This window comes from Nicotiana tabacum, chromosome 5 (assembly GCF_000715075.1).
Source record: "Nicotiana tabacum cultivar K326 chromosome 5, ASM71507v2, whole genome shotgun sequence".
Taxonomy (NCBI): domain Eukaryota; kingdom Viridiplantae; phylum Streptophyta; class Magnoliopsida; order Solanales; family Solanaceae; genus Nicotiana; species Nicotiana tabacum.
In genome coordinates this window covers 44203040-44275128 of record NC_134084.1, presented here as the reverse complement: position 1 = coordinate 44275128, position 72089 = coordinate 44203040, and the positions used below count along the sequence as shown (strand labels likewise).

Below are 72089 nucleotides of genomic sequence, written 5' to 3'. Positions count from 1 at the left end.
GAACATTTTTTTTTTTTTGAATCAATTGAGAAACAATTTTGTTTACTTATAGCTGTTGATTTAGATCAGTAATGTAAAAGGGATGTTTGGTTAAAATGCTGAATTGGATGGCATGTGCACTCCTGCACAACATTTGCATTGGTGCACCTCATGTGCATTGGTGCTCCTCATGTGCTTTGTGCACAACCTGTGGCCTGCATAAAGGTCCTTGTTTGATTTTAAAATGTTTTGACAGCATATGCTATCCTACTGCCCATACTTGGCTTTAGTTTAAAGAAGTGTTTAAACCTTTTAAAAGTAAAATCTGCCAGGGAATGTTGATGGGGTTTAATATTTAATTAGCTAAAGTTTGGAATTGAAAATAGAAGGCACATGGGAAGGGTACTGGATTTCTGAAAACAGGCTGTTTAAAAAAGAGTAGGATAGGGACTTATAAAAGGGGAGATAAAAACATTGGGAAAGGAGGATCTGAGATTAGGACACAGGGATTAGAGAAGAAACACACACACACTGTGAAGATAGAAAGAAAAGAGAGAGTTGACAGAAATAGAAAGGGAGCAAGAAAGAGGAAAAACAGATTAAGAAATCAGAAATTTGGTCTTGTTTGTCTGAACTTCATCTATTGTCAATACATTAAGCAGTGTTGCTTCTTCTAAAATCCCATCGAGATTATTGTTAGTGTTTTGTGGCATTTGGTATATTCCGGAATTGGATTGTCTGAAGCATTGTTGCTATCACACTGTGTGCTATTTCGTTTGGCTGTCATTTTCCTTCAACTCTAGTTCCACCTCGCATCAGAATCCTTTTCTTTTATGCTGTTCTGTTTGTTGTTGCTATTCTGCTCACTGTTGTTGCTGCCCTGTCCTGCTGCTACTACTAGTCCTGCTTCTTTCTGCTGCTGATTTCCACATCTTCTTCTTCTTCTCCTTTGCATTTTCAGCATTTCCAGGTACACATTTCAAGTCCCATATTGATGTAATTAAAATAGTTGGAAAGCATGAAATGAAAAGAGGTTGAAGAAGTTCAAGTATTTGTCGTAGTATTCATAATACATTAACAGGCCTGTGAAAGTTGATTTAGCTTATGATTCAACAGTTCGAAAGTATGTATTGATATTTGACTGAGTTTACCCTGTTGTATTTTAATTCTGTAGTTGTTTGTCAGTAGGGGCATGTATATTTCGACTCTGTACAATACTGTTCTTGTTTCATTTAGTTTTTGTTTAGTTAAGACTAGTCCACATAAGTTTAGTTAAGTTAAACTCGAGAAGTGCTCGGATTAAGTGTTGTATTTCGTTTAGCTCGTACATGATTCCTTGCCAAACTAAAGTACTTTACTTTGCTAGTTATCCTTTAATCTAGTCCAAATAAGTTCAGTTTAGTTCAACTCAAGAAATGTTCGGATTAGGTATTGCATTTCATCAATCTCGTATGTAGTCTTTTGTTCGACTGAAACGTCCTCGCAAGGCATGGCGTTTTTACTTTATAAGTAGTTAATCAGAAACTGACAAAATCCGGATTAGGCAAAAGCCTATAATTGAATTAGCATGTACTTTTTCTTCTAGTTTTAAAGACAAATGCATTAGAAATGTAGCCATTTTAGGATATCCTTTTCTAAAATAGAGATGAGCCTCGCCAAATAAAGATGCAAAATTGCGGGGCCCTCAATAAATAACCATGATAATTATTCAGAATTCAAGATAGGCCATTTAATAAATTTCGTGGCCTTATACAAAGATAATAACGCGTTAGACTCTGTTGGCGCGGTTTAATTAAATCGCATTCTTAAATTCGGGTGCACATTGATGTGACCCAAATCCGAATCTCAACAAAGTCAAAATGTGTTAACAACTACGGGCGCATTGATTGTGACGTGGTTCGAGACGCATTTTCACGATGTTGCAATTCTATAAAATAAATGATAATAATAAAAGCGGTTTAAACTTAATAAAAGCACGTAAGTCATAACATGTATTTAAATCAGATATTTAGCCATTATAACAATTTAAGCGACCGTGCTAGAACCACGGGATTCGAGGGTGCCTAACACCTTCCCTCGGGTCAACAGAATTCCTTACTTAGAATTTCTGGTTCGCAGACTTCACTTGGAAAAGTCGAAAATTTCCTCGATTTGGGATTCAAGATAAACCGGTGACTTGGGACACCAAAAACCAAACCTTTCCCAAGTGGCGACTCTGAATTAAATAAATAATCCCATTTCGAATATTGTCACTTAAATTGGAAAAACTCCACCCGCGCATCTAACCCTTCGGGGCAGGGCGCGCAAAAAGGAGGTGTGACAATAAGGACTTAATTTCATTATGATGCTATCACATATTCTTTATTAACTGCCGCCACCACCTACCATCATCAACTACCACCATGCCGCCACCACCACCACCACCATGCCACTATCATCCTCAATCCCACCACGCCACCATTATCGACCATCACCAACCACTATCCCCCCACCACTCCGACCACCATATATCATTCTCACCCACAATCAACACTCATCCACCTCAACTACCACAACTAACCACCCCATTAGCATCAACAACCACAGCCGGCACTGCCCATCATTATAACCTACCCCACCCATCCACCACCTTCCTCAGTCATAACTACTACCACCACCCGCCATTATTAACTATCACCACCCACTACCACCATTCTCAATCATTCATCAACCACTACCAATCACTACTAGCTACTAGCATTAACCACAATCATCAACCAAAACTACCACCAACCACCACCTCTAGTCGGCATTCACCCGTTAGCCATCACTATCAACAACTATCGTATTTTAAAAAACTATATATTTTATTGATAGAATTTTAGATTAGTTAGTATTTCATTGTCACGACCCGGATTTTTCACCTTTGGGAGTCGTGATGGTGCCTACTAATGAAAGCTAGGCAAGCCAATTAGTCGAATTATTAAACCATTTTCATTTATAATCTCTTAGAAATTCTAAAACAACATAACAAAAGCAGCAGAAATGTATTCAGATTCAGACGTCTTAATCTTAAAAAAACAAATGAGGTATTATTTGGCACCTTCCTCCAAGTTGATCTTATGCATGCAAAATATGGGGCTTATTCCCCGAATATCTGCCAATGTTCACCCAATAGCCTTCTTCCTCTTTTGTAGCACCGCCAATGTAGAGTCTACCTCAAGTTAGTCAAACAAGAGGAAAGAATAACTGGTAAAGTAGATGAAGGGCCAAGATATTTATACCGACGATGTAGAGGCAATGACTTCAACTCCAAGATAAGAGGCTCTTCAATTGAAGGCTTTGTAGGAGGAGTTTTCCTATTTTCAAGATCCAAGGACAATTTTCGGGGTTCATAGGTGTATGATCTCATTCCTTGCAAAGAGTTCACACATTCTACGAAGCTATCCATCTCATCATCATTAAAGTTGAGCAAGACGACCTCCAACATATCACCAACATTGATCACTGCACTTGTTTCATCCACAATAACATTGGTCACCAAGTCCACAAAAGAGCACACCTCATTGCTATTGGGTTACCTCATGGACTTACACACATGGAAAACTACTTTTTCATTACCAACCCGGAAAGTAAGTTCTCCGACTTCAACATCACAAAGTGCCTTCCGCGTAGCAAAGAAAGGCCTTCCAAGAATAATCGGCACCTCACAATCTCGAATGACAAAGTCCGCCGGAAGAATGAATTTATCAACATGAACCAAAACATCCTCAATCCCTCCCAAAGGTCTCTTCATAGTACGATCGGCCATTTGCAATCTCATATACGTGAGCCTTGGTTGCCCAATTCCCAATGTCTTGGAAACCGAATAGGGCATCAAATTGATACTTGCCCTAAGATCACAAAGAGCTTTAGCAAACGCAAAACATCCGATTGTACAAGAAATCATGAAAGCACCGGGATCTTCCAACTTGGGAGCCATTGAATGCACAATTGACTCACTTGATGAGGGACTTTGATAGTTTCAAAATTCATCGACCACTTCTTTGTCACAAGATCCTTCATGAAATTTGCATAACCGGGCATTTGCTCCAAGGTTTCAACTAATGGCACATTGATTGAGAGACTTTTCATCATTTGGATAAACGTCTTGAATTGGTTTTTGCCATTTTGCTTTGCAAGTCTTTGTGGGTATGGAGGTGGAGACTGAGGTAATGGTGTCTTAGCCTTTTGAACTACTGTTTCCGGTATGTTAATAATGTGATCCCTAAACGGGTTTACCTTCTCTTGATTCTATTCCACACTATCATCAATATCAATCTGAACCTCATCATTAGCTTGCTCTTTATTGTTCGGGATGTCCTCTTCTTGTACCATTTTCTCTTCATCCACAAGTTGTCTTTGGCTTGAGGTAGGTGTATTCCATCCTTTTTCACTTCTTGTAGTAATGGCAATGGCATGCCCCGTGTTGTTCCCACTCTTTGGGTTCACCACCATGTCACTTGGTAGTGCCCCCTTAGGATGAGTATTTAGATCTTGAGAGATTTTTCCCATTTGAACTTCTAAATTGTGGATTGATGTGTTGTGTGAGACAAGTTGGGCACCCCAATCGACATTATTTTCCGTCATTTGCTTGAACATATTCTCAATATGCCCTTTTCATTGTTGGAAGAACTTTGACCATGGGAAGGATAAGGAGGCGGGTTGCTCAGTTGTTGATACATCGGGGGACTTTGAAAACCCGACCCCCGGTTGCCTTGATTATTGTTCCATCCACCTTAGTTGTTACCTCCCTAATTTCCTTGATTGTTGCCACTCCAATTACCTTGATTATTGACACCACTCCAATTTTTTTGATTGTTGTTATGCCAATTCCCTTGATTGTTGCCACCACTCCAATTACCTTGATTGTTAGAGTTCCAATTACCTTGATTGCTTTAAGGTCTCCGTTGTTGGTTATTTGGGTCTTGGAAGTTGTTTCTTTACCCTTGAAAGTTGTTCACATATTTCACCTCCTCCTGTTGTTCATTATAAGAGTCGTCTTGATCAAACCCACTATCCTCTTATACATAATTCTCCACTCAATTTTGCACTTGCGGACCCTTTTGTTCTCCTCTTTTTCACCATCATGTTCACTCCCTCCAAGGCATTGGCTTGCTTAGGATTTTTCACTTGTTGAAGTTGAGCCTTTGCTAACCGATTCATGGTGGTAGTCAACTCGGGCAATGGTTTGCCCATGGTCATGCAACTCTTTATGGAGGTGAATCACATTCAGATCAGCTTGTGGAACATTAGCCCGAGATTTCCATGTTGATGATATGTCCGCCATGTCATCCAAAATCTCACAAGCCTCCACATAAGGCGTTGCCATAAAATTTCCACTAACAAGTTGATTCACCACACATTGGTTGGTCGAGTTAATCCCACGATAGAAAGTTTGTTGAATCATATTCTCCGTCATATCGTTGTTAGGACATTCTTTGACCATTGTTCTATACTGCTCCCATATATCGTGTAGCGATTCAATGGGATCTTGATTGAATGCTAGAATCTCATCTCTAAGGGTAGCCATATGCCCCGGAGAGAAGAACTTAGCAATAAATTTCTCCGCCAACTTATCTCAAGTAGGAATGGAATGGTTCGACAATTGTTCCAACAAATCTAAGGCTTTCCCCTGTAGAGAGGATGGAAAAAGCCTTAGCCTCAAAGCATCCTCGGAGACATTTGTTTGTTTTCTCCCCCAATAAGTGTCCATAAACCCGTTTCAAGTGTTCGCACGCATTTTGACTTGGAGCCCCGATGAAGAAACCTCGTTGCTCTAGCAAACTGAGCATCATATTGGTGATTTAAAAGTTGCCCACCCTAATACAGTGAGGTATTATTGCACTTGCATACCCTTCATCGGGCAACACCTAGTGTGGAGCCGCTCATGGTGGAGGTGGGGGTGGAACTATGACATTGTCATGAGGCGTCCGGCCTCTTCTATTGGCTTGAGGTTCAAGAGGAACCTCTTCAACTTGGTCATCCTCAACGTCCCTATCCCTCAAAGACATGTTTCCGAGTTCATTGTTATTCGCCACCATACTTGTACCTATAATTGATTCACACAAATTAGTAACACGGAAGAGAAAGAAGATAATCCATACACAAACCCAAATATATAGCTAAGACTATTTTTAACTCCCCGGCAACGGCGCCAAAAATTGATCATGTCCAAATGCATGCCTCTAAAGATGTATGACACGATCGTTTGTAATAATAAAACCCAACTAAGAGTCGGGGTCAAATCCGCAGGGAGCTAAGATGGGAGCTAGGAGTATATATTCGGAATGAGCAAGTGAAGTATCTAGGTTGCACTTCCACAATGAGATTTTTGTTTCTTTATCTAATATTATTCTAAGGAATGCAAATTAAAGATATAAGACTAGAGATAATTATTTTTGAAGGTTTTCCAAATATTAAAAGGCCTAGGATTGTGACTATGACCTAGGTGTTTGTCTAATGGGATAAAGACTTTTATGCTCGTTTTGTTGATTGGAGTGTATTATAGCTCACAACTCTACGTTATCCACTCAATACCTCTCGGTCAGAAAGTGATTTTGCCCAATTTCGCTTTCTCAAGGCCAAATGGGTATCAACCAAAACAGTTGATAAGAGCTCAAGTCGGGTTGTTACTACCTCGCAGTTGAACCCCATAACTAGGTTAATCAATCTCTCAATTGACCAAATTCCTTGTTAGCTAAGTTAACCCATCTTTCTCAAGAAGAGACTAAGTCAAATAGGCATGAATCAATGTTTGCAACCATCAATTCTGCAATTGAAGTATAAACTAAGCTAAATAATAAACTCTCAATCATAAACAAGCATAAAATTAATCACCCATAAAATTTACACACTAGGGTTGGGTGACAATCCCAGTGAAAATCTAGCTACTCATAGTAGGTGTGGAAGAAAATAAAGAAGAAAAGATAATAAAACTCATATTGAAAGATTAAAATAGAGAATCTAATGTTAAAACACCAAAATAAGCTAAAGTTTTCTAAAACAGCAGAGAGAAATGGCTACAGTACTTCAGAGATTCAAAACTTGACCTAATTTCATGAAACACGTCTATTTACACAAAACTGGAAATCTCGAACAAAAATACCCTTCGGGAGGTTCTGCGGCCGCACAATTTCATGTGTGGTCCGTAGATTTCTTCATCTGACAGGAACTGGAGCTCTGTGACCATGCAATTCTAAACTGCGACCACGAGGAAGCTCTTCTACGGGCCGCAGCTATAGGACTGCAACCGCAAGGCTTTCTTCTGCGGCCGCACAATCCTTGTGCAGTCTGCAATTCACAAGGGCTTTGGACTTGGTCTTTTTGCACACTCTCTGATCTTCAACTCTTGGCTCATCTTTGCGGCCGCACAATTCATGTGCAGCCTGCAATTTGCACAAATCTCTGCTAAAGTTTCCTTCTTTGTTTGCGGCCGCAGATGGAAATCTGCGGTCCGCAATTTCTTCTGCGCATCGCACAATTGTGCTCCTGCACGCTTTATTGCCTTGTGCCTCAAACTACTTATTTTTGAGTTAGATTTCATCTCGGTAGATCAACTTCCATCATTTCGATAATTTTGCATAATTTTATTAGTTTCGGGAACAAAATTCAATGCTTTTAGACTAAAACAAAAATTAAAAGGTGCTAATAAGAAGTCAAAATTCCCACTTATCAAACACAGAAATGATAATGGATGGGACGTCTGGACACTCGCGACACATCGGAGCCAAATGAGCCAGTTATTCCATTAGTTTAGCAAACCAGTGAAGAAAGGAGAAGTCGAGCCAATCGCATCTGGTGCTTGGAGGACACTTAAAAGTGGACGTCTTCCAGTGCTCGCATCACGAGCATTGCAGACGAGATCTTCAACTATCCTATCCGAGTTAGGATTATATTGAGCGACCCCATATAAACACTATGTCACAAAAATACCCCATAGAACGACCTTTTGATGGGGAAATACTACTTTCGAGGCAAGGAGCATACGATGAGCAAAGGCTAAAGGAATTCAGTGATGAGTTTCTTTTTCTTCCATTCCCTTTGTTAGTCATGGAGTTCTACCATTGTTTTGAGATAAACGTTATGGGTGTCTAATTTCTCTATTTATGGATTGTGGTCAGCCATGAATATTGACGTTTAATAATTATTTCTCCTTCAATACGAATTACCATCTTATGGTTGTCTGTTTAATTCTGCACATAATTGCTTGATTGTCTAGCAAAAAGTAAGGTTTTATTTACTATCTAAGTTATATTTGGAAAAGTCATTCTTATATTAGAGAAGAATTAAGGAGAGCTTGATCTAAACTCTAGATTAGGGTATGAGTAGTTAGGATCAGAATATACTTTGTCACCTTTCTTAATTACATAGTATAATCATTTTCCATAGGAATATAGGTATTAATCTATTCTGAGTAGGAAAGTAATAATTCGGAAGAATACTATGAGTCATTATAATCCAGGTCATAAGTAATCATTAATAATTTGGTTTAATGAGGAATAATGTGAACTCAATAGGATTGGTAAACCGACCACAATCCTGGAACATTTATCTTTACTAAATTAGAACTCATAAGCAACAATTTGTCCTTAGCGTATTTTTATTTATTTACTTAATTACTGCAACTTAGAGTAATAACAAAAACTCAATTTGGTGAACTCGAATAGATAAAGAATTTAGTTGAATTGGAAAGTAGTCAATGTCGAGTCTCGATGGGTTCGACACTCCACTAAAAGTCACTGTACTACTTGTTAACCATGTATACTTGCGTGTATATTTTGGAGCAATAGTTACAAGGCGAGTCAAAGAGAAGGACTGGATGGCTTCTAGGCTGATAAGCTTTAGATCTTATATATATGACAACATAGGTGAATCAAACATCGGAAAGGGAGAGATGAAGTGTCATATAAGATACAACATATGTTCACATGGTACATGTGCTATTGAGAATGATGAATGCATATCACCCCATCATTATACATTCATTCTGATCTAATTGTTGGTCTAGCGAGCCTTCCTAGCTGCCTAGAGTGCAACCTGCCTGCTGAAGATATATCTATGAAATCTGTCGGGTAAAGCAAGTAATACGTACCATGAACTTGGGTTGTGACCAATGTAGTATTAGAGTCGGATTCCCACATGGTATAATGGTGGGGAAAACCTCACAAGGATGCCAAGTCCCTAATGGAGGTGCGTGTGACGCCCTTGACGGAGGGTGGATAAAAAAGAAGATTGGCTAGTAGGTTGGAAAGATTCTAAAGAAGTTCATTGTAATATGACTAAATGTTCAGGCAAATCCCACATCGTAAAGTGGGAGAAAAGTGAAGTGCTATATAAGACAGCATAAATTTACATGGAACATGCACTAGCTTTCGAACTCGGTGATGACGTAGCCAAAGGATATACATGAAACTTTACAGGATAAGGAACTTGATAATAATGGTTAGCTTTATGATATATGAAGGCATCCGTAATGCAAAGTGAAGGATGCATATTGAAGTAGCCTAGTTGTAGTTGTGGTCCTAAACTCCATCACTAAAGGAACCGCCATAGTGGTCCGTAGAACGTTTGTCCAAATTTACTAATGAAATTGCCCATGTCTTCTTCCAAGGAGGAGCTGAGGTCTCTTTAAATTGATAACATGATACAGTGAATACATCCTCCCTTGGAGTTCTTTTCATTCATTTATTGTGATTTGTGATAGGTTGTGACATTGCCAGAAGAAGAGTACAAGAGACTTAAAGCAAGTCTTACCCCTGAAAATGCAACTGTAATTAGGTTCCCTCAAAAAACATATGCTTCAAAGGTACCAAAAGACAAAAAGCAACCCAAAAGATTTCATGGTTGTTAATTTTTCGTTTATCACCAAAGTTATCTTGTAACAAAAAAGCCACTAAGCTTTACTTTAAGTATCATAAAAGTTACTAAACTATTTGTGTAACCAGAAAGTCACTCATTTTTTTTAAAGGTATAAAATAAAGACAAAAATATTACAAGTAAAATCTCTATAATAAAAATTAATTATAACATAATAAAAAGTGTCCAACCTAGATATTATAAGTTCGAAGTTATTCATGGTATAAAATATCTTTACACTATTAATTTATGTACTATTATATTAACTAAAATCCTTTTAATTAATTAAATATGAATAAATGAGTGGACCATAAGTGTTTGTTTGAATATCTTTCAATTCCTTGCTCGCCAAGTGTTAGTATATCATTGCACCCCATACGGCTATTACTATATATATATATATCTCTTTCTGGAATTATTTCCATCTTCTCCTTTTGATCCAATTAATCATCTGATTAACTTTACTACCTTGTATTTTAATGCCCAGCCACATGTTCAGTTTGTCTCTTAGTTCTGAACTCCACGCGCATTATTAGCAAAGAGATATTACAAATCTCACAAAGTTGTAACTTGGTCTCCTTTAAATTAACATGACATTTAACTGTACAAAAACGTGAAGCTTCTAAATTGTAAGTTGCATTATATAAGATCAACTGTTCTGATGTATATTTTTTAATCGATGAAGACTGAGCAAAGTACCAATTTAAAATCAGCATGTGCCTCAGTGAGTCATCGCAACTTAATTTTCTGAGAGATTGATATAGCATTAAAGTTTCTGGATTTGAGAGATTGGCTATGAAAGTCGTAATTCAGTGCAATTAGCTCTTTTGTTATCCGACAGAAAAAACTTTGAAGGCGAAATACATATGCGGTCCTTTAAAATTTCCATAATTTTTTTATTTGGCCACCTCAACTAAAGTTTGTTCCTATTATACACTTCAACTTCAACAGAAATATACAAACACAAAATACTCAATCCCAAAGAAAACTCAGGTGCGTATTCTTGATCACGCCCAACTATGCCTTATAAAAGACAAAGCGGTCGTTGCAAATATAATCCGGTTTTCAAGTCCGGAGTTGAATCCTCAGGGAACTAACCTATCTACTACAACTCTTGGTGATGCTATTACAAGCTCAAATAATTTCCGGATGCAAGATTTTTGTAAATAAGTATTGGGCTTTGTGTAACTAAATCAAAATGATATTAAAACTACAATATTCTAAATCAAAGATAATTCAATGGTAAAAAGATCTAGGGTATTGATTTCCCCAATTGCTAGTTTACTTCTTAACTCTTTTGCTATAATCTCGCCGTAATACTCTATGAGGATTATGAGCTATGGGTTACCGCAATTATCTCTCGATCAACTACGATAATTTACTAGAGCATTCTCTCGAACTACTCTAGCTGATAATTTATGCAGCTCTGAATATACCACCAAAGTTTTGTTATCTCTAACCCCACTTTTAAGTTCAAGTAATGAATCTCTTCAATTACCCAAAATTGGTGTTGTTCAACAACAATCTAACCTAGTATTCTTTCTCAAGCAACACAAGGCAATTAGACACGATTAATCAAGGGCTCATTCAATTAATCACCATACAAAACATAGTTGAACAATCATATAATAAACCTGGCTCGATTATAACAAAATGGACTTAAAACTTCATCTAACAATTGGTTCCATCAACCCTAGATTAAATGTTTAGCTACTCGTAGTAAAGCAAGATAAAACCATAAAATCATTCATAATTCGCAAATAATGATAACAAGAAGAAGATTGAAAAACTTTAATGGTGTCTTGATCTTCTCACACTTGTTCTTACCTCCAATTCAGTCTAAAAACAAGCTTAACCTTAACTTGGGCGAGTTTGTTGAGTTTATATAGGGTTAGGATAAGTTTCCCATGATTTATACTTTGGCCCTTAAACTTCTTGGCTTCCTCCAGATCTACCACGGTCGCGGCATGACCGCGGCACGACCGCGGTGGTTTCCAAACATTCTGTTTTCTGCCTTCTTTCACCGCGTTCTAGCCGTGGTCGCGGTGGGCTGTTGCCCAGTTTTTCTTCACCTTTTCTTGCTCATTTTCATCCGGGCTCTTCTCGATTGGCCTTGTATCTACATATTTGACCCCAAAACACTCTATATTCTCTTTCTAACTCGGAGTAGTTCCTGCAAAGCATAAAAACCTCAATTAGAGCATTTGGTTATCATTTAGCACTTAAAACATCAATAAAGTATGGTTAACTTAGAGTATAAATAACATTTATATCGTATAATATAGGCTACTAACAACACTCCACACTTAAACGGTTGCTAGTCCTCTAGAAACAAAACCACACTCTATAGGCCTCATCATCACTGGGTCACTTCCCTACTCCTTATACCAAGAACAATTCACATAGATAGACAATCTTAGCGTAACCTCCTAACCTAAAGAATGGAATCTCTCTCTAGCCATGTAATGTCCCTAATCGGCTTTCATACACTCAGTCAAAGGTCAAACAAACTTACCTTTCCTTCCTGAATCATGTCCCTACTCACCACAAAAGAGACATGTGTCATGTCATATATACTTCACACACTGAGGAATTCAAATAAGTAAGATTTCACTCACCCTCAGAAGTAAATTCGTATGCCACAAACAACGCACCATAGGCTTGCCCATAGTGTAAGACTCGACTAATCAAGCCCATTTGGTCTAGAATCAAGTAGTACTTTATTTGGTTGTAATGTTGGCTGCGCGACAGGTAGGATACATATGGGTATAGTGACTACACCTGCCTAAGCACTTCAATACAGTTTTTACTTTTAAGCCCATACCTTTGTCAAACTTTCATTCCACCTTTACATTATTGAGTTAAACCCCTACTTCTTTAAGCACATTTACATCAAGAGTCACCACTTAACAAGGATTTTTTTTCTTTTCAATTCAAGTGGCTCTTTTGTTATTTTTTTTTAACACAGTGTACCTTTCTCCTTATTTTATTAACTGCACTCAAAAGCCCAACCGACCACCCCACACTTTAAATTTTCCATATTTATTACAATTCAAGTGCTTCTAAGAGGTGATAGGGTTCAAAAAGATCGACAATTCACAACTTGGGTAAGGCTTGTAATATGGTTGTCAAAGAAACATGATTCACTACCAGAAAATGGGCCTATTGGAACGGTTGGTTTTGTGACGGTTCACAAACCGTTCCTGCAGATCGGTTATTGGAACGGTTCTAACCGTTGTAATATTACATGGGTGATACTAGCACACTTTAGCTATAAATCCATTGCCATTAATTAGCAACCGTTCAACGCTTATGCTAACCGTGCCAATAAATAAATTTGTTGCCACAGATCTTGAAAAAAATGCAATGGGAACGGTTGTTATTTCCCTCCTAAAATTTTGGCCCCTTTGAATTTTCGTAAAACTCACGCTAGAACCCCAATTTTTACATAAATTTCTTTTTGTCTTAATCGATTTCTATACCTAATAAAATTAAAAACAACTAAAGGCTATCGAAATTCCATCCCTCTCAAAAGGGACTTCACCCAGAACAACGACTCTGTAAGAACTATCGAAAGGCAGCCATCAACCGCCGACTCTGCCGCCATCCTGCCGCCAACGTCTGCAGTAGAACCTCCGACTATGTAAAAGCTATGAACGCCAATAACCACCTCCTTCTACGCCCGTCAATAACAACCACCATCCCGCCCGTCAACAAAATCATTCCAGCTCTTTGACTAGTTCCAAGATTTGATTTTTTTTTTCTTCACCCATAAACTTTATCTCCTCCACCTGAAACAACCACCTCCTTCTATTAATCCAAGCTCCACATTTTCAAATAGCCCCAAAATATTAGGGTTTTTTCTCGACTAAGCTCGACCACCTCCTTTTGCAATTTCTCAATAGTTGAGCCATAATTTGCAGATTCCATTAGTGAGGAAGAAATTGCAACTAATAACGGTGGGATAAATCATGGTAAGTATTTTAAATCTCTTTTTAATTTAAATTTTAGATAACCGCATTCGATAGTTGTGTTTTTGAATTAATATTTTAGTATTAATGTTCGTTATTATCCGATTCAATTGATTTTTATTTTTGGGAGTATTTGAGCGGCATAATCTAATTGAATGGAGATTAAACACACTGGTGCATGTCTTCTTATTGTGCTTGAAATTGTGAATTTCATTGAAATTATGCTTTACGTAGGTACAATTGATAGGTTTTGATTCTATATTTTGTTAGATATATCACTGTTTGATTTAGTTGTCTTTGTTAAATTTTTTTTCTTGGTCAACATAACAGCTTTAAAGCTTTGAGTTTTTTCTATTGAAGCTTTTAATCTAAGTTAGAGTTCTATTAGGATTTTGTTGTACTATAATTTCTCCCTTTTTGTTCTTGATATCTATGAGTTCTTAGCATATATGTGACCTTACTTAGCACAGTTTAATATCTTTTCATTATATACTGAAGTTAAAAGGTGAGCAAAAACCCGAATATGCTTGCTTGTTACAAGTAGATATCCATATCCCTTATTTTGCCACGCTAATGATTTTTCTCATTGTTAGCAACCATAAGCCAGAAACTAAAGGATATAGTTTCTCATTGTTAGCAACCATAAGCCAGAAACTCCATTTTATGTGTTTGTCGTTGTAACTTACCTTCAATTGATATGTTACAATGTTGTCCGAATAAGTCGTGTTAACTGAAAAATGGTAAGGGATTTCAATCGCGAAATCTTTTTTTGATATAATGTTGACTTGGAATTTGCTAAGGATCAGATATATGTTGATGCAACTTTCTTTTCTTTCAGAACACTCTAAACTCATAGCTGATATGATTTCTTATTGTCAAAGTCACCATCAAAATTGTATGCACAAAGTGATACATATCTCTACGTAGGTTAAACTGATCATATGTTTTCTTCTCAATGTGGAAAGTACTAACTCTATTTGGAAATCATGAGCTTCTTAATCAGTTTTAGATTCCATCCGGAGCTATTTTTAGGCTAAAATTTTGTAGGCAAATTATTGTTATTTATATTACATGAACTCATTTATAGGTGAGTATCTGATATAAGCACATCTAATTGTTATCTAGTACATCAAAGTAAATAAAGAGTCCATGTAATCATGTGGCTATTTAGGTTTTCACATTATACTTAATTTGAGCCTAATATAGATAAAAGTTAACTTTGCTTACCTTGAATATTAATTTTGGTGATTTGAATATGTTATATATGATAATTATGGATTACGGTGAAAAAGGTTGGATGAATCTCCTAAGATGGACAGATGAGTATATCTGTTGAGTGAATAGAATTAACTAACAATAGTGATTGATGATTATCTTTGCTTTGTACAATTATGGAGTGAAAGAGCGCAAGCAAATTGTACTAAATCAGAACAATCAACCCATAGGTCCTACTGATGAAGAGGCAAATGAGTTGGGTAGTTTCCTCGGTACATTGGCAAGGAATGCAACCTTTTGTTCTCTTAATGTGTTTAATTGGAGGAAACTTGAGACAAAAGAAGATATGTAGAAATATATCAAAGTTTGAAGTTCACAATATTTAATAGTTATGTGTGTGGATATTTTATATTGTTTATACTAACCTAAATGCATTAAATTTGTAGGGAAAATATGACATTCATGAAGATGCAAAAAAGTGGGGTTTTTAATCAATTCAAAATGCTTGGAGAAAGTATAAAAATCAGTTAAAGAAAGACCATTTTGAACCGTATGAGAATGACGAGATTCGAATGGAGAATGAATCCAGGATTACAGGTTGATCCTGACATGCTAGCTTTCAATGCTCGTTCACCTGGAGAATCTTTCTTTGCACAACAAGCTGCTATTCAACTAATCAATCGTCTATATCTACTGGGACTAACAATCAAAGTTAGTACATACTTCAAATGTTACACCCCTTCTGTTACTTTTCTACCACTTCTCTCTCTCTCTGTTCTACTTTTTTAGAGGGAAGTTAGTAAGATGGCTAAGTTTGGTTAATTTCATCATTTTTTAACTTCGCCTCCGGCCCTTTATCGTTGCGTAGTTCTGTGGTTGCCTTGACGGATCCTTGTTGTTGTTGTATACTTGCAAAGAAAGATACCACCTTTCTCATTCTATTTTAGCTCTCAAACCCTACTTAGCCAAACGAAATAGAGGATATTAGCTTGAAGAAATATCACAATGATCAGTCCTAGTGTTTTGAAATTTTTTAAAGAATATGATCTTTCAAAGTAAAACAAAATCTAATGCAAATGTCATGATGCCTTAACACTTGTTTCCTTCAAATTGTAGAACGTGCGGGTTCATAATGCAGTTTCTTCCCAATCTATTACGGAGAATTCTACTTCTAGAACTAAAGAAATGAAATATGAAATTAATATTAGGAACTCAAAAGTAAATGTCTATGAGAACAATTTTTGTCTCCATAAAGTTATCAGATTAGAATACTGGAAAATACATTTTATATTTATCAAAATTTCTCCTCCCGTATATTTAAATTTTGGTAGTTTTCCATGAAAGTTGAAATGTTCTACATTAAATAAGTATTTACAATTTCAATCTACTAAAATTCTCTAAAAGACTAGTTGTATCCGGTAGTAATTATAATGTATCAAGATTTAGGCTTCAACCACTCTCCTTCGAAGAGATTTTACTCTGTATACATGTTCTTCTCCTATGCATTTATCTACCTTAACAATCCAATGTCCTCTATTTTCCATCCTTTGAGTCGTAACCTTTTTCGCCTTTGCACCAATTCTGGTCAGCAACAGCCTTTCTCCTACAACGCGTCCTCCTGTTTGTTGAGCTGTTGCTACCAGTGCAAGGGTGGTGGAGTCTGCAATATTTGCACAAGCAACTACCATAACTTGTACATTATTTCCTGTTGCGAGCGTGGAGATGAACTCTGCTCCGTTTGGTTCTGTAGCTCTCTTTCCCTAAATCAGATCAACATAACATTAGTAACAACTTGAGGAGAAAAAATCATTTGAATTGTATATCAGATTGCAGATATGATAAGTTCATAATTGTACTTACTATGTTCATGGTTTTGAGAAAAGCTTAGTGGCATTTTCAGCAGACCAACAACCCATTTTCCGTTTCTTTGTAATTTTCTCTTGATATTTTTTTCCAATTTTTGAAAGAAGCAGAGAGTTAGAGATGTATTAAAGCCTGCTTGGATTAGTTTAGTAAGACATCTACATTTATATATAAGGCAAGTAGAACCTATGTCCATGTGGAATTAAATTAGTAAAAAATTTCAAGTTGGTGTTACAAAATAAAATATATTGGATATTAATAAGAAAGGACGACTTTTTCTTTAATATTCATGGAATTAAGATTGCCATAGGAGAATTGCATAATGTCAAAATGTCCTGTTTCTTGCTGATACTGTCTTGTTTCTTGCTGAGCTGCAACTTAACAACAGAATTGCAGCCATTAAAAATTGAAATCTAGGTTGTTTCTGATTGGTTTTATGTAGTAATTTTGGCAGCAAATCTGCACAAGTGAGCTCTCAAGTCAGCTGTTTTTTGGTTTAAGTCAAATCTGCACTGGTGGATATGGTAATATCCCTTTTTCTTCCTATTGATGTGCCTATTTTAGTATTATTGGTATCCAACTTCTCTGTGACCGACTGAGAGTTAATGGTTGAGGTTGTAGTTGTGGTTGAGACTTGGTACTTATGTGTCAAACCTGATTGTCTTTTTGGGTTCCTACATTTTCGGGCATTGTACATTGCTAAGAAGTAGCTCTAAGGTTCATTCTTGTAGCAATTTTGGATTAGTGCTGCATTATATGTTTAGAATTGGACAGTGATATAGATATGTGTCTAAGTTTGCTGAGGACTTCACTGACTTGGTTAGAATGCATATCAAAATCACACCTTCTAATTGGTCTGTATCTTAATAACCCTATCTAATATCCTTATCTCCACCACATATATTTGAATAACAAAACGTTTGAATATTTAATTTAACATTAATTGACTGAAACACTAAGTTCTTAACAAATTAAAAACTACAATATGTAGCAAACTTTCTATATAAAATTAAAAGTCAGAGTATAAATGTATTTTTATACTTAAATAGTCTCCAGCACATAGGAATTACTTCACTTGGAGAAAAAATATACCTTTGACCTTTCCCAAGCTCCTTTTCTTATCCCCTTTGTGAGGTTGGTTACCACAACAGATCCCACAACCGTAGCTTCACCACCAGAGTAGCCTACAATTCATAACAACAAGAATGGTAATAATGCAAGGATAGATAAAGAACAACCTCCAAAGAAAGCCATTACCCAAAATTTAAAGCTTACTCTTAACATTGTCTGCAGGCTTTTCAGCCTCAATTTTTAATAAGTACTACTGTAAAGTTGTTAGTTGCTACTTCATTTTTCAAAATATTGTAAGTCCAAAAGTTGTTGCCTTTACATATTTAAGTGGGTAAGTGTAATAATCTTGATTTCTTGCTTCATGTTTTAACTTGTTTTAGAGGTTTCTGACTTTGTCAAATGTAATCTTGGAATAATATTGGAAGAAATTGAATTTGTAAGTTGCCTCTTCTATTGTCTAATATATATAGTCCAATGACGTGATGTCTTTACATATTTACCTGGGTAAGTTCAAAGATATTGATTTCTTGCTTCATATGTTCCCTTTCTAGATGTTTATTACTTAGTCAATATACTCTGTATCAGATTGGAAGACTTGATTTCTGAAGTTGTTTTTTTATTATTTTTTTTAATATATAGTTCATAAAAATTAGCTGCTTTTACAACTTAGTTGGATGTAAGTGTAGTGATCTTGATTTCTTGCTTCAAATGGAAGAAATATACAATCTGATCATGTTGTTTTATTCATAAAAGTTAGTTAAAGTTGTTCCATTACTTTTATTCCTTTGAAAAAGTAATGGAAGTATAATCAAATCATGTTGTTTCATTCAGAAGTTTAAAATTGTTAATAAATTTATTTATCCTCTTTTGTAGGTAGAGTAGATCAAGAAATGGATGATGAAGAAGAACTAGACCTTACTTGAAATAGAATTTTGAATTGTTATAGATGAATGTTCTAGGAATCTTTTGTTATCAACATTTTTGAAACTTACTTACTCTCTTGAAATGTACTAAACTTATGCACTTGGGGTACAACATTTGCTTTATGGATATTATTTTACTGAAGGATAATTTTATATTATTACTAGTTTCATTTTATGATGTATTTAAAAACTAGTGTTATTATAATTTATTATATGTATAAATATTTATTTATAACAGGTGCTATATTTTGGTTTTAATTGAACTGATACAATAGCCTACCAGAACCGTTGCAATAGGATACAAATGGCATTCCAGTAGACAATATAAACCGTTGCAATAGGTCCCATAAAATATTCCAAATTAATCTATAAACCATTCCAAATACAAATATAACCGTTGCGATAGCTTACAGAAACCGTTGCTATATCCATACATAACCGTAAAAATAGCTTACATAAGTGTTGCTTTAAATAATATGGTAGCGGTTAAGAACCGTTGTGCAAACAATATAGTAACGGTTTTAAACCGTTCCAATTGAAAAAAATAAACGTTCCAACAGAGAAAGTGAAAACCGTTGCGATAGACGTATCTATAGTCACGGTGATGCAAACCGTTACACGAACCGTTCCAATAGGCCTATTGGCACACGAGGGGATGTAACGGGTTATAAACTATTCCAATATACCTATGGCAATGGTTTGACAATCTAGGGGAACGGTTGTCCAACCGTTACTATAGACCAATTTTTCAGTAGTGATTACAGGCTCAAAGGAGTTAACTAGGATATACACAATCAGGTTGGTGAAAACAATAGATAAGTTCAACAAGGAAACACCTATATCACTTTCCAACCCAATTAAGACTACCATTTCGCTTCGTAAACACACAGGGCAAGTTCTAGGCATTAAGTGTTAGCATAGAATACGCAATGCTTCACTCACACATGGCACATGACTCAATTCAGTTAGGATCATCAGACACTCTGCTAAAGATGCTTAAGCCAACTCAAGAACATACAAGTTAAGGCTTTATTGCTAGAGTCAACTAATGAGCCTAAGTGTCACACTAAATCAATCTTTATTCAAGATATCATGGAGTTAGGGGATCCTATTTCTATTCTTCGCCCAAAAATTCTACTCTAAAAAACATAACTACACCTGGTTCAAATGGAAACCCTTGGAAAAGAACCGAGATTTAAAAAAAAACAAGGGAGAGTTGATACACTACCTAACAAACGAAAATCTTTTGTTTTTTTTATTTATTTTTTTTGTTCGACTTAAGTCCCTCAAGAGACCCGTCGAGAGGTGTCCGTCTTCGTCCAAGTCGCAGTTAATTAACATCAACCAAAAATACCAAACAACAACAACACCAAACAAATTTATCCAATTGTGCAATAACAATCATCCCCCACCCCACACTTAAAGATTTGGCATGTCCCAATGTCAAATAATTTAAAGTAGAGTAAGGTAAGGGGACTTTACTGATGCTCAGTCCTGATCAGAGATGGTATCAGGATCGACGTGACACGCTCGTCCTAGCGCCCGGAACTAGCCCATGATCTTTTTCTCTGACCTAGCATTTTGAGTAGCCAAATTGTCAACTCTAGTATTCACGTCAGTGACCGAAGTGCGTAGGCCAGCCATTTCTTGCTCTAGGGTTGTCATGCGGGTACTCCGGCGGGCCTGTGAAAGGCCCGCCTCCTCAACACTCTGCTCTGATGGGGCGGTAGCATGCATAGTTTCCTTATCATCATCATCGGCATCCTCATCATCATCAACCACCACAACCGGCTCTTTCCCAACTGTGATTTTGCTAGCCCTGAATGTGGCTTTCAATGGCAATTTCCCATCTATTATAAGATTCTCAGGAACTCGTGAAGCATGACATAGCTTGGTGACTAGGGAGGGGAAGTAGAACCCTTAGAATATTTCTGGGGAGAAAATGAACATTTCATCCTGAATGAGCTTGGCCACATCAAATTGTGGTGGGTCATAAAACAATAAAACGCCACTACTCGTGGCCCATTAACATCTGTAGTGTTACTGGAGGGCAGCAAATGGTTGTTGATGATTGTGAGCCAACACTTAGCTTCCCAAGTGAGAGATTGGGAGTTCAGGGTAATTCTCTGTTTTATCCATATTGACTCCCGGTCAGCCACACAGATTGTTTCAAGAATTGGTGCCCACCAGACAGTTGGGCGGTGATAAGCATGGTAATAATCCATCCCTCCAGTGAATACCGACAGCATGTACACTCGGCAGATGGTCTCAAGAGACGCATCCACCGGGGTATTTCGCACCGTGACCACCCTATCAACATGCTCCGGGCAATTCACGTAAAACTCCCTTACCATCAGTACATTTGCCTCTTCCGGTTCATCAAAGAAGATGTCCAGCTGACACCTCCTCAATTCTTTAAAGATACTTGGGCGTTCAATTTGTAAGGCATGCCTGTCAATGTGTACTTCAGGTAACAACTTCTTGGATGTCTTTGCGTTAAACCTATCTTGAGCTGCTTTGGAAACAAACCGAGTGCGGTCAAACTGGTCCGCACTAGCCTGACCCCGAGCTCTAGATGAACCTCCTGGTCCACTAGCGGAGGAAACTGTGGAATGTCTCTTCCTTGACTGGTGCATTGTACCTACAAAACATAGGCTACTATTAGTGAGGGTTTGAGTTGTGTGAACCCTGGATGGTTACTCAAACTTCACCACCACTATGGTCACATTAGCCATTATAGCTCCATTGGGGCAATTTCACAAACACCTTGTGAGTATGGTCTATAATTAAACACACCTATCCTATGGAAGCATAAACTCTCCCCCCAAATCAACCATTCTCACTTCACAACTCCACCCCACCACAATTAACTTTACACAACAACACCAAGTTCTTCTCTACAACATTTTACACATTACCCACTAAAAAGAAGAAAATAAAACCAAAAATCTAACTAGAGATACTATAACAATTCAAGCATTAAAAATGCAAAATAGAAAATTACAAGAAGAGAGATGAAAATCTTGACATACCTGGTTCTTGTAGAAGTTGAGAGTAATGAAAGTTGGGGAACAGGGAGGCAGAAGAGAGTGTGTTTGTGTGTGTGTGTGAGAGAGAGAGAAAAGTGGGTTGCTGAGAGATGGGGAGAAGAAGAAGAAGAAGAAAGAGTGTGGGGTTAGGGATTTAGGGTAAGAAGAGGCGTGGGGAAGTGGGGGTGGGTTTTATTATTAGTGGGTTTAGAGTAGAAAAAGAAAAGAAAATAAAAAAAATAAAAAAATTTAGTTACAACTTACCTGGGTCACAGAATTGTCGCAATTCACCGCGGTCGCGCCGCGGTCCCATCTCGGCAGCGATGAAGGGGGGGCGAAACATAATGTTTGCCATTCACCACGGTTGTGTCACGGTCCCGCCATGGTCCGCGGTGAATAGATCGAACAGAAACAGAATGTTTGCGTTTCACCAAAGTCGTGGTCACGGGTTTCCGAAAAAAGTGTTTTTTTACACATCAAGTACAACATCAAAAAAAAGGAAAACATGGGTTCCTCTCACGCAGCGCCTGATTTAGCGTCGCGGCATGACGCATTCTCATATCATCACTCCTCATTTGTGTATTGGGGCTCCTCCAATGTTATCACCACGCTGTCCCCTTCTCCTTCAGTCATTCTCAGGTAATGTTTTAACCTCTGCCCATTCACTGTAAATTTGTTCGTCCCATATTCAGATTTGATCTCCACAGCTTCACTTGGGAACATTTGCACCACTCTAAACGGTCCTGACCACCGGGAATTCAACTTACCCGGGAACAACCTCAATCTTGAGTTGTATAGCAGCACTAATTCTCCGGGTTTGAAGTTCTGATTCAAGATATGCTTGTCATGCATCAGTTTCATCCTGTCTTTATATAGTCTAGCACTCTCGAATGCCTGGAACCGGAATTCTTCAAGCTCATGCAACCCAATAACTTTGTTGTTGTCCGATGTCTCCATGTTTAAGTTCAGCTGCCGCAATGCCCACAGTGCTTTGTGTTCGAGCTCAACCGGAATGTGGCATGCCTTTCCAAATACCAACTTGTATGGTGACATACCAATTGGAGTTTTGAAGGTGGGAATAACCACAATGCATCATCCAGCTTCATCGCCCAATTAGTTCTTGTTGCATTCATTGTTTTTGAGAGGACACTCTTGATTTCTATATTTCACACTTCCACATGCCCGCTTGTTTGTGGGTGGTATGGTGAGGCTACCTTATGGCGAACTCCATACTTCTCCAATAGGCGTGCAAGCGCTCTATTACAAAAATGAGAGCCACCATCACTGATTATGGCTCGGGGGTGCCAAAACATGTGAAGATGTTTTTCTTTAGGAAACTGGTCACCTTTTTCGCGTCATTGGTTGGGAGAGAAAGTTCTTCGACCCACTTGGAGACATAGTTAATAGTAACTAGTATATACTTGTTACCGTATGAGCTGACGAAAGGCCCCATGAAGTCAATCCCCTACATGTCAAACACTTCCACCTCTTGGATTGTAGTCATTAGCATCTCATGATGATGGGATATGTTGCCCGTTATTTGACATTCATCACAGTTTTTGACCCAAGCATGGGCATCCTTGAACAATATAGGCCAATATAGGCCTGATTCCAGCACCTTTGCTGTTGTCTGAATTCCTCTAAAGTGTTCACCATATGGTGAAGCATGGCAAGCCTGCAAAATAGAGGGTTGATCTTGCTCGGGGATACACCGCCAGATCATGTTATCAACACATATTTTGAACAATAAAGGTTCGTCCCAATAATACGCCCGACAATCACGGAAAAAAATTCTCTTTTGAATTGAGGAGAGATTATGAGGTACAATACCACATGCTAAGTAATTAGCAATATCAGCATACCATGGTGCCTCCTCCATTGTCACATGAAGTAATTGGTCATCAAGGAATGTCTCAAGGATATATTCAACCTTCGTTGTCTTTTCTGCCCCTTCCAACCTCGAGAGGTGGTATGATACTTGGTTGTCTGTCCCCTTTCAGTCACGGATCTCCAGGTCAAATTCTTGTAGCAACAGAACCCAGCAAATCAAGCGGGGTTTGGAATCCTTTTTTGCTATCAAGTACCTAATGGTTGCGTGGTCAGTATAAACAATAACTTCCAAGCCAATCAAGTATGACCTGAATTTGTCAAAGTCAAACACTACAGAAAGCATTTCCTTTTCCGTGACCGTGTAGTTCAGTTTTGCACCACTAAGCATCCTGCTTGCATAGTAAATTGGGTGCATAATTCTCCTTGCGCTGCCCCAAAACTGCTCCTATAGCGTAATCACTAGCGTCGCACATCAGCTCGAATGGTTGCTCTTAGTTGGGTACAACAATGATGGGTGCATTCACCAATCTCTTCTTCAGCTTCTCAAATGCTAACTTGCAATCATTATAAAACAAAAGGTTCTGATCTTTTTCTAGCAGTTTACATAAGGGGTTAGCAATTTTTGAAAAATCCTTGATGAACCGCCTGTAGAATCCGGCGTACCCAAGGAAACTTCTCACTGCTTTCACTGAAGTGGGTGCTGGGAGCTTCTCAATAATGTCAACTTTTGCATTATCTACTTCAATCCCTTTTCTGGACACTCTATGCTCAAACACTATGTCTTCTTGTACCATAAAACGGCACTTCTCCCAGTTCAGCACCAAATTTGTCTCCACACATCATTTGAGCACTCTCTTAAGGTTGTGAAGACAATCTTTGAATGAATCCCCTACCATGAAGAAATCATCCATAAACACCTCCATAATGTCTTCGACCATGTCGGTGAAGATGGCTAGCATACACCGCTGGAATGTGGACGGTGCGTTGCAAAGTCCAAAGGGCATCCTCCGAAAGGCAAAGATGTCATACGGACATGTGAAGGATGTTTTCTCTCTATCTTTCGGGGCTATTGAGATCTGATTGTACCCTGATTATCCATCCAAGAAACAAAAATGGGATCGCTCAGCTAACCTGTTCAACATCTGGTCAATGAAGGGTAAGGGGAAATGGTCCTTTCGGGTGGTTGCATTTAATTTCCTGTAATCCATGCAAATCCGCCACCCTATTACTGTACGAGTTGAGATCAACTCGTTCTTCTCATTTTGCACAACTGTCATTCCACCCATTTTCGGTACACACTGGACCGGGCTTACCTAATTGCTATTAGAGATGGGAAAGATGATGCTCGCGTCCAGTCACTTGATTACCTCCTTCTTCACTACCTCTTTCATATTCGGGTTCAGCCTTTGTTGATGTTCCCTAGAAGGTTTGCTCCCTTCTTCCAGGCGAATCTTGTGCATACAAAAGGCCGGGCTGTTACCTTTATGTCTTCCATGGTCCACCCAATGGCAATTTTGCATTCCTGCAACACCTGTAATAATTGTTCTATGCACAACTAGCAAATCAGATGATATAATAACAGGAAAAGTAGAATTGGGACCCAATAAAGCATACCTGAGGTGGACTAGAAGCGATTTCAGCTCCAATTGGGGTGGTTCCTCTATTGATGGTTTTGTAGGTGGTGTAGCTCTTTTTTCTAACTTAAGAGACTCGAACTGAGGTTCCCTCTTCTAGAATCCTTGTCCTTCGAGTGTCATGACCCACTTTGCCAGCCTCCACCATCCATCTCCTCTAAATTTGTCAAGAAAGCTCCCCTCTCCTCATGGATTGTTGAACGTTGAATATAACTTCTTTATCGTTCAACCTCATTTTTAACTCCCTAGTTTCACAATCAATCAATTCTCTGCTAGTGGCTAAGAATGGCCTCCCCAGAATGATGGGTATCACTTCATTTACCTGGCAGTCCAGAATAACAAAGTCTGTAGGGAATACAAACTTTCCCACTTGTACCAGCACATCATCAAGAATCCCCGTCGGCCTTTTAACCGTGCGATCAGCCAGCTGCAACAGCATCGACTTCGGTCTAGCTCTGCCAATGCCCAGTTTTGTGTATATTGCCAAAGGCATCAAGTTTATGTTGGCTCCTAAGTCATACAATGCTTTTGCAAATACATAACTCCCAATAGTACATGGAATAGTAAAGCTACCTGGATCAGACATCTTTTGAGCCATGGGTCTTGTCACTACTGCACTACATGTCTGTGTTAGAGTTACTGTGGATCAGTCCTGAAAATCAAATTTTCGTGACATCAGGTCATTCATCATCTTTGAATAGCCTGGTATTTCCCTCAATGCATCCATTAGAGGAATATTTAATTGAATTTGACGAAGCATCTCCATGAATTTCCTGTATTGATCTTCTTTCTTTTATTTTGCTAGTCTTTGAGGAAATAATGCAGGTATCACCCTTTGTTCACTACTTGCCGGCTTCTCTTTGTTGGGGTTTTATGGCACAAGAGGTATCACCTATTTTGCAGCTTGTTCACTCTCTTTTGCCTTACCCTTATCAACCTGAACTTGTTCAACCACCACTCAGTTTGTTCTACTGATTCATCTATATCTAATGGAACTAGAGTGGCTGGTGTAGTCTCTCTTCTAGATTGAGCAACTTCTTGCTCCTTGTCTAAATCTCTTCCATTCCGTAGACTTACTGCCACAGCTGATTCGGGTTTTGATCCTTGGGATTAATGTTCGTGTCGGCTGGCAATGTTCCTTAGGGGCATTTATTTAAGGCCATGGACAGTTGCCCCAGTTGAAATTCAAAATTCTTTATTGCTGAGTCATGCACTGCCAACTTTTCCTGCATCTTACCATTTGTTCCAATGAGTTGTTGCAGCATACCCTGATTTCTACCATGTTGCCATCCTGTTACTGAGGAGGTGGCTAATATGCCAACTATTGCTGGTTCTACTGTGGATAGCCCTGTTGTATCTGATATTGAATCATTTGGCCTTAGGGTGCATACCTCCAGGTTGTGGCATGTTCGGTCTGTACTACTGATTGGGTGCTGGTCTCCATTGTTGTCCTCTTTGTCTCTGACCCCCAAAATTGTTGACATAATTCATATCCTCTCTTAACCCTTGGTTGTCACCTTCTTCACTCTATGAACACACATAAGATAGATTAATGCAAGGTGTACACAGTCCTCCATTTGTTGTGTCAACGATATGCACTTACTTTGTACCCATCTCATCAATCTTCTTTGTCAATATACTTATCCGAGTCATGAGTGTGGCTATGTTCTCTACATGTGAATTATTTGGGTCAAGAGGAACTGAATGCACTATTGTTGCAAGGGTCGTACCTTTCGTCATCCTCCCCGAATTCTGGGACATCTTGTCAAGAAGAATTTTACACTCTGTGAATGTCTTGCTCAAAAATGCACCCCAACTAAAGCTTCTACATTAGCTTTTAAATTGTCTGCTAACCCCAAGTAGAATCTCTGTCCAAGCATCTGGTCCGGAATACCATGGTGGGGATACTTCACTAGCATCCCTTTGAATCTTTCCCAAGTTTTCTGCAAGGTCTTAGTAGGCTGCTGCTTGTACTGCAATATCTCATCAATCTGTCTTGCAGTCTTATCGGACGGGTAAAACTTATTCAGGAACTGCTTGACTAATTCCTCCCAAGTGATAATGGAATTTATTGGGAGCAAATTCAGCCAAGTCTGAGCTTCCCAGTCACAGAAAACGGGAATAGTAACATCTTGATATCTTCTGGGGTCACATTTGGCTACGTTTGGGTCACACAAATAGACAAAAAAAATTTAGGTGTTGTTAAGGGTCTTCAATGTGTGACCCGGAGAATAATCCCTTATTCTACAGAAGATGCAGTATGTTGTTCGTGATTTGGAATGTCTCCGCTTATATTGGGGGCACAACAACGGCGGTGGCCAGGTTGTCAGCTATTGGTTGTGCCCAATCATAAAGTGCAGCTTCTGGCATAAGAGGTGCCACCACTCTGACGTTTGGGTCAGCTTGATCATCCCTGATGTTCCCGTTGACGTTATCTACGTCACCCATTTCAATTTCAAGTTGGTGTGTTTGTTGTGACTGTTTGTTCCTCTTGTTGGCACGGTTTAAAGCCCTGAATTTTTTCTCGGGGTCTGAGAGTCCTTCAAGCAATTTGCCAGTCCTCAAAGAATCTCTAGGCATACACCTGAATCACACAAGAGTTCAAACGTTAGAATTTCAATGAAAAATTATTTATCACCATAGAAAATTGATCTAAACTAATAATTCTAGCACTACTTCTAAGTTGTAATAAATAACATTGTTAGTTCCCTGGCAATGGCGCCAAAATTTGATCATGCCCAACTATGCCTTATAAAAGACAACGCAGTCGTTGCAAATATAATCTGGTTTCAAGTCCGGAGTTGAATCCTTAGGGAATTAACCTATCTACTGCAACTCTTGGTAATGCCATTACAAGCTCAAACAATTTTCGGATGCAAGATTTTTTTAAATAAGTATTGAGTTTTATTTAACTAAATCAAAATGATATTAAAACTACAATATTTTAAATCAAAGATAATTCAATGGTAAAAAGATCTAGGGTATTGATTTTCCCAATTGCTAGTTTACTTCTTAACTCTTTTGCTATAATCTCGCTGTAATACTCTATGAGGATTATGAGCTATGGGTTACCGCAATTATCTCTCGATCAACTACGATAATTTACTAGAGCATTCTCACGAACTACTCTAGCTGATAATTTATGCAGCTCTGAATTATCCCACCAAAGTTTCGTTATCTTTAACCCCACTTTTAAGTTCAAGTAATGAATCTCTTCAATTATCCAAAAGTGGTGTTGTTCAATAGTAGTCTAACATAGTATTTTTTCTCAAGCAACACAAGGTAATTAGACACAATTAATCAAGGGTTCATTCAATTAATCACCATACAAAACATAGTTGAACAATCATATAATAAACCCGACTCGATTATAACAAAATTGAGTCAAAACTTCATGCAACAATTGGTTCCATCAACCCTAGATTAAATGTTTAGCTACTCATAGTAAAGCAAGATAAAACCATAAAATCATTCATAATTCGCAAATAATGATAACAAGAAGAAGATTGAAAACCTCTAATGGTGTCTTGATCTTCTCACACTTGTTCTTGCCTCCAATTCAGTCTAAAAACAAGTTTAACCTTAACTTGGGCGAGTTTGTTGAGTTTATATAGGGTAAGGATAAGTTTTCCACGATTTACACTTTGGCCCTTAAACTTTTTGGCTTCCTTCAGATCTACTACGGTCGCGGCACGACCGCGGCACGATCCTGGTGGTTTCCAAACATTATATTTTCTGCCTTCTTTCACTGCGTTCTAGCCACGGTCGCGGTGGGCTGTTGCCCAGTTTTTCTTCACCTTTTCTTGCTTGTTTTCATCCGGGCTCTTCTCTATTGGCCTTGTATCTACATATTTGACCCCAAAATACTCTATATTCTCTTCCTAAATCGGAGTAGTTCCTGCAAAGCATAAAAACCTCAATTAGAGCATTTGGTTATCATTTAACACTTAAAACATCAATAAAGTATGGTTAACTTAGAGTATAAATAGCATCTACATCGTATAATATAGGCTACTATCAATTCACAAGTGCATCCTATTTGTTAAACTACAACAATAACATATGCAGTGTAATCCCATAAGTAGGATCTAGGAAGGGTAGAGTATACGCAAACCCTACCCCTACCTTTAAAAGGGTAGAGAGGCTATTTCCAAAAGACCCTCGGCTCAAGACATCCTACTTGTTAAAGTAAACAACTAAAACTTTGTCACGTGTTCTTTCAACTACGCATAATGGACACCTGGGTTAAACTGAAAATGGTCCATTTTCGGGAAAAACCCACCATTTCCTTATACCTTGCTGGTTCACACCAAGTCTGAAAATTTCATCGGCAAATTATTTCATCAGTGATGGATGCCAAATTTGATTTGCTTATTACTTAATCATAAATGTCACTATTGTTATAATTATGCATCACTTAGAAATTTGTATAAGAACCTGGTACTTGTACAACTAAAATAGTAAAGTGCGAAATTAAATAACACATGAGAATTTTACGTGAAAAAACAAGAGTAAAACCACAATAATAATGAGCAGTTTCAAGTTACACATTTTTGCCAGTTCACACCAAGTCCGAAAATTTCATTGGCAACTTATTTCATCGGCGATGGATGTGAAAATTTCATCTACTTATTACTTCATCTTAGATGTCACTATTTTGCTAGGGTATAAGATAATATTTCGGTGTTCTCAATGGAGCCAAATATGAAAAGGCGGAGCAAGTTATTTACTACATGAAAGAAGTGATTAAGAAGAAAGAATCATGGATGGTAAAAAATATAAAGTAATTGAAGAAGTTTCCACAGCTTGTTGCTGGACCCAATGAAAGAACTATGTAAGAAATATTGAAAAGTATTGTAACCCCGAGAAATCACAGCAAAAGACACGATCTCAATATGATTCATAAGTTAGTGCTCTCAACTACGTTAATGGAGATGACTCTGCAGAAGATGTGACGAACTTTTGCATAATTTCTGATCTCGATTTGCTTGTTCCGTTTTTCTCCTGAGTAATGAGAAAATTTCTTTCAGCGTAGATTTTGATTTGTGGTTTCAGTTTGCTTTTGAAATTACTTGATTTTGAGGTGAGTTGTAACGATCCAATCGGTAATTTTGAGCATTTAAATTCAGTTCGATGGTTTGAGATCATGAGTAATTTTGTATGGTGTATTATGATTTGAGTGTATCATGGGTTTTGGTTTTCGAGTTGTTTGAGATTGATTTGGAAGAATGATTCTCAACTAGAAAGTTTTAAGTTGGAAGAGTTGACCAAGTTTGATTTTTGTGTATTTGACCTTGGGTCGTAGTTTTTTTTGGTTCCAACTGGTTTGTATGGTGATTTTGAACTAAGGCATATACCCGGAATTGAATTCGGAGACTCCTAGGTTGATTTGGTTTGTTTTGCCGAAGTTGGAAACTTGAAGGTTTAGAAATATTCTAAGTTTGACCGTAGGATTACTTTATAGCTATCGGGTTCAGATTGTGGTCCCGGGACTTAGAGTATGTACTTGTTGTCATTTGGAACTTGTCTGCAAAGTTTAGTGTCATTCTGAGTTGGTTTGATAGGAATCGGACGCATGGTTGTGTTTCTAGCGATTCTTGAGTTCATTGTAGTTTTTTATGTGTTTTGGTGTCTGATTCGTAGTTTCGGATATTATTTTGGTGTTTTGATCGCACGATCGAGTTCATATGATATTTTTAAACATGTGTAAATGGTTTGTGTGGATCCCCGAGAACTCGAATGAGTTTCGGACACGTGTTAGATTGATTTGGTCATGTTCCATAGTTGCTAGTGTCGGGCAGGTTTTGCAAGTCTCGCAAATGCGAGACACTATTCGCAGTTGCGAACTTCACATTTGCAAGGTGGGGATCGCATTTGCGAGGTGGTCTAGCGGTTGCCATGTTCGCATCTGCGAACTGGTTATCGCTTTTACGATTGGGGAACCTAGGCTGGCTTAAACGCTTTTGCGATCAACGATCGCTTTTGCGGAGGGCCTGACTTTGCATTTGCGAAGTCAAGGACGCATTTGCAACTTTTTTGATGTTCATCAGGCGCCACATTTGCAATGGATTTTCCACATTTGCGAACCCCTGGGTCATATTTGCGACTTTAGCAGCTGATCAAAATAGTGGAATTTCGGGACTTAGTTTCATTTATCATATTTTAGAATCCTAGACTCGGTAGGAGGCGATTTTGAGGAGAGATATTCATACCAAACTATTGGGTAAGTGATTTGATCCAATTTCAATTATATTACATGATTGTTATGGTCTTCCGGTCTGTGGTATATTGTGCTATCAGTTCCTCCATTGTTATGGTCATGCTTTTCACGTGCCTGCTGTTGATATACACGCGTCTGATAAATATGAGAATTTGGGAAATGGGTAATTAATATGGATGGGTATGTTTGGATCGGGTTGCGCATCGTAATAGAGTATAGAGTTATGTTGGAATATGATCCTTGGTGCTTATTTTGTGTGTTTTGTTTATCCTTTGTGGGATGGGTTTATAGCACTATGTTTTGTGGTGGTATTTGTTAAGCTTGCGGGAAGGTTCTCTCATTTGGTTTTTCATTCATCATTGGTCACATTCGACCTGTTGCTTGTTTGGTGCATAGATTGCATGGTATGTAGCTCTATGTGGTATTGATATGGCATGTCGGTCGAGCAGGTTGTACCGAATGAGATGAGGTTAATGGACCAGAAGGGAGTGCTATCAGATTTGATTGAGATTTGGTTGGAGGAATAATGTCCAGAGTCATCTCAGAATTTGGCTATCGGTTTTGGCGGGCGAGAGAGCTCCATGACTTGATCTTTGATGAGTAGTTATGAGTTTCTACTCTTTTTCTTTCATCCTTGGCAGTATATGAAGGTTCATGACAAGATTTTATTTGAGATGAGGTATGTCGCAAGTACCGGCTTTGTTATTGAGTAGCTATTGTGGTCGAAAGTTATTGCTATGGGTATATGAGTTATGTGGTATAACATATAATTATATCTTGGAATACAGTTATGGCTTGATACTGCTTGCTTAGGCTTATACAGTTTATAGATACGAGAATCGTGTCTTATGATGAACTCCAGATGTTGGAGATTGGATTCTAATATTTATGGACTAAAGTTGAAGTAAGGATCTTCAGTTAGGTTGTGTTGTCATGCTTATATGGATTCATATGACCTAAAATAGCCCATGGATATGTGTATGATGAGTTTATACAGTAATTTAATGGCTTTGTAACGACACTTGGCACGTTCGAGGATGAACATATGTTTAAGTGGGGGAGAATGTAACGACCCGATCGGTCGTTTTGAGTATTAGCATTCCGTTCGGTAGTTTGAGGTCTTGAGTAAATTCATGTGATGTATCATGACTTGCGTGTATGGACGATTTTTGTTTTCAAGTGGTTCGGGATTAATTTGGAAGAATGATTCTCAATTTGGAAGCTTTAAGTTGAAGAGTTGTCCAAGTTTGACATTTGTGTATTTGACGTTGGATCGAAGTTTTAATTTTGGACTTGGGAGTAAGCCTGGATTTGCATTTGGATGTCTTGTGCTTTTGCTTCTCCAACTCCTCCTTAGCCTCCTTAGGTCAAAAATATGTCAAAAGTCCATAAACTACATTTTTCCATGTATTTATACCAAGTTTGGTCGGGCCCAAACGAAATCATCTTTTCCTAACAGAAATAAGACATTTACTTTGTAAAAATTGCATAGCCGCACCGCATGGGGTGACGCACCATGCGGGGCATTAGTGGACATCTTCAAGGAGCTCAACAATTGACAGGCAGCGAAAATTGGGCAGCCATGGCGCCCCACGCTCCGCGGAAGTGGCATTTTCTTAGAGTACGGATCAAACTTTGATTTTTGATGTCCAGACTTGGTCCTCGACCCTCGAACACGATCCCGGCTTAATCCCTTGAGCTTTTACTCTGACTTCAAAGCTCTAAATAGCTCGAATTATCTCCACAACATCTACATAACTCAGAATCACTCCTACAAGGCATAAAACACAATTAGTGCAAAACACTATCAATTAAAGCTCAAAACAAGAGTGCATTGAATTAGAGTGCCATAAGCGACTAAAATACGTAATTATAGCCTACCATCAACACCCTACACTTAAATCATTGCTCTTCCTCGAGCAATCAAACTACACTTTTTTTTATAATACACGACCTTCTTAAACAACCCTCCTAACTCATTACACCAAGAATATTTAAAATAGATTAAGCACAAAGACGTAAAATCCTCGCCTCAAGAACACCACGTATTTTTTATAACCCGCTCACTTACTCTAACACAGAGGTTAACGACATTACCTTTCCTTTATGAATCAACTGCCCTCACACAACAATAGAGAGTAGTTCCACCCACACTAACATTTAAGAACATTTAGGAACTCAAGATAGAAAGAATTCACTCACTCTCAGAAATAACATTCATATGTCACAAAAGACGTACCATAAGCTTGCCCATAGTGTACTACTCTACTAATTGAGCTCATTCAGTCAAGGATCAAGTTGGACTTTATTCGGTTGTAATATAGGTTGTGGGACGGGTAGGATATATTTGTATATAAGAGTGACTACACCTCCCTAAGCACTTTAATACATATACTTAACCGTTCAAAACCCCACACTTATGTCAAACCATAACTCCACATTCACATCAATATACATAAACTCCTTACCTCTTTAAGCAAAAATACAACAAGAGTCGCCACTATCAAAGAATATTTTGCACAACAATACAACTATTTTTTTCTTCTTTTCTTTTTCAATTCAAGTGGTTCTTACTTTTTCAAAATAGTGCACCTTCTTCCTTATTTCATTAGGTCCACTCAAAAGCTAAACCACCCACCCCACACTTCAACTATTACAAAGTTCATACAAATTCAAGTGCTCATGAGAGATACAAGATTCAAATAAATGGTCAATTCAAACAAACGGGTAAGGCTCGTAATGTGGTTGCCAAAGAAACAAGATTACAGGCTCAAAGGGGTAGCTAAGATACATAACGATTAGGTGGGTGAAAGCATATAACTAGCTCAACAAAGAAACACCTATATCACTTCCAAGACTGAATAAAACTACTATTTCGCTTTGCAAACACACGGGACAAATTCTCGACATCAAATGCAATACAATGAATAATACAAAATCTCTCACACACATGGCACATAACTCACTCTGGATCGGACTATCAAGACACTCTAGTCAAAACAGTTAACCACAGTTAAGATCATATAAATTAAGGTACCTATACAATAGTCAAAAACTGAGCCTAATCATCACACTAAAGTACTCACTATTCTCAAGGTATAATGAAGTCAAGAGACATCGCTTCCATTCAAATCATGGCACAAGGTTTCCTACTCCTAAAAAAATAAGAACTAACTACACTTGGTTCAAATAAAACTCTTGGAAAAGAACCGTGACACAAAGAAAAACTAAGGGGGACTTGTTACACTACCTAACAAAAGAAATCTTTTTGTCTTTTTTCTTTGACTTTAATCCCTCAAGAAACCTGTTGATGATATCCATCGTCGGGGAAAAGTCAAAAAAAATTAAAAAATTTATGTTTTTTCCATTATTTTTCTATCCCTAACTACTAAAATCCAAAATTTGACGAGCTCGAAACACACTTAAATTATGCTCGCTAATCAAATATAGTATAGTATAATATTGTATCCATAGGGATTGGATTTAAATAGTATTCTCGAAGTTTCTGTGGTTGATTGTTATCCAAGATGATCAACAGTTGAGATTTATATGATTTCTAACTAAAATTAACTAAGAATATAAAGCTATTGACTAGTGAAAATCGTAACAATGAGTAAGCAAAGAAGGTTATCAGTGGGAGAAAATAGGAATTTGATGGTATAGGTGTAATATAATTGTTTGGGATCTAACTCTAAATGATTCACTTCTAATGTTCAAGTGAGTCTCTCATATTCACTCAATTATTAGTTCAAACGTTTAGTAGAAACTCCTCCCTCGATTAAGTCTCAACCTCACAAGATGAACCAATTTAAGCTCTGTAAAAATATGTAAGAATTCGTAATAGATTGATCTTTAGGAGAACCTCTCTTGATTATCCTCCTAACTAGGTTTAATCAATGATTCAATTAGCCTCTTTTGATTACTAAGAAGAATTGGCGAACTCAACCAACAATATAATGCAAAGATATCACAGGTTATGCCCCTCTCGATTACATGAACTAGTGAATATAGATGCAATAATTAAACTATCCAAAATGATTCAATACATAAAACATGAGTAATAATCCAAAAACAATCATCAATACACCAAATCTATCAACCCCTAATGAGAACTACTCCGTAGACATGGAGAAATTCATCACAAATATGTTTAAAGTATAGGAAAACATAAAACGATCCAAACTCAGATCTTGAGTGAGGATTCAAAAATGAAATCCTTGTGTTTTGCTTCTCCAACTCCTCCTTAGCCTTCTTAGGTCTAAAATATGTCAAAAGTCCATAAAATAACGTTTTCCCATGTATTTATACCAGGTAGGGTCGGGCCCAAATGAAATCACCTTTTCCTAGCCGAAATAGAACAATTACTACTCTATAAAAATTGCACAGACGCACCACATGCGTCGACGCGCCATAAGGGGCATTAGTGACATCTTCAAGGAGCTCAAAAATTGATAGGCAGCAGATATTGGGTAGCCGCGGCGCCCCACGCACCGTGGCAGTGGTGTTTTCTTAGAGTAAAGATCAAACTTTGATTTTTGATGCCCAGACTTCGTCCTCGACCCCCAAACACGATCTCGGCTTAATCCCTTGGGCTTTTACTCAGTGTCGGGCAAAACGTTATGTTGTCGCATGCTGATTATGCTATAGCATAATGATTATACTACAAGAATGCTGCCCACATTTCGATTATGCTATAGCATAATTGCACCACATATTTGACTTCGGGGGTTATTTTTGGAAATTTTTATATCCAAACCCACTTTGATAAATAATCTTTGAGGCTACATTTTGGACTATTTTACACTAAATCTAGAGAGAGGTGAGAGCATTTTAGAGAGAGAAAGAGGGAACCTAGCCTCCTAATCATAAATCTTGCACAAACCCTCAAGAATCAAGCATGCTAATCTCTAGCTCACTATCTTTCGGGTAAGTCCTACTTCTAATAGTGGATTGTAGAAGCTTAAGGAAAAGCTCTTTGAGGTATGTATGGCTAAAAACCCCTCTTCTTAGAAATTGAGCTCCATGGTGTCCATGTAAAATTGTAAGTCCAGAATTTAATTGACATAGTATTTGTTATTTCAAAGGAATTAGTGTTGCAAGAATATATGTGAAAAGTGTGTCCCAATATGTTCAATATGCTATTCTTGGTAAATTGGTGATATGTGAAGAATGTGGACTATATGCTAAATTGCCTAGATTTCAAGTCAAGTTTAAATTGTGATTATTATGCCAAATCATGTGAATCTCTCTCTATGCTTTCAACTTGAATTTCTCTTGTATGTGTCATTATCTTAAATTGCAAGTTTGATGTTGAAAGTGAAAGGGATGTGGAATGTGAATTATGAAATGTGGCCAGTGCCAAATATAATGTGATAATTATGGCCCCAAGTGCCTATGAATTGATACATGTGAAATAAAGATTGAAATGAGATGATTAATAAGAAAGGAACAACGCCTTGATAAGGCGGCCTAGCCGATCGGGCCGTAATCGAACACCATACCGCACACATGGTGGTATTGTGCTGATATTGAATTTCGGAAAGTGAGAATGAGATTGTGATTGAGGTACATATTGTCACACCTCCTTTTTACACACCCGAATGTGATATAAGGGGAGTTTTTCCAATTAAAGTGACATTATTCGAAATGAGATTATTTTATTTAATTTCTCAGAGTCGCCACTTGGAATAGTTTATTTGGTGTCCCAAGTCACCGGTTTATTTTAAAATCCCAAATCGAGGAAATTCGACTTCCCTTTTGAAGTCTGCAAACCAGAAATTCTAAGTAAGGAATTATGTCAACCCGGGAGAAGGTATTAGGCATTCCCGAGTTCCGTGGTTCTAGCACGGTCACTTAAACTATTGCAATTAGCCTATTATCTGATTTATTACATGTTTTAACCTATTGTGCATTTTTTAACTTATTAATCGCTTTTAATTATTTTAGGAAGATTCAACGCTATTTAAAACATGCCTTGAACCATGCCACATGAAATGCACCCGCAATTTGCGACACGTTCTATTTAACGTTGTGAAGAATTGAAATTGGATCACATGAAATGCACACCCGGATTTAATAATTAAAAGAAAGTCAATTTAAGGAACGCATCTAAAGCAAATACGAAGCTCAAATTAATAACAAGGTTTGCGAGGGCCATGGAAAATTCAATTGATGGCGCACCTCAATTTTAAAAGAGTTAGTATTAATTATATGAGGGTCATGGGTTATTTAATGAAAATGGCACACCTCAAATTTTCTATAAAACTAACTAGGTTTGCGAGGGCCATGGGCTTAGGGATTTTATTTGGCATGACACGCCTCAAATTATTTCAAAGGGTTTTATTATTCGAAGTTGTTATAATCGGGTTACATGAAATGCACCCCCGAATTGAGATTTACGTATTATGAACATGCCACGGGCACCGTACTCATAGCCACGATGATTTTTTAATCGCGCCTAAAGCAAGCTAGGATGTTCATGAGTTGTTTTAACTTTCTAAGGTTTGAAATTACACGGGGAGGTTTCAGTTATGGAAATATCGATATATAAAAATGCACAACAATCTCAAAATGAGTATGATTGCACAACTCCAGCCTTTGCATATCTTAAAGATGTTATATAAAATTAGTGATGCCAGACTATTCTAATCCCTTGAAAGAAAAGAGCTTGTCACTAGATAACGTCAATGAGCATATTGTCCTAAACAAATATCACCTAAAATATGTCATCACTATGCACACTTTTACATAACAAAACTTGCAGAATCTATCAGTACTCATTCCGAGTTGCTGCAGTGAACAAGAAATGCCAAATACATATTCTAAGATCATGCTGCAAATTACTTCCAAAATAATAAAAAAAGGAATACAAAGTACTTCACAAAAATCAACAAAACTTTGCATCATATTTGCAACTAAATTGTAAAGAACTACTAGGTCCTCACTTTGCCAAGTTTTTTTTTTTTTTTTGAACAACCGATTCCCTACTTTGCACAATTTTAAGAAAATATTCCAACTCAAATAAAAATGTAAAGCAATTCTGTGAAGGCACGCCCAACACCACAACATTTTAAGAGATTCAACTAAAATATCCAGATTTAAATATTTAACAAAGCAATTAAGGGAAGAAGATCTAGTAGCCAAACATAATGAATACACCAAAATTAGACATGGATTCAGCAAACTATTTAGACCTTCATTCATATATAGCTGAGAATTACAAAGGAAATAATTAACATACCTAACAGCAGGAACAAAAGGCAGCAGAATAAGACCAACAAAGGTTAACGCTCATAAGCACAGCTACAGCGTCATGAAAATAGCCGAAATCAGCAACTCTTCAACTCGGACCAGCTTTCGCAGTCTCAGAGAACATGTACCAATTGAAAGAAATTAAAAATCAACTTTTGAACTCTTTCTTTCCAACTTAGCATCCGTCTATTGAGAGGGATTAGGGGAGTCAGTAGCTGATGCTTTTCCATAGTTATCGGCGAAAATCTTTATTCTCTTTAGCTGATGCTCTTTTTAGCTCCTTGAGATCCGCCGCTTTTTTGGGTTTCTTCTAGGTCTGATTTTGATTTTTTGATTCTTATGCGTGGGATTTTCAGAAATGAAAGAAGAAGAAGAAGAAGGAGCTCTTGTGCGTAGTTTTCTGTGTGTGTGGAGGAATGAAGAAGAAGAAAAGAAGAAGGGAAGGGTGCCCTGGGTGTTGCACCATTTCTCTTTGTTTTTAGAGAGGGGGAGCTCCTCATATTTTTCTAGGTTATTAGGTTAGTTTAATAAGAAAAGATCCGGGTTTTGGGTCGGTTCGGGTCGGGCAGGGATTTGGGCTTGGGTTAAAGGGAAGTTTTGGAACAGATCTGGGGTGGGTGAGAATTGGCCCAATATCACAAGATAAACCCTTTTTCCAATTCTTTCTTTTATTTTCTAATTTTTTCTTTTCTTTTGATTAAAAATCCTACAAAATAAAAATCTTAAACTATCCAAAAGTGTGAAATTAAACTAATTAACTAATTACAAAAATTATAAAAGCTACTTAATCCTAAACTAAAAGAGAAAAATCAGTAACCTAAAAATAAAAGGCAAAAGTGTAAAAATGAAGCATTTTTTGTGATTTTCATTTTATAAAACAAATAATTACCGATTAATCCTAAAAATATAAAAAAAACAAACCTAAATGCAATGCATGGTATTTTTGTCATTTTTCATGATTTTTAATAAAATTAAACGTGCATAGAAAATGTAAACAATTAATAAAATTCCACAAAAAATCCTATAATGGCAAATAATTAGGAAAAAATCTATTTTCTTGGGATTTTATAGGAGTATTACATATAGGGCAAAAATCACGTGCTCACACATATCTCAAATGAGGCAACCTAGCCGATCGGGTCGTGATCGGACTCCACTCAAGAAAGCGGTGGTATTATGAATGATGATGAACAGTATTAAATGCCCCAAACTAAAGCTATGAAAATTATGTGAAAGCTATGTGATTCCTTTTATTTGATGATGTGGTTATTGATTAAAGCTTTTATTGAATCCTTATGATTTCTTTATTCTTGTATGGTTGTTCTTTCTCATGAGATGATGTTTAGTTATACATACTAGTGCTATTCGATGGCACTAACATCCCTTTTGTCGGGGGCACTACGTCTTAAATGGGTGTAGGTGGCTCCATAGCAGGCTGTGTTGGTCGCAGCTAGTGACGCATCTCCCTTTCAGCTGACTTGGTGAGCCCCACTTTATTTCGGGGTCGTGTACCGTTGTTTATCATGTACTTTGTATTTTGAGGTATAGCCGGAGTCTTGTTGCCGGCATTTTTATTTTACTCTTCAATTGTATTTAGAGGCTTCGTATACAGGTTGTGAGTGGTGTCGGGTATTGAAAATTTGAAGTAGATATGTTGTTATTTGGCAGAATGTTTCCTTCGTATCTATTAATTGTAATAATTTTGTTAGTATGGTTGAACTGTTAATGAAAGACAAAGGTAAAAATTGTCAATGTAATGCTCATAAAGTAGGATTTATGGAGTTCATCTCCTTGTTATTCATAAATTAATTTTGGGTAGAATGAAACCTAATAGGCTTGCTCAATCGGGCTTGCTCAATTGAGCGTCGGTTGCGCCCTTTGGTTTTGGGGCGTGACAAAAATACTATCAATTAAAGCTCAAAACAAGTAAAGTGCAGTGAATTAAAGTGCAATAAACGACTAAAATACGTAATTATAGCTTACCATCAGTAGTTAGAGAGGTTGTGGTCAGGATCGATGCTATGCTTTTTTAGGTAGACCTGACGCGGTGGCCTCATATGTTGTAATTACAAGTATAGATTTAGTCTATCATAGATGTTACGTGTTATTTGATCCGGGGTCTACCTATTCCTATGTGTCATCATATTTTGCTCCTTATTTGGATATGCCCAGTGGTTCTCTTGATATTTCATTTCATGTATCTGCACATGTAGGTGACTCTATTATGGTGGATCGTGTATTATGGTCTTGTGTGGTTACCAATTGGGGGTTAGGAAACTAGGATAGATCTATTGTTACTTAATATGGTGGATTTTGATGTGATTATGGGTATGGATCTTTGTAAGGCCCCGTAAATTTTTGCCAAGAATTTAAGGTTTTATGGTGCCGAAGAAGGCAATGCATTGTAGATAATTTTCTGCAATCTTTTGGGTTGTGCAATGCATTGTGGACTTGGTGAAATTTTTTGAAAATGGCATTTTTGCGTCCACTATATGACCGCAAAACTATTCTGCTGACCGCAGATTCGTTGTGAAGCGAACCAGGTGAAACTTAATTTTGAAGGTCATTTCATGGTCCAATATGCGATCGTATCACCGTTTACGGGCCGCACATCCGTTGCCGAATAAATATGAGAATTTTTGGAGGAAGATTTTGCAGTGTATTATTCGGCCGCATAACTAATCTATTGCAGACTAGGCCAGACCTGTCATGCCCTAAACTTGAAGAGGCGTGGTTGGCACCCAGTTCTGTACTCGGCCCTAGCGTACCATTCTGTAACTGTGAACTCTGGAGGGGTAACCCTCAACTTAAGTCGATGAGGTCATACTCTGAATCGTCTGAAAATAATGTCTCTCTTATTTATGGGGTAAACATACCTAAAAGGTGATATATATATATATATATATATATATATATATATATCTGTGTGTGTGTCGATGAAGCCGCCATGAACATCTACTAATATAAAAAATATACAGGACTCATCTACAAACCTCTAGAGATAACTAAATTGTACCATGGTCGGGACAGGGCCTCAATCTACCCATCAAACCTGTATATATAAAAATGAACTCCAAGGTCTAGACCTGGTAATCTAAGGAAGTGGAGCTTACCAACCAAGCTGATGTTTGACTCTGTCTGCTGGGAGGGTCTGTCCAACTGTCAATGAGGACCTACAACAAAAGGAATGTTAGTACAAAATAATGTACCGAGTATGTAAGGCAACATAATAACTGAAAGCTAAAACTAAACTGATAACTGCAGGTAGATGGAAGTCAAACATAATCTGATGGTATGCTTACCTGCTGATACTGACTCAATTCTCTCAATATAATAAGTAAAATAGTCGTCTGACCCTATAAGGCTCGGTAAATATATATATAGCTATATAACTGCTCTGCCGTAGTAGGCTCGCTCATAGGTGTTCGGCCATACTAGGCTCTGTATCTCGACCAACTGGGCTCGCTCATAGGCGCTCGGCCATAGTAGGCTTGGTATATAACTTACCATCTGATCAGAGGTTGCCCAATAGAGGCCTGCCCATCGATTATAGCTAGATTGTAATGAAAATACTGTAATACTGTATATATATATATATATATATATATATATATATATATATATATATATATAGACCCTCTGCTCTCTTGACTAGAAGAAGACAATATTCAATTGAATATAAAGTCACGATAAGGTAGAATATTGTAACTTATGAGACTAGAAAAATGTACATAAATTCAGGAATATGAACTTCTCTTTATGTCTCGTTATCAAACACAAGTAGTTACTGGATCATGCCAAAATGAAGGAAAGGTTTAGACTTAACGTACCTTATCACAATATGTCGAATAACCATGTTAAACGCGTATTGGTGCACCTTAATCTACAACAATGATAACAATACTATCATAAAGTTATGGAAGGTACAACTATCGCACAACGAACGACAAGCTTATTTTATATTAAAACATGCAGCATCTCCCCTATAATCTTTACTTCCTCCCAATTCGAGATAACACCAATAACACAAGAACACAACAATAAAAACATATATACATCATTTTCCAACCATATATCCATCACAAAATACCACAAAACAGCCCAACACATCCCAATCTCTTCTTACGCAAAACGACCATCATAGTAGTGTCAAACAATCCAAAAATGTGACGACAACGACCAGCTTACTACCCTTCCATTATGTGGTATTTTTTCACATCCTTTCTCCTCCAAAACTCCACAAAAACAGTAGCTAAAGAGACAATCCAACAACAACATGAAACAGCCCACAAAACAATCCACTACAAGTTGAACAACTCGAACTAACGGCTTCCGATCACCGTCCCATGAGTTTTTACAATTATTGAATGAATTTCTCTACTTTAACAGCAGAAAAAGTGGATTAAAAAGGGCAGTATACTTACCATATTTGGTGAATATCTCAGCTCCTATCTTGATTCTTCAACCCTTAGGTTTTTCTCCAGCTAGAACTTAAAAAGAAGAGAAAATTATTTAGGGTTTTGGGTTGAATTTTTTGGGAGGATTTTGCTGGGTGTACTTATGATTTTTTTTATCTATTATGTGTGTACTATATGAAGTAAATAAGCCCTTAAAAGGGCTCGTTGGCCGACCTTGGAGCTTTTAATTGAGGCCTCTACTTTTGGCAAGTAAGTGATGCACCTACTTGTCACCTACCAGTCTACTCAATCTTGTGAAAATGTAAATATCTCTCTATTCCAATATCGTATCAATGAACGGTTTACTCCGTTGGAAACTAGACTCGTAGATATTCAATTTGGTAGGTAGACCATCCCATAATTCCATGTACATTGGAAGAAATGCTCAGCTCTATTTGACCTGATTTTCAGCATATTAATGAATGTAACTTGTGATGACCTTTGCCAACTTTTGTTCCACAACTCGCTTGAATTAAAAATGTAATACACAACTATCATAAGACTAAAATAACTCATAACATAACCTCTTTATCATGTTAAGCACCCTAATATCACCCCAAAAGTACATGTTATAACATTCCCAACTTGTCGACATTTGACAAAATTTATTTTCTTCAATTGGTTTAGCTTCTAAGCCTTCCAAACCTCTTGGTACTTGCATTCCATAATATTAAATATTTGTAACCTCTAAGTTAACATGGTTAAATTACTTTATGTACTTTCAAAGATGATCTTATTTCAGAGCTTACATCAATTGACTTACAACGTACTATCACGTACGAAAACATGGGGTGTAACAAAACCAACCCAGTTTTGGAGGGCGATTTTGTGGTCCCTTTCGTAGACCGCAGACCTGTTCTACAGTGCATTCTGTAATAGCAGATTAGGTTCAGAGGGTCCATTTTGTGTATTTTATAACTGACCCTATTTTGATTAAAAGCCATTGGGGTCATTTTTTAAGGCAAAAAACAGTTGTTTAGAGAGGGGGGGGGGTTGTTTTAGAGAGAGATAAGAAGAAGCTCCAACCATCCTACTCATACATTCTTGCTCAATCTTTAAGAATCAAGAAATCCACTCACTAGGCCATCACTATTCAGATAAGTCTTTGTCCTAAGCTTTCATGCAAGTTTTTATGGGTCTTAGTAAGCTGTAGAATAGGAGTTAGTCCATGCATGTGCCAATGGGAGGTGGTATGTAACATTGTTGAACTATTACGGGTAGACTCTTTTTTAGATTGGTTGAGGGAAGAAATGATTACCATTGTAGAGCCTTGTAATTGATTTTGCATAGTAGGTATTTGACGAAATTCCCAAGAGACTTATATCATGAGAATCCTTCTAATTATTATTCAATTTTACCATCTTCCTATAGAATGAAATTTCTAGGATCTTGAAACGTTGTAGTAAAACTAAGGAAATCTCAAACAAGGTATGTTGGCAAAACCCTTTTCGTAGAATCGGATTCCTCGAAATTCTCATAAGCTTCGATTATAGTTTGATCAAGTTCCTATCTCTATCATTACGATCTACTTATATGGTTAGCTTATCCAAGGACTTATGATTTGATTCATGTTCCAACTGCAAATCACTATGCTTTTATTTGTAAACGTTTCCAATGTGTTCTAAGCCCATATGTATCCATATGTTGAAGTTATGATTTCCCAGATGTCTTATATGTGCCTTTAAATGTTGTATAGTCCATGTCAAATGAATGAATAAAAAATATGAAGTATAAAATGTGGCCATCGTGCCAAAAAGGATGATTTACATATGTGGCCAAGAGTGCCAATGAAATGAAGAATGTATGGAAGGCTATGAAACTAATGTAATTCTTTTATATGATAAATATTTTTGGGAGTATCGTTAGGTCACCGAGGAAGGCTGGGTCATAAAAGCCCAAGCTTAAAACTACACATGCCAGTATAGGGATTGTTTGAGGGACAAGTTCCCGTTATATTATATTGAGATTATTCCCCTTGATTGGGATGAGTTAATACCTAGAAAGAACCATGTCGACCCACACGACATTGTGGTTAGACGGCTTAGCCGATTGAGCAGAGATCGAACGCCATGCCGTGCACATGGTAGTGTTGTTTCTATGTCTATACTCATACTTTGGGGTGAGATAGCTTATCCGGTCTGGCAGTGATTGGACTCCATGCCATATGAATGGTGGTGTGTCGGTACTAAATATCTCCCAACTTAAAAATGAATATATTTACTTGAAGTTTTACTTTATATTAACTTGGCATTTAAATATGATTGGTATGCTCATTGTTTCCATATTTCTCTCCCTATGTTGGCATGCTACTCCATGAAAAAGGTATTTTAGTTTTACATACTAGTACTATTCCATATGTACTAACATCCCTTTTATCGGGAGCGCTGCATCTTCAATGGATGCAGGTGGTTTCACAGTAGCCGGCATTGATTATTGCTAGCAGTACACCCTCTTCTCAGCTGACTTGGTGATCCCCACTACCTCTGGGGGCCTTGTGTCTTTTGATCCTTGTACATTGTATTTTGAGATATAATCGGGGCCTTGTCACCGGCACTATTATACTACTCTTCTGTTCCATTTAAAAATTCCATAGACATGTTGTGGGTTGTATTTTGTTGGGAAAAACAAACTATAAATGTTGTATTTATCTGATGTTCCACTTTTTAATGTGAATGTGTAATTTTTTGGAAGTTGTCAATGAAGCCCCTTTTAAGTAATGAAAAATGATGTTGTACACTTTATCCTCTCACATCTAACTCTTGTTATTGATTCTCAAATGATTCTTGGGTAAGATTGGGTAGAAGGCATCAATTAGGCTTGCTTAGCCAGGATAACTCAGTTTAGCATCGGTCGCTCTCCCCAAGGTCAGGGCGTGACAAGCTTGATATAAGAGCCTAAGGTTTTAAAAGTGTCCATGGATGTCTTGGAGTCGTATCTAGTAGAATCCTTTATATTGGTGTGTTGTCGACCACATCTATAATTAAGAGGCTACTTGGGAAATTAGAAATGTCACCCTTCTTTGATATTCTAGATCGTGCAATAGAGCTGATTTTAAGATTGTTCCTCATTTTAACTCGTGCATTGTTCTAATTTTCAGTATATAACGCCTAAGAAGAAGGCAAAGAATGGCAAAAGGGCCAATGCCACCCTAGGAGTGGCAGTTAATGAGATACATGATGTAACGGTGGACGCCCGAGGGGTGAAGGAATTCCCCCAACCATAATACCTCCTGATTCTACTACTCTTGTTGAGAATGTAACGATTCCTCCTCCAACTGATATTCCAGTTCCACCTCCAGCTCAAATCCCCTTTCTAGTGTTTCTTATGAGGATCTTAGGGGATCCATACAGTTGTTGATTCAGATAGTGGCTTCCTATTCCTAGAGATTAAATGCCACAACTACTTCCTCTAACCAGCAAGGGGATTCAGCTAGTTCCATGGTAAACAGATTTATTTAGTTGGATCCTCCAGGATTCACGGGTACTAAGCCCGAGGAGGACCCCCAGGACTTTATAGGTGAGATGCACAAGTATCTCTGCGTTATGCGTGCCATAGAAATAGAAGCAGTGGAGTTGCCCTCCTCTCGCCTTAAGGAGGTGGAGTATTTATGGTTTGAGCTGTGGGAGGAGTCCTGTGAGGAAGGTATCCTTTTAGCAAAGTGGGGGGATTTTGTGGGTGCTTTCATCGATATGCTGAGACCAGGATAGCCCGTGCCGCCGAGTTTTAGAACTTGAATCAAGGTAGTATGAGGGTGTGGGATTACCATATGAGATTCGTGCATTTGTCCAAGTATGATGTTTACATGTTGCCCACTATCGAGGCTAGGGTGTGCCAGTTTGTGCAAGGCTTTAGCCCTTTGGTTATCAATGAGGCCACTACAGCCACTGTCGAGCCCCTTTTTTTCCCTCCTCCCGGAGAGAGGTCCGGGTTTCGACATTCATAGGGGTAATAACTCATTTCCTTTTGGGAACTGGGTATTTGAAGAGTCGCCACCTAACGAATTATGGTGCATTAGGGCACCTAGAGTGATTAATTCTTGGGTTGGTTTGCATTACCAGAGATAACCTCGAAGGGAAGGTTTTAGACACCCCTCTTGGTCCACAACTGTGGGTCCCGACCGAAATTATATTTACAAATTAGTCCATACAAATAGTTGAATCAAATAAGTTGTAAAGCTCATTGAACAAGTCAAGTAGTGAAATAAAGGTTTGAACAAATTATATAAAACAAAGTTTAAATAAGAAAAGGATTTGGGGTAAGGAGGGGTCCTAGGTTGTTTATCCTATAGGATCACCCCATGTAATGTCCGATAAACACTCCTCAATGAGGGGATACACGTGACATTAACTTGTAGTCATCATATCCCATGTCTACCCTTCCCGTCCCCTTATTGGTCATGCAAAGTGAGTGTTTGGTCACTGATTCCTATTGCGTGCTGCTACCTGTCCCTTCTTAATAGTCCCGGAGGGAATAAGACCTCTACTTATAGGTGGTTCTAGACGTACCCTTAAGGGTTTAAAGGAAAAAGTCTAAGGCGACAGTCAAAAAGCATTTAGGACTTCCACATAATGGGAGCAATTAAGAGGCTCACAATTCCTCCTCAAACAAACATACAGGCAGCACGACTCAAACATAGGTAAGGTCTTTATTAATCAAAGTCCTAAAGCAGGATTTCTAAGTGATTATGCAGACATAAACCACTTTTAGATACAGAAGTCATAACCTATTAGTTGCCTAGGAACTCCTCTTTAAAACTTATTAGAATCAGAAACGTTGATAGAAACAACTTCAGAGAAATGCAGGTTTTGAAAATGCACTAAGGCTTGCCTATATGTAGTACTATGTCTATGTTAATGCAGAAACAAACAAGTTTTCGAGATAGACCCCTTTAATGCCTATAGGCAGGATATCTAATGAGATTGAAGCCATTTTGACGGAACTAGTTTTAGGGAATGTTGACACTTATTAGACTGGTTTTAAGAAGCAAACTAGGTGAAATTGATCTATTGGGCTAATTAGAATTACCAGACGGAATTGCGAGTTAGATCTCTATAGACATGATATCTAGGCATATTACTGTTTTTAGTTAATTTGCAGTATATGAGAGACTTACTAATTCGGAATTAGGTCCTATAGGCATGATTTCTATTATGATGCAAATGATATTGAAAGTGGAACCCTATAGGTATGATTCTACTATGCAAATGAAATTGAAAGTGGAACCCTATAGGCATGATTCTCCACTACGAAAAAACAATCAGATTTAATAAAAACCTATGAACATGTTTTCTAGTACGTAGAAACAATTAGATTCAATAAAACCCTATGGACATGTTTTCTAGTGTGTGAAGCAGGCAGATTTGAAAAAAAATCCTAAGAGCAGGATTTCTACCCATATTACCCCACAAGATATACATCTACCCACCCTTTTACTAAGTACCCCAAGTATTTGTTTACAATTTATTACAGGCCAATAAATGAATTACATAAATGAAATAGAAAACCAAGAAGCTATTCTATAGAGAGCCTGCAATTAGGCCCAAGTTTCCCAAAGCCTCCAATGGTCTCACAAGCCTCATTTCCATAGACAAATCAGAGTCTAGGTGCATCAAAGTTCCTTATGGGTCTCAAGGACCCCGGACAATGCTTACACCTAGACTTAGTAACCAAGCATTGAACTAGTGCAGTGTGGAAAGGCCAGCCTCAGTATGCTAGAGTTCAGAGGGTTCTCAAGAGGATCCCAAGGCAGTACACATACTATAGGGGCATAACTTATTAACTAAGAGTAAAGTAAAAGTGCAAGATTCAGGTTGAAGGCAGTTTATTAAGAATTGGACTTAAAAGTCTATTTGAAAGCAGTTAGTAAAGTAATAGAGATGGTTTGAAAAGGTTGAAGTAGTAAACAAGCTTAAGACACCCTAGGAAAAGATCACGCACAGCTAGTTTTCAGAATTCAATAGTCACACAGGGGTCAAGGGTTTGGGGATACATAAACATTTGGATGAATAACCCAGCAGGGTCTTAAAACTGGTTTGAAACATGCTCAGATTTAGTTGATACTAGCATAGTCACAAACCAGTCAAGGAGAATACAAACACATAGAAAGGGGTGATAAGGATTTGGGAATTCATAAGGTGGTAAGCACACAAGAGGTAAAAGACAAATGACAAGGCATGCTTTTAAACACATATAAGGGAATACATTAATCTAAAGGGAAAGGGAGACATAATAGCATGCTAGTAATGTAACTCAACTACAAGTTTCACAACAGAACCACATGTAGAAGCACACTAGAAATAAGAGAAACTGAAGCAACAAGAGAAACATGTTGTTGTTGAGGCTTTAAATCAAAACTAGGACATACCAATGAAGATAGAAGTAAGCAGAATGAAGGAACCAAAGAGTACAGATGATTAGCATTGGCTTGCAGCCGTCTAATAGTAGAAAAATAGCACAAGCGAGAGAGAGTAAAGATTTTAGTAAGAGAAGAGTTTTTGAAAACCAAGTGTTCATGTTGTTTGTGAAAACTTAGAGAATTTATAGTTGAAAGTAGGTAGTAGAATAAGGTAAAAATCATAGTAGTACACTAATTTAAGAACTCAGAATCAATCAATTTGAGAATCAAGGAAGTACTTCCTTGAGTTAAGGGAGTTAAGATCAAACAGAAAGATTCAGTACCATATAAGGGAGGAAGAGGAATCAGTGCATAATTAAATAAGGAAGGAGCCAGGGTTCAGTAGGCATAAAGTAATCAATTAGGACCAAATTTAGAAAGACCAAATTAAGGAAAGACTAAGTAAAACCAAGTACCATAGTAAATAAGGCAATAAAATCAGTTAATTCAAACAGACGAGGAGAATTCCAAGGCTTTGAAGGAAAATCTTTCAGTTTCCAACAGTTAAGGAAAATCAGAACCAATCATGGGGAGTCATGATTCTGCATATTTTCAACATATAAATAAAGACGAATGCACAAAAGTAGCAAATGAACAAGGTCAATTATATAGGTAGAAAGAAACAAGAGATGAGCAAATACAGTCGTATAGAAGTGATATAAGTAGGCTAAAGATTCAGCAGAACATATTCGAAGCATGGTGACCACGAGAGATTAACAAGACCAAGGCAAAGAAAATCATGCTAACATATAGATTCAAGGCAAAGAAAATTACACGGAACCAAAGTGAAGAAAATCATGCTAACACATAGAAACAGAGTAAAGAAAATCTAGCTAACATACAGAGACAAGCAAAGAAAATCATGCTAACACACAGAAACAAGTAAAGGAAGTCATGCTAACACACAGAAACAAGTAAAGAAAATATCTTTAAAAAATTAGGGCTTTTAATAGAGTTGAGTTAAAAAGCAGTAGGAACATAAAATCGGTCAAATAAACAAGGGAAAAATGTTTAATCATGAAGAAATCGGTTGAACAGGTATAGAAAGAATTTCGAGAAAACCTAGCTTTCAAATAAAGTAAAAACGGTTTAGAGTAGAAGATCTTTCAGAAGAAAGATCGAGAACAAGTAAATCATAGAAGGAAACTGACTTAACGCATGAAAATGACATAGATCTGAGAGATTCAGAAGAGAATTAGGTTTTAAAAAGGAAACATAAGTAGAAATCGAAAGAACCTGTTGTAACTTCACAAATCGTAACACACATGGTGTGATTTTGCCCAAATCACACTAGAGAAACTTCGAACAACAGAATCAAAAATCGTAGGTCCAAATCGATATGGCCTAGGACTCTTGAGGGCCTTAGAGATGATGAGCGAGGTGGTGGAGTGACCATTGGAGGCTAGGGGTTTGAGAGATAGTCGTCGGAGATGACCGGAGAAAGAGGCGATTGACGGAGTGTTAGGGTTAGGTTTGAGAGAGGAGAAGATGAGAGTATCTGAAGGCGACGTCTTTAGAAAAATGACTTAGGGTTAGGGGTCGATTAGAGTTAAAAAAAAGAAGGGAATGATTTGGGCCGTTTATCTTGGAGATCAACGGGTAGGTGGGTTTCGGGTTTGGGTAAGGGTTAATAGGGTATGGGTCGGGTGATTTGGGTGTGAAATTGGGCTGGAAAAGGGTCCAATTGTGGCTATAATTGAAAGCCAAATTTGGCTGTTATTTAAATAGCCAATTTTTCCATGTTATTTTTATAAAAAATAATAGGTAATTTCTGGAAAATAAATTAAGGTGAAAAAATGACTTAAAATACATAAATAACAATTTAAAAATACCGTGTCCAATTTAATGCATATAACATATAATTATATCTTAAAATGGGCTAACATTGCAATTATATGCAATTTAGCGTTAAAATACCAAATATAATTGTAAAAATATATAAAAATTATCTTAGCCATATTTTAGCATAAATATAGAAATCCATAGATGAATTATCAAAATAATAATTTTGAAAACAGTTATTGGGGATTTTATAGATAAAAGGGGAGAAAATAAATCAATTTAAACTCTTAAAATTATGGAAAAAATAATAAAAGCCTTGTGCATGCTTATATATGCATATATATGCTATCTTGAAGTTTTTATGCATACTTAAAATATATAGGAAAAATTGGGTATCAACAGCCGCCTTGAATTCTGACATGGACTATGGGAAGATGGTGGAATTTGCTCAAGTGACAAAGTCCTGAAAATTGAAGAATGGAATGGAGCGAGAGGGTAGCAAGAAAGCCCCGTCCGCTGGAAGCTTTGGTGGTTCTTCTAGTTTGGATTGTGGTGGAAGGGCAGTATTTAAGGGAGGATCATCTGGACCGACATAGTCCTTTGCTTAGTCTTCAGTTGGTGCATCGCTATCAGGGCCAGCTCAGCAGCAGTGGAGTTGCTTCAAGCCTAGTCAGGGCAACAAGGATCTTATCCGCAAGGTCGGTCAGGTGAGAGATTTCAGCCGTAGCAGAGGCCCACTTGCCCTAGGTGTGGAAAGATGCACTCAAGAGTCTGTTGTATGGACCATCCTGTATGTTACGGGTGTGGTCTTAGGAGTCATATTCTGAGGAATTGCCCTTCATCCCGTTAGAGCACTGGTGGGGGTATGATGCAGCCATCCAGTTCAGTAGCCACCGCTTCTACAATACCTCCTTCGACTCGAGGTACTCCAGCACCCAAAGGGCGTGGTGCAGTTAGGGGTGGTGGATAGAGTTCGGGAGGACCTAGTAGGTTCTATGCTATGAGAGGTCGCCAGAGTTCAGAGGCTTCCCAGATGTTGTCACAGGTATATTGACTGTCCAATCTCATGATGTGTATGCTCTAATAGATCCTGGTTCTACCTTGTCATATGTCACTCCTTATGTTGCTATGGAATTTGGGATAGAACCGGAACAACTTCGTGAGTTGTTCTCTGTATTTACTCTAGTTGGTGAGTCTATTGTAGTCACGCGGGGTTTATAGGGAATGTATTGTCACATTGCATGGTCGAGATACCACAGTCGATCTCATTGAATTGATGATGGTGGATTTTGACATGATAATGGGGATGGACTGGCTTCACTCATAATTCGCCAAGCTTGATTGCCGGACCAGAACTATGAGATATGTGTTTCCGTGGGAGCCAGTCATTAAGTGGAAGGGAGATGATGTTATGCCAAATGGAAGGTTTATTTCTTAAACATACTGAACATTATACCATAATAATAAAATTTCTACTTAAGAATTAATTTCAGTATTAAATCTACAGTAATGTTAATGTTAATTCATCTCCTCAAACTTGAAATCCAACGAATTAGTTGTTTTTCGTTGGGATGACATTTTCTGTCATTGTTTGAAGCACACACTTCTTTAAAGTACATGACTTCACCCCATGAAGCGATAACACCTTGCTGTCACTTCGACAAAACAATGGTTTATGGGACCTATTGTATTTTTTCCATTCCTTTAGATAGCAAGTGAGACAAGTCTAAACAGAACTAAAGCGATTACAATCTTAAAAATTAACTGATAACTCTTTAAATTTCTCAAACGTGATTCCACATATATAAAAATTTCCAGCAGCTAAAAAGTATGTACAAAACATAAAGAGAATGATGAACATTATTTCTGGTCATTAATCCTTGAATTAAACATGGATTTCAATTCAACTTTTATACGTATATCTGGGGCCATTACCTGAAAACTGGATTTGGCATTGGCACCTCTTCGTTTAAATTATGCATTTAGTCTAGCATTTCGAGAAATTTTACAAGTGTGTTGATTTTAAAATACATATTAGTTCTCCTAAAATGGACATAATATTTGCTGGAAACCAAAACAATTCAAAGTATGCTTTCAAAAGTACCAACACAAGTTATCCAAGATCTCATTCTCAAAAGGTAGTCCAAATACAAAACTTCTCCCCAAAATTATTTTGCCGAAAGCATGAAGAACCCCACAGCTCCAGGTGCTGGATCATAGCGCAGATAACTCCCATTATAGAAGGAACAAACTTCAAATGTAAACACCACAATGGAATAAATATGATCCATAAGTGGATAGATGCCATAAGTTTATGACAGAGAAATGTAGTAGCAATGAGATAAGTTGCTAAACTACTGATTAATTTTAATGATAAACATTAGTTGCTAACCTGGTAAAATTGGAAATTAACGTACTTTAACAAGTTAAACTACACTAATAGTGTACATTTTTCACTGTAGCATATATAACTAAAATCCTTGAACTTTGCTATAAAGACAACTCAACCAAAATAAACAAATACTACTCTTATCATGCAAACTTCAGCATGAGGTGATCAGTAAAGGTGGACATATAACAGAACACTTTGAAGTTCATATAGATGTTCAATCAAAGAACAATTTATGGTGATACAACATTCTACATCACCCTGCCTCCAACTCAAGTTTTCATTTTTCCTGCATCCATTTCTGTTTCCAACTCTTCTAGAGCTGTCCATAACTTCGAGTCTTTGAAATTCTTGATAACAAATGTTGCACCAGCCTTTGACAGTAATTTTTCCGGGTTCCTTAGACCTAAACCTACAACCGGCATACCGGCAGCTACTCCAGCTTTTATTCCAGAGATAGAATCCTACACTCAGTAAAAGATAGGAGTAATTATCGAAATTAAACATATTGCAGTTGATTATCAATCTTTATGTACCAACGGCTATCATTAGTGTTAAATGTGTATTACAAACCTCAAACACGAATGCGTGCTTAGGAGATACTCCAAGTTCCTGAAGTGCCTTCATGTAAGGGTCAGGAAAAGGTTTTGCTCGTTCACATTCGCTTCCAATGACAAGTAGTTCAAAGAAATCTGCAAGGCCTAGCATTGAGATTATCAGCTCAGCATTCGCTCTTGGAGCATTAGTCACTGCTGCTCGTTTCAGACCGCGGTCCTCAATCCATTTGCATACATCCTCAAGGCCGTCCAATGGTTTTAGCTGTTCTGATACAATTCTGTGCATTTTTATGATTAGTTTCCAAATTTTATAGCATCTGAGTCTACTCTATTTAATATAATTTGGCTGGTTCTATAAAAGAAAACAAAAAAATTGGCCTAGTCCGCCACATTATGTGTTAGGTGTGCGAACAAAGTCCCACATTGGCAGCTGAAAAGATTGGGAGACTACATATAAGTTGTAGGGATTTCGTAATAGTGTGAAACCTTTTGGAAAAAATCGTACGAGTTTGGTCTAAAGCGGATAATATCACACCATGTAAAGAATATCTCCAGGCTGGTTGAGCCCAACATTATGCAATTGAGCTAGATCCTGATCTGAATCATGCAATTTATCAATCATATACAGGGAGGTCTAATGATAATTGTTATATGACATATACTTCATTTTGATCAATGGACTTATTAATTTTGCAGTAGCTTACTTTCGGAACATGTCTTCCTTATCATTCATAAATTTGATAGCTCTTTGGAAATCCCAATCCGGAAAAAGGACGTTACAGAGCTCATCATTATGCATACCGCTAATATTCTTTACGAAGAACTCCTCACTTATGGGTGCTCCACCATTGAAACCTATCTGTTTGAAATGAAAACTATTAGTTAAATGAAGAACTATCTCCTTGACTTCATTGTGCAGAGTTGGAACTGATAACAACAGATGCAATGAGTAGAAAATACAACCTCTTGAAGCATCTCTCGGAAGGCATAGTAGTGGATAGGATCCGAATCACATAATGTTCCATCAATGTCAAATAATATTGCTTTCAATGGAGCATCAACTGGCAATGAACATTTGTTGCTTCACAGAAAAGGGATATTCAGCAAATGAAACAATGTCATACAGAAAATCCTCTTTTCTACATAGATGCTAGAAAATATTCTATAAACTCATTTTAGGAGTAGAGTACATATTGCGGTAAATTGAACTAGACACAAGCTGCAATAATTATCAAAAGACATGCTATATGATATTGCTTATTGGATTGAGCGACTAGCTGCAATTTTTCTTTCACTTATTTATCGTGCTAAGATGAGCTGCATTAGTATCAAATAAATCTGCTGAATTTGTGAGGAAGAAGATTGAGAATGGAGAAGAAAGAAGAAGGAAATTGTATTGCCAAAATCAGTGAGACCTCCGTTCATTACAATGCTATATAGGAGCTTCTCCACTAACTAAATGACAGCTATTGTACAGCTGTCAATTAACCACTATAACTAACTAACCACTCTTAACTAATTTGCACACCCTATACTTTTGCTATATACACTTTGACCCTATATCCCAAGCCTCCCCCTCAAGCTGGAGGGTAGAATGCATTGAACACTCCGCGCTTGGAAAGAAGGAACGAGTGCTGAGCAACACCAAGACCTTTTGTCATAAGATCAGCCAACTGCAGTTTGGTTGAAATGTGATGAGGAGGGAGCAAGCCATTCTTAATCTTCTCTCGAACAAAATGGCAGTCTATGTGGATGTGCTTTGTCCTTTCATGAAAAATAGGATTTGCTGCTATTTGAAGCGCAGCTTTGCTATCACAATATATATCAATAGGCTGATGTATCTCAATGTCCAACTCTTGCAACAATCCAACTAGCCAAGTAACTTCAGCTGCTTCTGCTGCTAGGCTTCTATATTCAGCATCAGCTGAGCTTCGACTCACTGTCTGCTGCTTCTTGGACTTCCAGGACAATAAGGAATCCCCTAGCTTGACAACGTATCCAGTGATCGACTTTCGTGTGTTTAGACATGCTGCCCAATCTGAATATTAGAAGGCAGAAAAATGGGTAATAGGATCCCTCTTGAGGAAGACACCAAGGCCAGGTGAACCTTTAATGTATCTGACCACTCAAAGTGCAGCAGTTAAGTGTGATTGCTTGAGATGCTGCATGAATTGACTCAAAACTTGCACGGTAAAGCAAATGTCAGGTCGTGTAATGGTCAAGTAGAGCAACTGGCCTACCAGCCTTTGATAACTGCCCATATCTTGCAGCTCTTCATCACCATTGTGCCCAACATGTTTGTCATACTCCATAGTGGTGAGTTTCTGATTAAGTTCAATAGGAGTGGATGTAGGTTTGGCAGCAGCCAGTCCTGTGGTGGATATTAATTCCAGTGCATATTTTCTCTGGATCAATAACATCCCCTATCTGATCTCAGCACTTCAATGCCTAAAAAATATTTGAGCTCACCCAAATCTTCGACCTTAAAGTTGTTATGCAATGTGCTCTTGGCCTCTTCCACTAGGGAAACATTACTACCAGTGATCAAGAGATCATCAACAAACACTAATATAATCACAATGTCATATGCTGTCTACTTAGTGAATAGAGAATGATCGTATGCACTCTATTGATACCCTGCTCCCACTAAGGCATCTGTGAGCTTAATGTTCCACCGTCATGAAGCCTGTTTCAGGCCATAGAGTGATTTCAATAGTCTGCAAGCTTTGTTCTCCCCCTGTCGTTGGAAACCCTGTGGCAAGACCATGTATACTTCTTCATAAAGATCCCCTTGTAGGACTGCATTATTGACATCTATTTGATAGAGGATCCATCCCTTGGAGGCTACTATACTCAGAACAGTTCTCAACAGTTACCATTTTAGCAACTGGTGAGAATGTCTCATGATAGTCCAACCCTTCTTGTTGGGTGTGTTCCTTTGCTACTAGTCATGCCTTAAATCTGTCAACCTCTCCAGTTGATTTATATTTGATCTTAAACACCCATTTAGAACCAATTGGTTTCTTCCCTTCTGGTAAGTCGACCACTTCCCAAGTATGGTTCTCTTCAAGTGCTCTAATTTCTTGGTCCATAGCTTCTATCCATCTTGGATCTTTTGCAGCCTCCTTAAAGGACTGTGGTTCAGTTAAAACTGAAAAACATTGAGATATGATTGGTACGTAAGGGATTGATGATCATAAGAGAGAGCATTAGAGATGGAATAGACAGTGTTACTGTGTGTCTTGGCAGTGGTGATGTAATCCTTAAGCCAAACAGAGGGCCTTCCTTGTCGACTAGACTTCCTAGTCTCTACTTCTATAGGTGATGGTTGTGAGTGCATTTCTTTTGTTCCTGCTTCTTCTATTGTTGTCTCAACTGCTCGTTCAAGGATAGCAGGAATGAGATTCTCACTTGTTTCAACTGCTGGTTCAAGGATAGCAGGAATGAGATTCTCACTTATTGGGGCATCAGCTGCAGTCTCATGGTCTTCAGCAAACTCTGCATGATCTATGATTGTGTCCATATTAGTATTCTCCACTTCTGTAGTAATGTTTTCAGCAACTGGCACTTGCATGTTTTGGGTTGTGGTTGGAATCACAGGTGCATGTGATTGGTGTATGTTTTCAGCAACTGGCACTTGCATGTTCTGGGTTGTGGTTCGAGTCACAGGTGCATGTGGTTGGTGTCTATCTATTTCCACAATTGAAGGTTGAGAAGTAAATAGATCCTCTGTACAATCTGAATCAGTAGTTCTCTCAAAAGGAAAGACCTGCTCTTTAAATACCATATCTCTGCTAACAAATGCACTTCTATTCTCCAAATCATACAGCTTATAACCCTTTTGTGTTTCTTAGTATCCAATAAGGACAGCCCTTTTTGCTCTAGCTGTGAACTTATCACCTTTAGACAGATTACTTGCATAACACAAGCAACCAAACACCCTCAAGTGATCTATTTTGGCTGGCTTTCCAAACAATAACTCATAAGGGGAATTTCCTTGCAAAATACTAGTGGGCAGTTTGTTTATCAAGTATACTACAGTTCTCACACAATCACCCCAGAATCTCCTATGAATTGAGCCTTGAAATTTCAAGGCTCTTGCAACCTCCAGTATATGCCTATGTTTTCGTTCAACTACCCCATTTTGTTGTGGGGTGTATGGGCAACCACTTTGGTGTATGATTCCTAGAGAAGCAAATAAAACATTGCATTGAGAGTTGAAGAACTCAGTACCATTATCTGATCTAACGATCTTCACAGTAGCTTCAAACTGAGTATTTACCATTGCAAGAAAGTTCTTTATTACAACTACTTCACATTTAGACTGTATTAAGCAGACTCAAGTAAACCTGCTGTAGTCATCTACTATTGTAACAAAATAAAGCTTCCTGTCATACGTAGGTACCTTATGAGGTCCCCAAACATCCATGTGTATGAGTTGAAAACAACTACTTGATCTGGTGCTACTAAGTGGAAACTGTAGTCGACACTGCCTTGCTAAAGGGCATACTTCACAGTTGTCCTTCTCTCCAGCTTGTATCTTATTCTTTAGTTCTGAAATATGCTGCATAGATTTTGTTGATGCATCACCAAGCCTCAAATGCCACAGTGTTGTTTCTCCATGTTCCTTCGAGAAACTAATTCCTGTTGTTGGTAAATTTTCTTTTATCAAATATAATCTATTGTTTTATCTACCAATCCGTATCACCTTGCCATTGTAGAGCCCCCGAAATATACAGAAATCAGGATAAAAACCAACTGAGCAATATAATTGTCTAGTGAGCTTTGACACTAAAAATAAGTTGAATTTAAAATCCGGCACATACAATACTCCTTCCATAGTTTATTCCCTAAAACTATTGCATCTCCTATATGTGTAATTTCTGCTTTGCTGCCTGTAGGCAACTGTACTCCATCTGCCCTATGATATGCTTTTCTAAGATTATTTAGAGCATTCTTACAATGTGTCACATGGTGAGTAGCACCTGAATCCACTATCCAAACATGATCACTAGCAGCTGCATTTGTCATTAAAGTAATGATACTTGCAGTATTAATGGAACATTCATTTGTGGTAGTCTTCTGCAACAAATTCACTAGTTGTTTGTATTGATCCTCAATGAAGAAATTTCCTTGTGTTGGCAGCATAGGCACCTGTTTCTCTTCACTTGTTGCATTGTTCACATAGGACCTGCCTCCTGAATTTTGCCCTTCTTGCTTTTGAAATCTGGTAGATACCTCATTATCTTGTAGCAATTTTCTTTTAGGTGTCCTTTATAACCACAATAATCACATATTAATCCTGGCCTCTTAGGTTTAAACTCATGACCTTTACCAGCCAGCATTGTAAGAGGATCCTTCAATGTGCATGTGACTCTTAGAGTTATTTGACTTTCTTCTTGTATAACTATTGCATAAGCTTCATTCACTGTGATCACAGGTCTTTTGGCCAAGACATTACTTCGAATGTTGCCATAACTCTCGTTCAGTCCCATAAGGAACTGTAATAGGCGAATGTTTTTCAAGAGCTCCACTGAAGGCCTAGACTCCTCACAGTCACACGAAGCCAAAGGTGCTATGACATCTAATTCATCCCATAGATCTTTCATTTTTGAATAATAGCTAGTGACCAAGTTTGTTCCTTGTCTCAAAGTTGCAATAGCAGTCCAAAGATGATAGATACTTGTTAGATCTGACCTATCAAATCTTTCCTGAAAATCAGCCCATACCTTTTTTGCATTCGATGTATATACGATGCTAGGCATTAATTCATTCGAAACAGTACTACCAATCCATGATAGAACAATTGCATTACATTTCTCCCATTGCTCAGCCAATACACCTTTATACATACTTTTTACAAAATATCCATCCACAAATCCACGCTTGCTCTTTCCCCCGAGTGCCAATTTCACCGCCCTGCTCCACAGTGAGTAATTTTCTGGGCTTGTGAGCTTGAGCGGAATTAAGACTAGTTCTGGAGCGTCTGAAGCTTGCAAAAATAGCGGATGATTATGATCGAGTGAGCTGACTTCGTTGTCTGCCATGACTGCTTGAAATTGAGCTCAAAATTGAAGAATTTTTCAGCTCTGTATTTCTGCCGAAAAACTTGAATCTCGCCGGAACTAGATCGGAAATTACAGTCCCAGCAATTCCCGCTCTGATACCACGTTGAATTTGTAAGGAAGAAGATTGAGAATGGAGAAGAAAGAAGAAGGGAATTGTATTTGCCAAAATCAGTGAGACCTCCGTCCATTACTATGCTATATAGGGGCTTTTCTACTAACTAAATGACAACCATTGTGCAGCTGTCAATTAACCACTATAACTAACTAACCACTCTTAACTAATTTGCACACCCTATATTTTTGCTATATACACTTTGACCCTATATCCCAAGAAAATCTTACAAAGAACTTTTACAATCGAGAGAGTAATGAAAAGTGACATGGCTATACTCCCATGAGACTTGCACCTCATTCATTACCATACTTCTCATTTAAACATTTCTTCCACCTAGTGATGTTTGAGTTTGACTTTGGAAACTTCACCTAGATATGCAAAATTGGAAGCCTACTATTAGGGATGCTTGCACTTAATTAACTAACATAGCAAGATATTCAATACATAGCAACTTAAATGTTGCCAGTAACTGTAGATAGAGTCAAAGGATGGAAAAAGAATGTTGTAGCTTTGAGCGTCATTCATGGCAATGGCAGCGTAAGTGAGGAAGCAGCTATTAAGGGGTGAAACGCTCCCTTTCAAAGGCGACTCCATATCTAGATCTCAAATCCAAGATCTCTAGTTAAGAATGGGGGAGTACTTACCACTCCGCCAAAGGTTTAAAGAATGATGGTTTATGGTGATTAGTATGGTGGTTTTTTGAATGGTGGTCCGGTGGTAGAATAGTTGTTTGCCGGATGTATGTCGGGTGGTATGGATATATCATTGGACATTCATACTCGACATACAAAATACATGTAAATGATATATATATAATACATACAACAACATAATATATGCAAGTTGTATGTAAGTTTTATGCTTTTACCGAGTAATATATATATATATATATACAATAATATTTGTATGCGAGTTGTATGTAAATAAGTTATTTTCCTTCCATTTCAAAAAAGGATTGTCCTAGTTTGACTCACAAACTTAACAAAAAAGGGAAGACTTTTGATATATGTGGCCTTAAATAAGCCATAGTATTTGTGTGACCGTAAAACTTTTGAAACTTGTGGTCTTAAACATGTCATAACATTTATATGACTATAAATGCTTTCTATTAATTAAAATATTGAAATGTGCCAATCTTTTTTAGACGGACTAATAAGAAAATAGTACCAATCTTTTTGAAACGAAGAGAGTATGTTTTTAGTGGATTGTATAAATTTGGTAAATAAACTCTTGCTACTTTTTGAAAATTAAACCATCTTGCCAAACCACCAAATTAGGGCCTAATTTTGTATCTGTAGGTAAAAGTCCCTTTAACATTTATATATCACAATTATAAAATGTCTACACTAGTCGGTCACAAATTAATTGCACAAATTAGCAACCTCAAAAATAAAACAAATAATGGCTGTGGCAAAATAAAGAAAAAAGGTAACCAAGACTTTCCCAATGCCAATGGACAGAGAGGCGTGTTAAAAGAGCAGCTCAAAGGATAATCAATAGATGATTGACACTAAAAAATTATGAAAAAAGGAATTACCTTATCTGTTGGTTAGAAGTTGACGAAGACAAGGACATTCGAGGAACTAGTGTTGAAAGATTATTTCTTGGAAATGGTTTAGTGGGTAGTACATAGGAAGGAACAGTGTGGAAAGAGAGCAAAGCGGTCATATAGTTATTCAGATGTAAAGAAAAGATTGTAATGCTCAAATCAGAACTTCCCACTTTGTCGGAGGATGCCAAGTGATTTTCAGTTTATAGGATTTACAAGTCAATTAACGGATGTGTTGGTGAGGGGAGTGTGGTTCTGTTGTTTCGTCCTCTACTAGGACCAGCCATCCATTGGCTAAGAATTGTTCGAATATTCTTTTTCTTCCCCAAAGGAAGTGGCTCAAATACCTAGTAGTCTGATAAAAATGATAAAAAAGAAAAACGTTCTCGGTAAATAAAAGACAATACATAATTTACTCTCCAAAATTGGGAACAAATCTCGATGCCCCTTATGATTATTTTATACACTTAGGGGTCGCTTGGTATAAAGGATAAGGGATAATTAATTCTAAGATTAAATTTAAAATGAGTTTATAACATGTTTGATTAGGATAAAATCATAGTATAAATAATCTCCGGATTAGTTATCCCCAGATTGTAGTATTTTTTTTACGAAAAAGGGCCAAAAATGTCCTTGGACTATTCGAAATAGCTCAAAAATATTCTCCGTTTGTTTTTGGTGCCAAAAATATCCATGTCGTCTATGTTTTGGACCACAAATGCCCCTAAACTGTTAGTCTTGCCATTGAAGCTGACATGACAGTCCAACTAGGTTAGATTTGCTTACAAGGCCATCCACCTAAGCAATCCAGCGTGACAAAATTATTTTTTCAAAAATATTATTTTTCCGATTTTTTTTATTAAAATACAAAATCAACATTTATTCCCAAAAAAGTAAAAAATATTTGGAAAAATTATTTATTTTGGAATTTTTTTATTAAAATACAAAATCAACACTTATTCCGAAAATAGTAAAAAAATTTGGAAAAATTATTTATTTATTAAAATATTATATATAATATACAAAATAAATTATTTTGGGGCGTGCTTTAATATATTGTTCCGGAATTTTTTTACTTTTTTGGAATAAGTGTTCGACCGTAAAAATTTTAAATTTCACTTAAAGTTAATTTCGGAATTTTTGAAATTTTCAAAACTCCAAAAATTATAAGAACTTCGGATGAATCAATTGATACTTACAGTAGAGGTGTGCCTTTTGTGAAGCTATAACTGATAAGTATCTAAAAATTTAGATAAAACTAATCATAAATTCACAAAAGAGAACAATGGAGTTTTTTAATCAAATCATGAAGCCCAATCAAGAATAATTTTTTCGGAATTTTTTTACTATTTTCGGAATAAGTGTTGATTTTGTATTTTAATAAAAATAATTCCGAAATAAATAATTTTTCTAAATATTTTTTACTTTTTCGGAATAAATGTTGATTTTGTGTTTTAATAAAAAATTTTGGAAAAATAGTTTTTCCGAAAAAATAGTTTTGTCATGCTAGATTGCTTAGGAGGATGGCCATGTAAGAAAATCTAACCTAGTTGGACTGTCATGTCAGCTTCAATGGCAAGACTAACTGTTTAAGGGCATTTGTGGTCCAAAACATAGACGGCAGGGATATTTTTGGCACCGAAAACAAACGGAGGATATTTTTAAGCTATTTCGAATAGTTGAAGGACATTTTTGGCCCTTTTCCGTATTTTTATCCCTATTGGAAGGTGGGATAACTAATCCCGGAATAATTTATCATAGGATAACTTGTTTCCTAACTAAACGACCCCTTAGGGGTCATTTTATTAGGAAACAAGTTATCCCGGGATTACTTATCCCACAATCCCATAGGGGTAAAAAATACTACAATCCGGGGATAATTAATCCCGAGATTGATTACACCGCAATTTTATCCCAACCAAATGTGAGATAAACTCATCTCAAATTTAATCCTGGGACTAATTAGTCCTTATCCCTCGTACCAAACGAGCCCTTGGCCAATGTATGCGGTGAAATCAGAGGGCTTAATTTCTCGCTATCAAGCCACTTCGGAAGAATACCTCGAGACCCCGAGGACGTGGAGTTGCGACCGAGTCCCTCCCTCGGGCTCGTCAAGGCCCAACTCAAAGAAGAAAAAGGTTGAGACTAGAGCAAAATGGGATGTTCCCAAGACACACGGCAAAGTCTGGCAGAGTCGGCCTATCCAGTGCCTATGCCGAAGCATCACGTCTAGCCATCCCATCTCCATACTTTACAATTAATGTATGTTGTACTATAACCGGGTCCCCTCATATATAAAGGGAACCGACGCTATTTTGTAAAGGGATGATGTTGCTCCAACTATTCTCCACAAGATCAATAATATCTCTCTCTCTCTCTTCTCTCTAACTTGCTCGTTCTTATTAGCTCGAGGCCACTCTTAACGTTTATTGCTTTCATACTTGTTCTTCATTCATTGTTTGGTATTGGCCATAAAGAGCCTTGCTTGATCATATCTCAACTGTTATCCCATCCCCGACTACCCTCGATAGCTCGAGACCGAGCCGGATATCGGCCCCGAGGCTCCTTCATCGACCTGTTCGAGGATCGGGCGGCAAGCCACTAGGTTTGATTACTGCCCCGTTTTAGCTTGTATCTCTTCATTAAACTTCATACTCTTATCACTAATTGCTATAACAACTAGCATAAAAATAGATCACGTATTTTTAGAATCCCATTTACAAATTTAATTGTTGTTACCATTTTCACGGTAAACAGTTTGGCACCCACAGTGGGGCTAAAAATAATAGTGATTATTTTCTTGCTGGTTTCATTCCACAAACGCAAGTTATTTTTCACACTTTTTCTTGTCCAAGATCTTTTGATTTCAGGTCAAAATGTCTGGCTTGGTAAACAGAGTCGAGAACGACAACCTTGAAAACCACGGGGAAAATGGCGTGGCTGTTCCGGCTCCCAGAATGCAATCACATAATCCCCATAATGCGCCCGGACTGATTCTGGCAGACGCGCTCGCGCACCGACGGAAGCATACAACATGGCGACCAACAGGAAGCCCAAAAGACTCCAGCCCGGGAAGAACAAAAAGTTAGCCTTCGCGTTATTTTTGAAATGTTGCAGGCACAATAGTTGGCCATCGCTCTGTTACAAAGCCATCCGAAGGTTCCAGACACAGCAGCACCGGAAGCAGCTCCCCCTGCCGAACAAGTACCTAAGAGTTCAAGCAATAACGGATCGGTAGCCGACCCTGCCATAGCAAAGATGCTTGGGGATCTCACCAAAAGGATCGAATCAGAATCATGGAAGATCATGTAGTGGCCGCCCCCCGAGGAAACGACCCCGGAACCCATTCCAAAGAAGCTCAAAACGCCAGAACTCCCTAGGTACAACGGGACCTCAGATCCCAACGAACACATCACTGCTTATACGTGTGCGGAAAAAGGCAACGACCCAAAACATAATGAGACCAAGCCCGTCTTATCAAAGAGGTTCGGGGAAATACTCTCGAAAGGAACCATGATGTGACGTCATAACCTAGAGCCTGACCCCATAAAATCGCTTACCATAACGGCAGATTCCTCCATAAAGGCACACGCCGGTGCCATCGAAGCAACGACGAGAAAGCCCGATGCATCTAGGGCCGAACAAAGGGAGAATGAAACGCCACGGGAATTCACACCACATTCCCTGATGGAACGAACGAGATTACCCCCGGTCTCGGATGACTGGGCAATACAGGCCTTCACTCAAAGCCTAAACAAACCTAGCCCGACAATTTCAGCGCAGTTCAAACAAAACTTGATCAGGTACCTAGCCAAGACCTGGTCGGATGCCCGTACCTGGCATCAGTCGCAAATCAGGGTCATGGATGACCATCCGGGAGCCTCCTCAGGCTCAGCTTACCCAAATAGGCTCCTAGTAAAGAAACTAATGCCAAACAGAGGGAAGTACCACCCATGCGCCACAGACAGGAGGAACGCCCCGAGATGCAATCTACCTCGCAACGATCGGAGAATGGCCCGAGGACAATATCCTAGAGGAATCGTTAACAAAGCCAGGTTCGACGAGGAAGCATGGCCAGCAAGGGCGCCTCGCCATCATAGTACAATTTCCATATCGCTATACCAAACATCGTGTTCGCCGTGGGCGAAACCAGGGACGTCAAATGGATCGGACCAATTCGATCGAATTCCTCTCAAAGGATTCACAGCCTGGCGCGGAAACTACACAGTAAGTGCGGCTGCGGGGCCGAAGATAGCCACCGGCTCCGAAGGAAAACGCCAAGCCGCTCAACAAAAATCACCGCCAAGAACTGACGAGTGAACGAATTCAAGTTCAGTACCTAGTATGGAAGATGGCCAGGAGGAACAAAGGAAACGGGCCACTGTGCATTACCACGATAATGGAGGAGCGACGACCCTTTCCAAGAACTTGTAAAAGGGAGAGCAAAATTTCTCGTAACCGGAGAAAGGCAAATCTGGGGATATACCCCCAAGGACACCCTTACATTCAGCAAAGAGGGTACCAAGACCTCACCTCGACCTTACAATGATGCACTGGTAACCTTCTTTCTCACTCGATCCATTTTAAATAAAACATGTGCACATGAGTGCAGGTGGCTTGATCAGCACTATCAGGCCGAGGGTGATGGGGCAGCTTGGACTGCCCCATTCGTAGATACGGTACCACTCTTGCGGAAATTCTACCGCTTCTGCGGCTCCTGCTGAACCTCCCCATTTCCGCTTCTACGATGCCAAATGCCGCTTCTGCGGCTCTGCACTTGCGGTCCCACACTCGCAGGTGCAGTTATGATAGAAAACCTGCTAAAGCTGCAATCCCAAACTCCAAAATCCTTCCATCAACCATCCAAAATCATCCCGAGGCCCCTGGGACCTCAAGCAAAGGCACTGAAAAGTCTAATACCACTGTCCAAACTTATACCAATCCTTAAAACACCTAAAACAACATCAAAACGACAAATCAACCACGGATTCAAGCCTAAAAATTCCAAAACTCTAAAAATACACTTTTGATCAAAAAGTCTATCAAACCTCGTCCGAATGACCTGAAATTTTGCACACACATCACATTCAATACTATAGAGCTACTCCAATTACCAAAATTATATTCCAACCCTCGGATCAAAATCTCACTATCAAACCGGAAACTTCAAAATTCGACCTTTCGGCATTTCAAGCCTAAATTAGCTACTGACCTCCACAACACAATCCGAACATGCTCCTAACCTTGAAATCACCCCACAGAGCTAACGAAACCATCAGAATTCCATTCCGAGGTCGTCTTCACACTATTCAGACTACGGGCAACTTTCCAACACTTAAGCTCTCATTTAGGGACTAAGTGTCCCAGAACTCTCCGAAACTCAAAACCGAATGTCCCGACAAATCAAAATAGCAAAAATAAACATTTGGAAAGTAGTTAATAGGGGATCGGGGCGTTAATTCTTAAGACAACCGGCCGGGTCGTCATATCCTCCTACACTTAAAGATTTATTTGTCCTCGAACGAGCATAGAGACATACCTGAAGTAGTGAAAAGATGAGGGTAACAGCTGCACATATCTTGCTCGGTCTCCCAGGTCGCCTCCTCGACTGACTGACCCCGCCACTAAACCTTCACTGATGCAATGTTCTTTGACCTCAGCTTTCTAACCTGCAGGTCTAATATTGCCACTGGCTCCTCAACATAGGATATATCCTTGTCCAACTGGACTTAACTAAAATCCAACACGTGCGACGGATCACCGTGATACCTCCGAAGCATCGAAACATAAAATACCGGATGAACTCATGCCAAGCTGAGGGGTAAGGCGAGCTTATAAGCAACCTCCCCAACACGCCTTAATATCTCAAAAGGGCTAATAAACCTCGGACTCAACTTTCCTTTCTTCCCAAATCTCATGACGCCCTTCATAAGCGAAACCCAAAGAAGAACCCGCTCTCCAACCATGTAGGAAACATCATGAATCTTCCGGTCCACGTAGCTCTTCTGTCTGGACTGGGCTGTACGGAGTCTATCCTGAATCATCTTGACCTTCTCCAAAGCATCCTAAACCAAGTCTGTGCCTAATAGTCTAGCTTCACTCGGCTCAAACCAACCTACCGGTGATCTACACTGCCTACCATATAAAGCCTAATATGGTGCCATCTAAATGCTGGACTGATAGCTGTTGTTGTAGGCAAACTCCACCAATGGAAAGAACTGATCCCAAGACCCTATAAACTCAATCACACACGCACGGAGCATATCCTTAAGAATCTGAATAGTGCGCTCGGACTGCCCGCCCGTCTGAGGGTGAATGTTGTACTCAACTCCACCCGAGTACCCAACTCATGCTGAACGACACTCCCGAATCAGGATGTGAACTGCGTACCTCTATCTAAAATTATGGAAACTGGAATACCATGCAGATAAATAATCTCCCGGATATAGATCTCCGCCAACCGCTCCGAAGAATAAGTAGTACACACATGAATAAGTGAGCGGACTTGGTCAGCCGATCCACAATCACCCAAATAGCATCGAACTTTCTCAAAGTGTGTGGGAGCCCAACTACAAAGTCCATGGTTATCCTCTACCACTTCCACTCCATAATCTCTATTTGCTGAAGGAACCCACCCGGTCACTGGTGCTCATACTTCACCTACTGACAGTTGAGGCACCGAGCTACAAATCCAACTATATCTTTCTTCATCCACCTCTATTAATAGTGCAATCTCAAATCCTGATACATCATCACGACACCCAGATAAACAGAATACCGCGAACTATGGGCCTCCTCCAGAATCAACTCCCGAAGCCCATCAACATTGGGTACACAAATCCGTCCCTGCATCCTCAATACTACGTCCTCACCAATGATCACATCTCTGGCATTACCATGCTGAACCTTTTCTTTGAGGACAAGCAAATGAAGGTCATCATACTGACACTACCTGATACGATCTAATAAGGAAGACTGAGAAACAACACAAGCTAGAACCCGACTGGGCTCCAAAAGATCCAATCTCACAAACTGGATGTCTAAGTCCTGAACATCCATCGCCATAGGCCTCTCCAATACTGGTAAATAAACCAATCTCCCCTAACTCTTTGCCCGGCGACTCAAGGCATTAGCTACCACATTGTCCTTGCCCGAGTGATACAAAATAGTGATGTCATAGTACTTCAGCAACTCTAACCACCTCCTCTGGCGCAAATTTAGATATTTTTGGTTGAACAGATATTGCAAGCTCCGATGATCAGTATAAATCTCACTGGGAACACCATACAAATAATGACGCCAAATCTTCAGGACGTGAACAATGGAAACTAACTTAAGGTCGTGGACTGGATAATTCTTCTCATGTACCTTCGATTGTCTGGACACGTAGGCAATCACCCTACCGTCGTGCATCAACACCGCTCCAAGCCCAATCCTCAAAGCATCACAATGGACCGTATAAGACCCCGAACCTGTAGGCAGTATCAAAATTAGGGCTGTACTCAAAGCTTTCTTGAGCTTCTGAAAGCTCGTATCACACTCTTCCGTCCACTAGAACGTAGCACCCTTCTAGGTCAGTCTGGTCATAGGGGCTGCAATCGATGAAAAACCCTCCACAAATTGGCGGTAATAACCCGCCAAGCCAAGGAAACTGCAGATATCTGTAGCTGAGAATGGTCTGGGCCAACTCTGCACGGCCTCTATTTTCTTCGAATCCACCTAAATACCCTCACTTGACACCACGTGGCCTATGAATGCCACGGAATCCAACCAAAACTCACATTTCGAGAACTTAGCATATAACTTCTTTTCTCTTAAGGTCTGGAGCACTATCCTCAGGTGCTGCTCATAATCTTCCCGACTTCGGGAATACACTAGAATATCATCAATAAAGACAATGACGAACGAGTCAAAATATGGCCGAACACACTGTGCATCAAATGCATAAAGGCTGCTGGGGTATTGGTCAACCCAAATGACATAATAAGGAACTCGTAATGACCATACCGAGTCCTGAAAGCAGTCTTCGAGATATCTGGCTCTCGAATCTTCAACTGATGGTAACCTGAGTACAATTCAATCTTAGAAAACACTCGTGTGCCCTGAAGCTGGTCAAACAGATCATCAATGAGAGGCAAAAGATAACAGTTCTTTACTGTAACCTTGTTCAACTAGCGATAATCAATACACATACGCATAGAACCATCATTTTTCTTCACAAACAAGATAGGAGCACCCTAAGGTGATCCACTAGGCACATACAATTGCATTTGCATTTTTAAGCTAATTTGCATATATTTGCAATACTAGCCCTATCAATGCATAATTACATTGTTGATGCATAAAAAGATCTTTTATATTTTTAAAATGTTAAATAACTATTTTAAATTATTTTAGTACACGAAATTATTTTTCAGAAATTATTTATTATTATTTATAAATTATACGGAAAAGGGCTTAAACTATCCCTATTGTTTACTAAATGGTTTACAAATACCCTCTGTCCATCTATTAATCTGAAAAAACACACAACATTATTTATATACCTAAAATTACCCCTGCTTTTAACGGCAGCAGATGTGTGCCCTACTTTTAATGCGTTGGCAATAATTTATTAGCCACGTGGCTCCTAATTTCACTTCATACATATGGGTATAATATACCCATCCCATTTGTTTGACCCACCCCATCTTCCAAAAAAAAAAATAAACATCTTCATTATCATTTTTCCATATAATTTCTATGGGTAAAACAAGAATCAAACCCATTACAAGTAACATTAATATTCAGAAAATTTCAAGCACAGGCACATGGATTATCAACGACCACAACATCCTCTTCACCAGTCCTAAAAAGCAAATATCTGATCGACATAGCAACAAAAATGCCGCCGTTAAATGACATAATAGCCAACATAAGAAAATACCCAAATGCCGAATTAATCCCAAATAGAATCGCCGTCGCAAATCTCGCCGAATTCCACACACCGCCGACAGTCGGAAAAGAATATAGAAGAGGGGTATTCACGGCGACGTTGGATGATGGCGGAGGGTAGTTTTTCTTGGAATTTGAAGAGAGAATCTTGAATCACTGACGACGATCTTCCATATACTGATAAAAAATGGATACGATGAAACAAGCGAGTAAAGCGAGGCATAGCTTGACCAAGAATCAATTCTCCAAAAATCAAACAAAAGGGTCACTTTGTTACCCCAGTAAAAGGTCACGTGCATCATTTTGCTTTAATTTTTGGTTTTTGGATTTGTGATCGGAAAAGGAGGAGTTTGAGGTGGGGTTTTTGAGGAAGATAATGGGTTGGTTTTAGATTGTTTGATTTGTTGGAAAAGTATGGACCTTTGAATTTGTTGTTTTTGTTTTATTTTGTTGGGGGTGGGGGTGTTGGAGTGAGAATGATGAGAAGGTGAGGAGAGATTAAGAAAAAGAGAAAGTAATAGGTCGGGAAAATAATTGGGCGGGTTTGGTTAATGGGGCGAATATTTGGATTCTAAACGAGAGTCACATTGCTCAATAAAAAAATGACAACACATTAGACGTGGAGCCCATGTGCGGCGCCGTTAAAAAGAGGGGTACTTTTAGATATAGAAATAACGTCGTGTGTTTTATTGGACGGATAGATGGAAGGAGGGTATTTATAAACCATTTAGCAAATGATATGTGTAGTTTTGAGCCTTTTCCATAAATTATATAGTACTAAAATGGCTATTTAAAATCTAGCCTAATTTCATTTCAATTTCAGCCCCAATACCCAGCCCAATTTTGGATTAAATTACCCAAGCCCAATACCCTTCTGATTCTAACAAACCTACCCGACCCGACTCTTGTTAGATCCTAGCTGTTGATCATTTTGATCAACGGTCTAGATCTCCCATTACCTAAAATAAACTAACCTACACCC

General features: G+C 38.2%; 2 protein-coding genes and 1 long non-coding RNA gene across 4 annotated transcripts; all 3 read right to left on the bottom strand.

Moving 5' to 3' along the window:
• Window positions 1-22491: 22491 nt before the first annotated feature.
• LOC107785340 (uncharacterized) lies at window positions 22492-22884 on the bottom strand. Its single transcript, XM_016606627.2, has one exon. It carries the CDS (start codon window positions 22882-22884, stop codon window positions 22492-22494), a length of 393 nt encoding a protein of 130 aa, XP_016462113.2.
• A 7271-nt stretch (window positions 22885-30155) lies between these two features.
• Window positions 30156-39355, bottom strand: LOC107785360 (uncharacterized). Its single transcript, XR_001647849.2, has 2 exons — window positions 38852-39355; window positions 30156-33382 (listed from the first exon to the last, which is right to left on the bottom strand). It is a non-coding gene; the product is annotated as an uncharacterized LOC107785360 (long non-coding RNA).
• A 14536-nt stretch (window positions 39356-53891) lies between these two features.
• LOC107785350 (haloacid dehalogenase-like hydrolase domain-containing protein Sgpp) lies at window positions 53892-62515 on the bottom strand. Of its 2 annotated transcripts, none has more exons than XM_016606637.2 (5): window positions 62162-62515; window positions 55405-55522; window positions 55146-55300; window positions 54458-54719; window positions 53892-54348 (listed from the first exon to the last, which is right to left on the bottom strand). In XM_016606637.2, the coding sequence occupies exons 1-5, from the start codon at window positions 62290-62292 to the stop codon at window positions 54157-54159; spliced, it is 858 nt and encodes a 285-aa protein (XP_016462123.1). In that variant the 5' UTR covers window positions 62293-62515; the 3' UTR covers window positions 53892-54156. The 2 variants fall into 2 exon arrangements, with proteins under 2 accessions (XP_016462123.1, XP_075109607.1); XM_075253506.1 differs by having other exon boundaries at window positions 54458-54708; window positions 55243-55300.
• Window positions 62516-72089: the final 9574 nt, after the last annotated feature.

Coding starts and splice junctions, on each gene's coding strand:
- LOC107785340 (XM_016606627.2), bottom strand. CDS start 22,884: ATGGAGACATCGGACAACAACAAAGTTATTGGGTTGCATGAGCTTGAA.
- LOC107785350 (XM_016606637.2), bottom strand. CDS start 62,292: ATGACCGCTTTGCTCTCTTTCCACACTGTTCCTTCCTATGTACTACCC. Junction 55,301..55,404: donor TCCGAGAGATGCTTCAAGAG/GTTGTATTTTCT, acceptor CATTTCAAACAG/ATAGGTTTCAATGGTGGAGC. Junction 54,349..54,457: donor AGCACGCATTCGTGTTTGAG/GTTTGTAATACA, acceptor TACTGAGTGTAG/GATTCTATCTCTGGAATAAA.